Source organism: Sphaerodactylus townsendi, linkage group LG05 (genome assembly GCF_021028975.2).
Source record: "Sphaerodactylus townsendi isolate TG3544 linkage group LG05, MPM_Stown_v2.3, whole genome shotgun sequence".
Classification (NCBI taxonomy): domain Eukaryota; kingdom Metazoa; phylum Chordata; class Lepidosauria; order Squamata; family Sphaerodactylidae; genus Sphaerodactylus; species Sphaerodactylus townsendi.
Genome location: NC_059429.1, coordinates 122,969,168 through 123,041,256, shown reverse-complemented (window position 1 = coordinate 123,041,256; position 72,089 = coordinate 122,969,168).

Genomic DNA, 72,089 nt, shown 5'->3' with positions numbered 1-72,089 from the left:
AAAACAAAATGGTTTACTTTCTTAACATATAACATATAACATCAACATTTAACCTCACACTTCAAGGTCCTGTTCAGGTTGCATTTTCAAGTCCTTATATTTACAGTCTATTGATACTGCCCAGTCCAATTCTTCTTTGCAAGTGGGTTGGCTCCTGAAGACTCCAAGGGCTTGATGAACAGGATTCAACATGATGAAGGTTTCCAGGAGAACTCTCACCCATTACAAACATAAAAAACCCAAGGTCCAAGTCTGGTAGCCTTGTCTCCTCCAAACTACATGAGCTCTGCAGCCTTCTGCTGCTTTGAGTCTCCACCCCTTTTTGGGTCAACCCATTCTGGGCATGGGGGTTACATAGGCTCACTTGGGGAGGTCAGATTGAAGGCACCTTGAAGGCCTTGGACAAACAGAAGCGTAGTTCTAAAGGAATGTTTTGAGTTGAAACATAATATGAGCCAGCGTAGTCCAATGGTTAGCATGTTGGACTAAGATCCAGAAACACAGGTCTTAATCCCCACTCTGCCATGAAAGTTCTCTGGGTGTCCTTAAATCAGGCATTTTTAAACATCCTAATCTACCTAGATTGTGAGATAAAATGGAAGTTGGGAGCATGATGCTGTGAGCTGCTGTAATCCCCCATTGGGGAGAAGAACACAGTATAAATATTTACATGGTGATGATGGAAAGTATTGTCAGGTTGCAACCAACTTATGGTGACCCTGTAGAGTTTGCAAGGTGAGAGACTTTCAGGGGTGGTTTGTCGTTGCCTGCCTCTGTGTAACAACCCTGAATTTCCTTGGTGACCTGACTCAGAAACAGGTAATGGCAAACCAGGTCTGAATCTCTGGCAGGGGTCTGCAACCTGCGGCTCTCCAGATGTTCATGGACTGCAATTCCCATCAGTCCCTGCCAGCATGGCCAATTGCACTTTTCTACTACAATTCCCATCAGCCCCTGCCAGCATGGCCAATTGCACTTTTCTACTACAATTCCAATGGCCATGCTGGCAGGGGCTGATGGGACTTGTAGTCCATGAACACCTGGAGAGCCGCAGGTTTCAGACCCCTAATCTCTGGCCTGTTGCCTTGAGACAGGAAAAATATTTTATTTTTTATTTTTTTTAAGACTAGTGACATCTGACTGAAGATGGGCCCACATTGATGGATAACCTCACTTCTTCTTTTTTTTATAATGCTTTATTTAAATTCCATAAACATATAATAGATATAACATTACAATATTTTTCATTCATATATCTTAACTGAAGAAAAAAAGGGAGAGAGAAAAGAGATAGTTAGAAAGAAAAAAAGAGAGAAATCAACATCATGGAAAAGAGAGAGGAAAGAGGAAAAAAAAGAAAAAACAAGAATAATAATGACAATTTGTCAACTTCCACCCTTCATTTTTCAAAAAGTCTATTGTAATATTTAACATCTTTATATCTCAGATTCATCGGCTTCCGTCTGTACATACTTTATTGTTTTTCAAATAAAATTATTAAACAAAATGAATGTTTTGGACAGTATATTTTTGTTCTAGATATTTAATCCATTGATCAGGATAACCTCACTTCTGACAACCAATGAAACAGTGTCCAACCCCAGGAAACCAACCAAACCCTGCCCATTATTTCGTCCATTAGAAGGTATCTTTGAATCTGTGAAATCAACTGTGAGCTATCAGGTAGCCGGAAATGCCATGCTATATCCAGATCAGGAATAGTTGAAACTGAGCTTTTATTCTGGCCAACCCGCTTTCGTGCCTATTTTCTTTCAAAGCATGTTGCCATGGATGCTGTTAAAAACCCCATCTATTGAAGTGTAGGAAATGGAACAAGATGAAAGGAATGTCTTCATTACTATAAAAGTCACTCAATGGATGCCGAATGTGACTGTATATGTTTCAGCAAAGCCCCCTGCTGGACTCTTTGAAGCCAGTAGTCACTTTCAATTCCAGGATGTGATATAGTGAAAATAGATGGCGTTATGTAGTCTTAGTATGAGCAATAGTTGGCTTTGCTGATTCCACTTAATGAGATATTTATTTCCCCAGTTCTTCTTCTGAACATTTATCCCTGCATTAGGGCGTTCTGAATTGGTACAAACACAACCATGTGGGCCACGGGAAGGATCTGGACAACAACTATTACACTATGCCCGCTGGCCAAAACCCAACATAATTAAATAAACAATACAGGTGATTTTAATGGATTGGCAACTGGATCCACAGGCTGTGTTCCATGGCTTATAGACACGTTTCGCAGAGTAACTCCTTGATATTTATATTGTTAGCTGATGAAGACTCTGCGAAACATGTTTATAAGCCACAGAATTGGCGTCCTGTCGATCTCGTTGCCAATTAGATGGGAGTTTTGAATGGGAGAGATCCCAAGTCGTTAATCCTATCACAGAACAGTTGGAAGTCATCACATACGCATTGGCTGCCAAGAAAAGAGACTGAGGAAGCTGTAAACTTGAACTGTGAGTTTACATTATTTATCCTCTATCTTGATCCTTGGAACTTCAAATGGACAACATAGAACTATAAAGGAATTAATATTAGGTATTGTTCATAGGAATAGAAGATTGTCTCTCCCGTACTTGTTTTGTTCTGTTCTGTGTGTTGTTCTATGTTGGCGCTGCACTTTGCACTTTTCTACATTAAAATCACCTGTATTGTTTACTTAAATTGTTTTGGATTTTGGCCAGTGGGCATGGTTTTGAATTGGGGGCAGACACAGATCAGATCAGATTCTTTATTCAGTCATGGAGTCGCATGTATCTACAGGCCTTTCTTGTAGAAGAAATGTGTCATGCCCCCATACACATGATGCCAGATCGGCTGGCCATTTGTGATAGGGGAAGTACTTTTTAAAATTGGGTTTCTCTCCTTTCGACGGCAATCTGAATGTGAACAAAATGAACCTCGATAAATGCAAGTTTTACTCTTTTTTTGCAATATACTTCATGGAAGATTGATTTACTGCCTTCAACATCACGCTTCTAGGACTGGGCGGACTCTGATATATTAACCAAATATTCCAATACAGCTTCGGGGTAGAGCTGCTTGCCCAGTTTTATGTGTACTATGGCACCTTCCTGAATTTAGCCAGCAAAGGAATTGCACCCTTCATGGTCAGCTGACTGTAGAAGTCAAGGTCAGCTGACTGTAGAAGCCAATAAGGTCTAGCTCAGAGGTATAAAACTACTGTCTCCAGACTGCCCTCTTTATTCGAAATAGCTTTTCCAAAATATGAAGATTGGACTAATTTGGCTGTTTGGTTTTGTCTTTTTCCTGGGTGCCTTGTGGATTCTTGGCTTCTCTACTGATCCTGACCCATTCTTTTATTACATGGACATAAGAACATAAGAACAAGCCAGCTGGATCAGACCAGAGTCCATCTAGTCCAGCTCTCTGCTACTCGCAGTGGCCCACCAGGTGCCTTTGGGAGCTCATGTGCAGGATGTGAAAGCAATGGCCTTCTGCGGCTGTTGCTCCCGAGCACCTGGCTACTCATCTCTGACCCGTGGTTTGACTTCAGATTCTTCCATTCTCATTGGTTTGCTGCCTCCCTCTATGGCCCTTTCCGCATGGGCCAAATGAAGCATCCCAGGGATGGCAAAAACGCCGCCCCTGGGAGAGCGTTTGCATGGCCGATGTTGCTGCATTGCAGCAGCGCCGTCCTGCCTTTCCCCGGGCGGCGTGAAGCTGTCCCTGACAACCTTGCTCACTGAGCGAGGTTTTCCAAAAACTGTGTCTTCCCGGTGGCGCGGTGCGAACCACACCGCAGGGAAACCACCCCTTTCCCCATCGCTCCCACTCACCTGCCTCTCCATGTCGCTGTGGAGGACTGCAGGGACCCGCCCACGCTGTCCTCCGACCTCCAGGGGTCAGCAGGCAGCGTGGGCGGGTCCCTGCAGCCCTCCACAAGCGACGCTGGAGAGGCAGGTGAGTGGGGGAGGGCGACCGAGAGCCTCCTCTCCGGCTAGGGAGGGAGCCAGGACTGCTCGTGCGAGCAGTCCCCACACCTCCACCGGCATAAATTATGCCAGTGAAGAAGCGCTGCCGCCGCCATGCAGAAAGGGCCTATGTTTCTGAGAGCCGTGGCCCAGTTTGTAAGGGCAGGGGTTCTGGGGCACAAATAGGCTGCCTTGAAGAACACCCCCCCCTTCCCTTGACTTGCTCCTTAAAACCAAGTGGTTAAAAGGCCCTTGGAATCAGTTCAGAGCATCCTCTCCTTTGATGTTATTTCACATGCTCTGTAGCCAAGTTTTCACATTTCAAACAGACTGAAACATTGTTTGAGCCACAGTCTAGATGATGAGTAATTTCACACATTCATCTTTTATTGTGGTTAATAAATCATGTGTACCAATTCCTACTCTGAAGGGGTTGTTTCTTTAAATGGGCATGTTCTGATCTTTCCCCCTAGGGTTGCATTATCTTGTTCTTCCCCCCTGTTTCCTACAATGCTCTCTAGTTCTACTTCTTGTCTTTCAACAGTTTTCTTGATCCCCTCCCTCCCAATGTACACACTTGTTCCTCTCCTAAGTCTAATTTAAGGCTATTCCACTTTAAAGACAGAGAACTGAGGGAAGCAGTTTTCCCACACTTCTACAAAAGCTTTTCTGGCTAAAGAATATACCATTTTGAAACGCATCTGAACCCAGCTAGTCCCAGTAGTTCCATTGCAGAGAGTCTACTTCCTTTTAGAGACCGAGTGCCAGGGGTGGAGCAAGGGGAAACTCTGTCTGGGGTATGTGTGCACCCTGCGCCCCTGCCACGCCCCTATCTGCTCCTGCCCTGCCCTGGAACGTCCCTGGAACTCTCCAAAACACCCCCGTCACACCCCTGGAATGCCCTTGCCATGCCCCGCAGGGATGCGTGCCCAGTGTATCACGCACCCCTCACCCCCTTGGCACTATGCCACTGCCGAGTGTCCAAACTGGAATGACAGCATGCGTGCCCACAAAGAGGGCTCTAAGTGCCATCTCCGGCACTCATGCCATAGGTTCACCACCACTGGTCTGCTTTGAACATGTTTTAAGCACAGTGTTTAAAAATACACATGAGAAAATGTTTATACAAGTGTTGTTGGTGGGAATGGAGCATGCCATTAAGTTTCAGCCAGTAACGTTTTCGAGGCAAGAGACTCACAGAAGTGGTTTGCATTTTTCTGCATCTCTGTCCCATCCTTGAACTTATTTATTTATTTAGATTTCTATTCCGCTCTATCCCTGCTGGGCAGGATATAAATCAAATAAACCACCAACTTCCTTGGTGGTTTCCCATCCAAGTACTCAGGGCCAATTCTGCCTGGCTTCTGAGATCTGATGAGATTATGCTAACCTCAGCCATCCAGATCAGCGTCAAATGCCATTACTATTGTGAAAGTTAGCAGATCAACACATTAGGTTGAATGTACATTGGCTCAAAGACTTGGCCATTCTTTGTCTGTTTATGGAGTTAGGATCCACACATTTCTCTGTGTTACTTTGGATCCCCATCTTGATTCTAATTTAGTTGTTCTGCCTGTACCAAAGTCGGACTGGAGTGGAGATTCCCTGGTCGCAGGTTCCGGGGTCCAGCTATGCCTGTCCTCTGTGCTTTGTCTCAATATATTCAAACCGGATTCTAGAACAGACATCCCCTGTGGATACCATCTAAGAATCTTTAATATGTCTTGCAGGGGAACTGCCCACCTATACATTTTGTGATGACTCATCCCCAACTCTTCCTTCACTTTGCAACAGTAACCAAAATGGTTCTGACAATCGAAATCCCGTCAGGCGAGTTATGTCCCCTGATATATGGCATGCAATGTTTTTCTTGCATCAGCAGAAGGCTTCTTGCACAGGAGAAAAAAGCCACGGCTAGTGGAGCAGATTTGTCGGATCCACCCCATCAAAATTATCTTGGACAAAATCAAATGGAGGTTGATTTGAGGCCTGTCCAAAAAACCCCAAATTTATTTCTCTTCCATCACTAGTATAACTGAGCCACGTTATACAAACGTGAAATTCAAACATGATGAAAATTGCATGCGTATTTCTGAATCAGAAATACTTTTCACATAGGACAAGAATTGTATGTGATGAGGCTCAGAAAAAGGAAATTTGTGACATTTCATAGATCTGGTGATCCAAAAAGGATTCAGCCTCTGACATAATTGTCCTTAGAATACAGAGCCAGCAAGTGGAGCAGAGTTCAGTGTTTTTTCCCCCTGTATAGGGAATAAGCCAGATGTTGGAGCAGGAAATCCACATTCATTATTTCCAGGACAATGTTAGGGACTGGAGGAATCATACATTGCAAAAAAATATTAGCATCCGTACCTACTTTTATCCTTCCAAGGAAAGAAAGGTCAGTATTTTCCCCAGTGGGATTATAAGCAGCCATGGGGTAACAGTTCTTGACAGGAAAATGGCACACAGGGAAACAGCTAAGAGCCAACGTGGTGTAGTGGTGGTTTGATTCCCCACTCCTCCATATGAATGGTGGGCTCTTATCTGGTGAATCAGGCTTGTTTCCCCACTCCGACACATGAAGCTTGTGAGTGGCCGTGGGCTAGTCACAGTTCATTCAGAACTCTCTCAGCCCCACCTACCTCACAAGATGTCTGTTGTAGGGAGAGGAAGAGAATGGAGTTTGTACGCTATTTTGAGACTCCTTACAGTCCATCCTTCTTCTTCTAAACCTGTAACCCTCTCCCCCTTAACTGATGGTGGGAAGTATTTTTCTCTCTTTCTCACAATACTAGAACCAGGGGGCATTCATTGAAAATGCTGGGGGGAAGAATTAGGACTAATAAAAGGAAACACTTCTTCACGCAACGTGTGATTGGTGTTTGGAATATGCTGCCACAGGAGGTGGTGATGGCCACTCACCTGGATAGCTTTAAAAGGGGCTTGGACAGATTTATGGAGGAGAAGTCGATTTATGGCTACCAATCTTGAGCCTCCTTGATCTGAGATTGCAAATGCCTTAACAGACCAGGTGCTCGGGAGCAACAGCCGCAGAAGGCCATTGCTTTCACATCCTGCAGGTGAGCTCCCAAAGGCACCTGGTGGGCCACTGCGAGTAGCAGAGAGCTGGACTAGATGGACTCTGGTCTGATCCAGCTGGCTTGTTCTTATGTTCTTATGTTCTTAAGTACTGTCAAGTCGCAGCTTACTTAAGATGACTCCTAGTAGGGCAGTGATGGCGAACCTTTTCGAGACCGAGTGCCCAAACTGCAACCCAAAACCCACTTATTTATCGCAAAGTGCCAACACGGCAATTTAACCTGAATACTGAGGTTTTAGTATAGAAAAAACGGTTGGCTCCGAGGCGCGCGTTACTCAGGAGTAAGCCTGGTGGTAGTCGGTGGCTTTGCTTTGAAGCAACTGTGCAACGCTTCAAACGGGTGAATCACGACCCTAGGAGGGTTTACCCAGAAGCAAACCCCATTGCCAGCAACCGAGCTTACTCTCAGGTAAAGGATCACACTTTCGTTCTTCCCATGAAAATCAGTGGGGTTTAACAGCGCTTAACAGGGTTACCTACACTGCTTCCCCAAAACTAGGTCTTAGGTTTAATGCTAATAATCTCCCTGAAATAATTACACTATTATCACATGACGAACTCTGTGCATGCGTGCCCACAGAGAGGGCTCTGAGTGCCACCTCTGACACCCGCGCCATAGGTTCACCACCACTGTAGTAAAGTTTTCCAAGCAAGAGATTAACAGAGGTGGTTTGCCATTGCCTGCTTCTGGGCAGGGACTCTGGACTTCCTTGGTGGTTTCCCATTCAAGTATTAACCAAGACTGGCCCTGCTTAGTTTACATCATCTGATGAAATAGGGCCAGTCTGGCTCATCCAAGTCATGACCCCACTGCCCATGACCATGTGCTGCTAAAAAGTCACTAGGAAAATAACGGAAGAACAACTTTCTGCTCAAAATACAGGAGTAATTGAAGCAAAAAAAAAAGACCTGATTGGCAGTCAGTGTGATCTGAGCACAGGATACACAGCCAGCCTAAACAGAGTTATACCTTCCTAAGTTTATTGGCTTCAGAGGACTTCAAGGGTATAACTCTTTTTAGGATTGCATTGGCAATATGAAGGAGTTTCATGAGTGCAAGTTTTGTCCACTAGAATTTTTCTTCTTCTTTGCCCTGCTGAATATCAGTTGAAATCTGGAACTAAAGCAGGACTGAGAAACTGAAAACTCTTTTGCACAGAGAATGTGGCCCCTTCCGCACATGCAGAATAATGCACTTTCAATCCACTTCCAATGTACTTGGCAGCTGGTATTTTACTGTGCGGAATAGCAAAATCCACTTACAATTGTGAAAGTGGATTGAAAGCGCGTTATTCTACAAGTGTGGAAAAGGCCTGTGATTCCACATCCTATTTACTAGAAACCTATGTTCCTCATGAACTCCATCTCCAAACACAAGATTTGGTGTCTACTCAAAGCCCTATTCAAAAAATATTCTATTCCACTCTTTGATTTTCCTTTTGTTCTTCTGTTAACATTCTAATTCATATTTTCCTCAAGACTCAATTGTATTCTCGAAGCAGTCCCAAATCAATAGTTAATTAGCAGGCCTTGTTCCCTCGGACGGGAAGAGGGTTTCAATTTTGCTTTTCACTTTGTAGCTGGCCAAAACCACAGGGCCCAGTGATAAAATATTTATGACTGCAACAGCACAATTATTATGGAATAATAAATGCAATTTAAAAATTAGCAGTGACTTTGGCCCGCTATGAAATGAAAAAAAAAGAGAGAATTTCCATCTCTCCTCCCTTTGAAAGAGCTGATGGTTAACAGTTGATTCTTGAATTCTCTGCCTGTCACCAGACAACAGGAAATCATTAATTAAACTGAAGAGAAGGAATGAAAAAAAAATAAAGAGACAACACAGACAAATAATCTGATTGTATACACAGGACAACATTGTATTGTACTGTATTGTGCTTGTGTGTGTGTGTGTGTGTGTATATATATATTTATATGTATGTATGTATGTATGTATGTATGTATGTATGTATATGTATATGTATATGTATATGTATACATACCCTGTTTCCCTGAATATAAGACATCCCCTGAGAATAAGATGTCGTAGAGGTTTTGCTGAAGTGCTAAATATAAAACATCCCCCGAAAGTAAGATGTAGCAAAGTTTTTGTTTGGAAGCATGCCCGTCGAACAGAACACCAGAGCATGCAGCTGTGGAGTGGAAAAATAAGACATCCCCTGAAAATAAGACATAGCCCATCTTTGGGAGCAAAAATTAATATAAGACACTGTCTTATTTTCAGGGAACCACCGTGTACACACACACACACACACACACACACAAACCACACATAAATCAGGTTCAGGAAAAAATGTCAGAAGTAACACCAAGAGGCCAGGATTCAGAAGGCTGCAAATGATGTTGTTTGGACTTCATTAAAATTAGTAAATAAAACATGGCAATTCCGGAATAAATGACTAATGCTGAAACGTTCATAGGAAAGGTTCACAGAAGGCAGGAAAAATGAAAACTGCTAAGAGCTGTCAACTGCCTGGAGGGGAAATGCCCTGTTCTTTTCACAGAGGCATAACAGGATGTTATTTGTCATTACCTCCACAGAATGAAAAATTTAGCTGCCCGTTTCCTCACATTAAGATTCTGTTAAGCCAGAGGTTCCAGATCTTTTTGAGCCCATGATGGCCAAAAGATGGTCGCCACAGCTTGCCTTCTGTTGCTAGGCTCTTTCCTCACAAACCTTTTAAAATATTTTGAGGCAGGAAAAAAAACATTTTTTCCATGGAGTGCCACATTGTTTTTCCCCCTTAGGTTCAAGAAATGTTCTATTTCCAGCCTCAAAATGTTTTCAATGAATCCCCTTTTAAAACAGTTCTTTATTCCGAAATGTTTTCAAGCCGTCTCCCCTTGCTGTGTGATCATATTTACAATGTTTTATCCTTCCTGCTGCCATTTTTCCATACCTCCTGCCATCCCTGAACTTTTTCTTCAAAGCCTGAGCACATTCTGTTCGCCCATGCCTGTTTATTTTTGTGGATTCTTTTTTACTTTTGGAGGGGGTGGAAATCTTGGAATCATTGATTATACGTAGCTATGGAGAATCACAGCTTGGAAGCATTGAAGCCTCAATTCTACAAATAGCTCAAAAAAAGGGAGGGGAAACCCCTCAGGGCAGCCATCAATTGTTTTGAGGGGGTGAGTGCAAACAAACATCATGGTAAAGGGGGAGGATTGAAAACATTTAACAAACATTTTAGGAAATTTGTGCCAAAAAGGCCACAGTGAAGTTCCGAATGCTGTGGTGGCAGCAGCTACCTAAAAACATTTTAAAAACTTTGTACAGCCAATCAAATCTCCATTGACCAGTTCAAAGCTTTACTGGGCAAAAACCCCACCTGGCCCTACCCACTTTCTAAAAACATTTAGCAACCACCAGGAGAAATGAGCACCATCGCTAGGCCCCCTGTGCTAAAAGGGACAAAATGTATTTATCCAGGCCTGTTGGCAACCAAAAAAACTACTGGTTAAGGAATGTGTGGATAGAATATTCAGGAAGACAAAACACAATCGCCCCACAAAGAATGAAAATGCTAAGAAAGTAGAGATAATCAACAGAAAAGGAAATTCAACATTTTAAAATGCTTTTATTGAACTTCCTAATTAAAAGCATAATTGTCCAGCAGATGGGTGCAAAGGGCTTCCCGTTGCCATCTTGCATAACTAAAGGCATTATTATTTCAGTCTGGTTTTCCAGAAGATGCATATGCCTGCACACATGTTTTGGTTCACAATGTAATAAAATGCAGAGTAAGTCATGAAAATTTAAGAATCGATTTTAGACTTGGCATTTTAATGTAAATAAGAACAGTCAATGTGGCTGTCCTTTGAATTTGCTGTTCACTGCCTTCTAAATCAGATGGCTTTATAGGAAGACCAAGAAGGAGGCAAATTTGGACTGCCCAATGAAGGCAACCCTAAAAACTGCAGAAACGCCCTCAGGCCCCATAAGCCATGAGCTGGGCTGTTGCTGTGTTTATTGTATTTATTTCTACCCTGCCTTTCTCCCTGATGGGAACACAAAGTGGTTTCCATCATTCTCCTCTCTTCCATTTTATTCTCACAACCCTGCGAGGAAGGTTAGGCCAAGAGTGTATGAGGGGCTCAAGGCAGTGGTGGGATCCAAAAATTTTAGTAACAGGTTCCCATGGTGGTGGGATTCAAACTGTGGCGTAGCGCCAATGAGGCTGGGCGGGGCACGATAGGGGCGTGGCCAGGCATTCTGGGGGCGTGGCAGTCCTGGGCTTGGGCAGGAAACGAATGCACGCAGGCGCAGGCTGCCACACACGCCTGTGCACCTCCTGCTAGACTGCTTCAAGTTCTGCATGCTACTGCTGAAAGGAGGGGCATAACTAAGGCAAAAGTCACGTGGCAAAATCACCAATTAGTAACCTCCTCTCGGCACACACAAATAATTAGTCACCTACTCTCGGGAACCTGTGAGAACCTGCTGGATCCCACCTCTGGGTCAAGATCACTCAGCCAGCTTCCATGCCCAGTCTCTCCCTAAGACCAAGCCAGGCCTGGCAGGGCATGGGTGATCAGCCACCCACCCTTCTAGACCCAGCACAAGCTTTCCCACTCCCCCACTTGCCTTCTTTGTGTGCCCCCCTCTCTCCTCACCAGTCTTAAACCCATTGTGGGGGAAAATGCTTCCTCGCCCCTTCCCTTTTCTAGAGCCCATGCTGTCACTTTAATTTTTTTTCATTCCTTCTCTTCAATTTAATTAATGATTTCCTGTTGTCTGGTGACAGGCAGAGAATTCAAGAATCAACTGAACTGGGTGTACCAGATCCTAGCATGACACTCTAACCACTAAACCACACTGGAAAAGAACCTTGCTTTAGCACAGTGTCACCAACCTTCGGCTCTGATTGCATCCACACCTCATTAGCTATTGTGTTCTTTTTTGTGCGATATCCATCATTCACCATCGGGACTCCTGGCCTAGATGGATTGCAAACAACAGCTCTGGACCCACGATAATGGAATAACCAAGAATGTGTGGATGAAGCTTTGGGAGCAGCAGTGACGTAGTGGTTAAGAGCAGGAGCATTCTAATCTGGAGGAACCGGGTTGGATTCCCTGCTCTGCTGCCTGAGCTGTGGAGGCTTATCTGGAGAACCAGATTAGCTTGTGCACTCCAACACATGCTAGCTGGGTGACCTTGGGCTAGTCGCAGCTTTTCGGAGCTCTCTCAGCCCCACCCACCTCACAGGGTGTTTGTTGTGAGGGGGGAAGGGAAAGGAGATTGAAAGCCCCTTTGAGTCTCCTTACAGGAGAGAAAAAGGGGATATAAATCCAAACTCCTCCTCCTCCTCCTCCTCCTCCTCCTCCTCCTCCTCCCCCTCCTCCTCCTCTTCTTGTTCTTGTTCTTGTTCTTGTTCTTGTTCTTGTTCTTGTTCTTGTTCTTCTTGTTCTTCTTCTTCTTCTTCTTCTTCTTCTTCTTCTTTCTCCTCCTCCTCCCCCACCCCCAAGAGAGAGGTTGTGGGGGATGCTGCAGTCTGGAAACCGTTTCAGCATAAATACCACAGCACCCCAGAAGAGGTCACTCTTGACTCACATCTTTTCTAGCAGTGGGTGTGTCAGCTGTGAAGGCTGGAAGCCAAACTTAAAAAGCTCAGTAAGTCTGGCATGAAGGCATATTGCCAATCCAGAAAGAATTTCCTTCAAACATCTTTCATTCTCAACACCAAAAATGTTACTTCTGGGGACAGCCCAGTCACCCAACAATCAAAGCATTATCTGAATCAAAGTGCTTTCCAAACTAGCTCCAAAAGATGTTTTTGAACTTTTTTTAAAAAAAAAACCCAAACTTTTCATGTTGTTAAGGCTGACACAAAGCCAGGCTTACCCATGTAAGAGCTATCTCATCAATGCCACTGGAAATCATTCAAGAGTTGTGATTTTTAAGGTTCGAAACACTACGTTCAGTTGTAATTGAAACCCCCTTTATTCACATCTAATGGGAAGTTATTTTTATTTACTTTATTTATATCCCACCAGTGGAGACCCAAAGCAGCTCACAATGTTCTTCTCTCTTCCATTTTATCCACACAACAATTCTGTGATGTAGGTTAGGTTGAGAGTGTGCGACTGGCCTTATATCACCCAGCACAGTTGGCCATGCTGGCAGGAGCTGATGGGAATTGTAGTCCATGAACATCTGGAGAGCCACAGGTTGCAGACCCCTGACCCAGCAAGCTTCCATGGCTCAAGAGAGCATTTGAACCTGGGTCTCTCAGATGCCCATCCGATACTTTAACCACTACTACACCGTGCTGACTCTACATGACCTCCATTTCATAAAAAGTTTCACTTGGGCCCCTTCCGCACATGCAGAATAATGCACTTTCAATCCATTTTCAATGTACTTTGCAGCTGGATTTTACTGTGCGGAATAGCCAAATCCACTTGCAAACAACTGTGAAATTATTCTGCATGTGCGGAAGGGGCCTTGCTGTTTCCTACATGCTGTTAAAGGTACAGGACGTTTTTCTCCTAGCCTGGTGTCAAATCTACCCATCTCACGGGCCATTTATGCACGCGCTACTTACTCTACCACTGTTAACTTTACAATGGTTTTTTTTTTTGTTTGCATGAGGATTCTCCTCTACTCTACTCCATGCATTTCCCTACTCTATTCTAAATAGAGTACTGTTACTTCTCAGGATCTAGACCAGGGGTAGGGAACCTGCGGCTCTCCAGATGTTCAGGAACTACAATTCCCATCAGCCCCAGTCAGCATGGCCAATTGGCCATGCTGGCAGGGGCTGATGGGAATTGTAGTTCTTGAACATCTGGAGAGCCGCAGGTTCCCTACCCCTGATCTAGACACTAAACCCCTATTGATACAGCCCAAAATCACACAGGCTTTCTTGGCCGCCACATCACACAGTTGAAGCAAGTTCAGCTTATGGTCTACAGAATTCATATATTTCAATAGACAATTATGAAGGTTTATTTATTTGGGATATTTTTATGGCACCTCTCCAGAGTCCTTGAGACAGTATAAAATTAAAATAATATACTGTTAATATAAAATATAAATACCAGTCTGTTTTTAAAAAGCTTAGGGACACAAGAACATCATAAAACTATCCTTAAAATGGACCTTAGACCAGAATTAGACCAAAGATAGTTGGAAAGGCAAACTCTTAATTGAAGATGTTTGTGGTGGGATCGTCCTCTCAGCCTTCATACTCATTATTGTCAGCATCTCTTCTTTTCAGTATTTCTATTTACATTTATTACCCACCCTTTACCACAGTGTTAGGGTGAGTTACAATAAAACATTTAACAAAAAATCATGACGCTAAAAAACACAATAAAACCCCATTCTAAAACCCCCATTCTAAAAACACCATAAAACTCCATTCTGAAAACCCACACACAGTCTAAAATATCCACCCCACCAAACCCACAAAATAGGAAGGGTGTATGGACATTGGGGAGGGGGGGCTCCCAACCTGGGGATGTGTTTCGGCCACACGCCCAGGTGAAGAGGATGGTCTTTGCCAGGTGGCGAAACCCCAAGAGAATAAGCACCTGACGAACCTTTGGAAGGAGGGCATTCCACAGGGTAGGGAAGGAGGGCGTTCCACAGGGAAGGAGGGCATTCCTCAGGGACAGCCAGGTGGGACAGCCCTCATGCACAAATATATGGGCAAATGAGCTCTAAGGTACCTGGGACCAAAGCCATAGCAGCTGATAGGATCAGGTTGTTAAGTCTTCTGGGTGCTATTCTATCATTTCTCACTTTGCCAATGGCTTACTTTGGCAAAGCCCAAGAGTTTTTGATTTTCAAATGCTACTTAAACGAACAGGAACTTTGCCGTTTACTTTTGTGTATGCCAACTTTAGCTCCATAGGCACCCTTCCACTGATTTGGGCACACATTCCAGGGAGCTTATTCTTTGTGTATTTATTTTATTGGCTTTATACTCCGCCCTATTCCCAGAGGGCTTAATCAGGTCTACACTCCTGGTTGAATACCAAAGTCCGCATGGTGTGCCCAGCATTTCCAAACGCTCCTATGGGAGGTCACGGAGCTTAGCAAAGCACATCTCTTTTGTCAATTGCTTCAGCTATGTTAGCATAGCTTTTCATCTGTACAACCTGAAGAAGCTGCCCTGCTCATTTACATTACAATTCATGATCGAAACTCCTTACACTCCAGTCATAGAGGAAATAGCTGTCTAATAGTTTTCAGCACAGTGAGGGGAAAAGGAAATGTGTAATCGTACCAGTCTGTGCTTTTCGACGGAGTTTATCAGCTTGGATTCTGTTTAGCATCAACACATTTAGTTCAAAACTACCTTTCCTGCATGAACGATTTTCATTCTTCATATTTCAAGACATTTATTTTATTTTTCCTATGAATGTTATATATTTTAAATCATTTGCATCCCCAGCAAAGGAGTTTTCGGAGGATAAATCATCCCAGTCATTGGTCAAATCACTAGTACAATTCCTGGTATCCCTGGAGGGTTGGGGAACCGGGCTCCTGAATCCAGTTTCTTGAAACATAAGATATCAAATCTGTGTGAAGATAATAATAATTCTTGGTCAAGGAGTTGGTTCTTCTAGCCACCCAGGTTCCAGAATACAAAAATTAATTGTCAATCGGTTTTTCGTATCCTGCACAAGTCACCCTCAGAGTCCAAGAAGATGCAACTGTCCGATCAGACCATTGTGCCAATTATTTGTACATTTTGTGCAATCCCAAACAACGCAGAGCATACACTTTGGCTCATTTTAACGCTCTGCCTATGACTCTTGGCAGGTATAATAACGCTCCATATGAGAACAGGTTATGCCAATGTAATATGGCCATTGTTGAGACTGTTAACATGTACTATTGGAATGTCCAATGTACGAGTTGTTACGCTCTATATACATCTGTCCATTGATAGAGAGCTCCAATGATGTCAGGCTACCATCTGTTATGAATTTTCTACTCAACGGTTCCTGTGATCTCATATGTGAGAATGTTGCAAGTTTTTTGAGGAACTCTTTGGTCAGGCGCAATCATTGCCTACATAGTAGTAACGGCTAAATTATTTTATGCGTGCGTGAATGTTGTGAACGTTCAACGTTGTTTTTAATGTATTTTAATATTTTAATGTCTCAGTTAGTAGATAAATACCCCTTTTTACTAACTCTGTAATTTATAATGCCAATAAAGGCTTTGGAATTGGAATTGGAGATATCAAATTTGTGTGAAGATAATAATAATTCTTGGTCAAGGACTTGGTTCTTCTAGCCACCCAGGTTCCAGAGTACAAAAATTAATTGTCAATTGGTTTTTGATATCCTGCACGAGTCACCCTCAGAGTCCAAGAAGATGCAACCATTTCTGGAGAAGGTTGGTTGAACAAGGGCATTCTGGTTGCATGTTGGAGTCCATGTAGCTGGGCAGCACTTTTCCATCTCAGAATATATCAAGAGGTGTTTTGGAAGTTCATCCTCATGCCTCTGGATATGATGATGTGAGCTTGCTATAGGAGATGATAAATCTCGTGAGGTAAATAGGTGGGTGTACAATGTCAAGCGAGGGTGAGGTATTCAACTCTGGCCCTCCAGATATTCATGGACTATGATTCCCATCAGCCCCTGCCAGCATGGGCATCTTAGTTCATGAACATCTGGAGGGTCATGGTTGGACTCCCCTGGGCTAAAGTTTCAGGTGAAGAGAACTTTCTAATTACCAAGAGTTTAAGTATCAGGCTTTTCAGTCTGTTTGTAAACACTAGTTGCTCCGTGGAAGGAAGAGCAGAAAAAGAACTAAGGTCCTCTTCAATGGCATTTTCAAGATGGAAGCACTCAGGATTAAAATGAGGACAATAAGCTTTACAGCCTTTGGCTATATGCAATAAACTCTGTGTGTGTAGTACTGATCAAATCTAAACAGTGTGTTTGTGTGTGGGGGGTGGGGAAGAGCCAAACCCACACTATCCTTGAAAGGGGGGTGGGGAAGAGCCAAAGCTAAACAGAAAACCAAGAAGGGAATGCAAAGGAGGAAAAGATCAGGTTTCACCATTCCTTTTTGCTAGAGAAAAAAAAAAGCCGTGCGTAAGAATCTGAAGGTGAGACGGTACAGACCAGTGAACTAGTACAAGGCGGTGGAAGTTTACATTGTGTGATTGATCGGGCTATCCTAATCCACCTGGGAGAGCTGTTCTTGGTAAGAGCTTTAGGCAGTTTGCGGTCCCATAGGAAAGGCAATTGACTGAGATCCCGAGGATGATTGAAAGACCCCCACCAAGTTCTAAACCTGGCAAGACGGCTCAGATGCTTCCTCCGCTGCTGTCCAACATTTTGGATAACTTTAGAGAGGGTAGCTTAATTTAGATCCACGGTCGTTTAAAAAGGCATTTTGTTCCTTTTACAAATATAGCTGCCAGGGGTCTTTCTGGAGGAAGAATTTAATGGGGGTGGACAGAGAAGAGGAATTCTTTAATTCTTTCTTTCCTGGTGATTTCCTGCTGAAAAAAAGCTTCCTCTGTTTTATTTTGGCTTTCTACTGAGTAAAGCTTGTACTCCTTCAGCAGGAATATTAACAGCCAATGGAGTACTTTTCAGCAGGGACATCAGAACCATACAAATGGTCCAGGTAACCCAGCATCCCTTTTTACACAGCAGCCAACCACCACTTGCCTTGGAGAATCACCAATTACAATTACAATAAACCTTTATTAGGCATAAATAATTCTGCATACAGTATGTTTGTATGATAAACAACAATACAACGAGGAATCCAGTACACAAAGTTAGGATGAATTATACACAAACTTTCTGGAGACCTATTGTGATATCCATATGTTAATTAAAACCGATTTGAATGACTTCTCATGTTTATTACAATGACTTGAGCCTCAGGCATTACATCAATGTAATTTAGATGGTTTGATACATCGAGGGACACATTTTAGTACCATCTTTGAGATATTACTTCTGTTAGATATGTAGCGACCCTAAAGGTTATCTCAGAAGATGCATCACTAAGTAAATACTTCACTACATAAGCTGAAGGCAAATTAGTTTTAGCTTTAATAATCGGGATTATATAGTGACTACGTAATGCAGAGTGAAGCTGACATTCTAGGAGTATATGCTGTATTGTATCCACGGCATTTACAGAGCATGGGCATAGTCTGTCAGCGAATAAAACACCTTAAAATCTCTTGGAGAATCACCAAACGGGACATCCCAACTGAGGACTTTAGTGAGTGCTTTGATTGTGTGTCCCTGCATGGCATGGGGTTGGACTGGATGGCCCTTGTGGTCTCTTCCAGCTCTGTGATTCTATGATGTTGTCTTCTAACACTAGTATTCAAAGGTTTGTTGCCTCTAAATATGGAGGCTCCCTTTAGCTAGTAGTTAGAATGGAAACAGCAGGGAGGAGAATGCTTAAAGAGTTCCTCCCTCCATACGTACTGTTCTTTCCTCTTGGAAAAGGCAGCAGCTGTAGCTGGTATTTGAAAAGAAAATGTTTTTAATTGACCGCAAAACGAAACGTAATGTGCAATTGCAGTTTGAGCAACAGAGAAATGTGAGGGAGATTCAGGTCTTTTGCTTGGCTGGGAAATCTGACAGGTCTCTTGCCTGGGGGGATACTTAACGGCTTAGTGAAAGACTATCCGGTTGAGTTTATTGTGGTATAATTTTGCAGGCAATGGTTTGAGAGTCCTGGCTTTAGACGGTCCCTCAGATGGTGGCACAGTGAAGGAACTTCTGTGCCATCAGTGGAATATTTACAAACTTGGGGTCTCCTTTGCATTGAGTATACATTCCCTTTCAGTTTGATTCTCGGTGACGCATACGCAGTGGTGGGATCCAAACATTTTAGTAACAGGTTCCCATGGTGGTGGGATTCAAACTGTGGCGTAGCGCCAATGTGGCTGGGCGGGGCACAACGGGGGCGGGGGCGGGCATTCTGGGGGCGGGGCATTCCTGGGTGGGGCCATGGCTGCGCCGGTCCTTGGGTGGGAAACGAATGCACGCAGGCGCAGGCTGCCACGCACGCCAGTGCACCTCCTGCTAGACTGCTTCAAGTTCTGCACACTACTGCTGAGAGGAGGGGCATAACTAAGGCAAAAAGCACGTGGCAAAATCACCCATTAGTAACCCCCTCTCGGCACACACAAATAATTAGAGTAGACTCTAATTAGAGTAGAGTAGAGTACAGTAGAGTAGAGTAGAGTAGAGTAGAGTAGAGTAGAGTAGAGTAGAGTAGAGTAGAGTAGAGTAGAGTAGAGTAGAGTAGAGTAGAGTAGAGTAGAGTAGAGTAGAGTAGAGTAGAGTAGGGGAATGCATGGAGATTTGGAGAGTGGAGCTGGGAAAGGCAGGGTTTGGGGAGGGGAGTGACCTCAGCAGGTATAATGTCATACATTCCGCTTTCCAAAGCATCTGTTTTCTCCAGGGAAGCTGTTTGGGGTCATCTGGAGATCCACTGTAATAGTGGGAGAACTCAAGGCCCCACCCGGAGGCTGGCTACCCAACTGGGAACCAGTGTAATCAAGAGATGGAAACTGGAATCGTTTTCAAAACATTGCTGCCATGTACTTAACGTTTGGGCGCTTCCGTGCTACTTCAAGCGTTCTGCTACAGTGACAAATTACCTTTTTCTAAATACACTGATGCTAATCTTGAGGACGTTTTTAGTTGTGCAGACAGAAGTGTGTTGTATAACTGAAGCAACAAGGCAGGAGCAGTCTGCCTCAGTAAAACCGCCAGGGGCCATGTGGGTGGGAAGGGAAATTAATTGTACCAACCTGAAATAAAGCAATAACATATATTTTATGGATGACAGCGCTGTCAACTCGCAGCCAAGTTTTCGTTGCTTTGGCAAGTTGCTTGCCTGGAAAACATGTATTCTCTGGGGAAAAGCTGTTTTCACACTCTTCATAATGCAGAACCTCCCTTAATTAGAAGAAAGGTGCAAAAAGTGCTTACTAATGAAGATAATAAGCACCCATTGCTCTTTTCTGTGATTTCCCAGTGGGATCATGGCAATGCAGTCTGGGGGTTGTCCTCAGTGTAAATCCCATAGTCAGATTTTTCTGAAACAGAGACAGATATTTTAAGATTGGCTGGTGCAAATCTGTGAGTCTTAGGGAGAGAGAGAGAGACCGAGAGAGACCGAGAGAGACCGAGAGAGAGAGAGAGAGACCGAGAGAGAGAGAGAGAGAGAGAGAGAGAGAGAGAGAGAGAGAGAGAGAGAGAGAGAGAGAGAGAGAGTAAACAAGTGTGATGGTTCACATGCACATCTATCTATACAGTAGATAAGAAAGTTCATGCTGGACTTATAAATGAGGTTTTTAATTGCCATCTTTCATTGTTTTGGTGTTTGCTGCTATAGTTTTAATCAATGTGGTTGTTGTATTGTTTTAATTGTTTTATATGATGTTTGCAGCCCTGAGCCCTATCGCAAATGGATGGATGGATGGATGGATGGATGGATGGATGGATGGATGGATGGATGGATGGATGGATGGATGGATGGATGGATGGATGGATGGATGGATGGATGGATGGATGGATGGATGGATGGATGGATGGATGGATGGATGGATGGATGGATGGATGGATGGATGGATGGATAGATAGATAGATAGATAGATAGATAGATAGATAGATAGATAGATAGATAGATAGATAGATAGATAGATAGATAGATAGATAGATAGATAGATAGATAGATAGATAGATAGATAAAGCATCACTGGGTGACCTAGGACCAGTTGCCTCACTCAGCCTTGCCTACCTCACAGGGCTGTTGTGAGGAAAATGGATGCAAACAGCTTTGGACCACCCCGGGAAGAAAAGAAAAGCCTAAATGTCCAAGTGAATCAACTTAAAGCAGGAGTCTCAGCCCTTTGGAGTCTGTGGGCACATTTGGATTTCCCACGCAGCCTGGTGGGCGCCACAAAATGGCAGGAGGCAGAGCTAGCCAAAAATAATTGCAACAACCTGACTTCAGCAAGACAGTATAGATCCCTGTGCTGTGGAGGCACCTGCTGCCAACACAACATTTTAAAAAGGCAGCGTAGCCAATCAAATCTCCATTTGTTAGAAACTTTGCTGGGCAAAAGCCCTACTCGGCCCCTCCCACTTTCTGTTCAACTGGGTGGGTGCCAGAAAAGGTGTTGGAGGGTGGCAAGACACACAGATTTTATTCTGCACCCAGATTTTGTGAACATTCATCCTGATTTTTATCACGTTTTCCACCCAGAGGAAACGGCTTCCAAAAAATGTCGAGTTCTAGCAACCCAGTTGTCAGGTTTCACTTGCGGAATGTGTGGCATGCTATGGCAGGTTGCAACCTAGTTTCTCTTTTCTCTGCGCCATCCCCTTTGGGCCTGAATATTAATTAGATCTTCTAAGAAGTGTTTGTTTACCATACAGCTCATTTGGGTCACTGCAGCTGCCTCCAGATCTGTTTGAATGACTCTCCCAGGTCTTCTCTGTCTTCTTCTTTGCCATTTCATGTGGTTGGGTAATTAAGAGTGATTCATCACCCAAGCGGGGAGATATTTGGACAGCTCAGCAGCACGTTACATTCCTTCGGGACGTTCCGCTGCCAAAGCAGCAGGGTTTTGTAAGGAACCAGCGCTCTTCTTCAAGAGCAGGGTACCTGGAACAGGGCCCTCTTACAGAAATCAAGGATTAGAAAACCTATTTAGATCAGTGGTTCTCAACCTGGGGGTCGGGACCCCTTTGGGGGTCTAACGACCCTTTCACAAGGGTCGCCTAAGACTCTCTGCATCAGTGTTCTCCATTTCTAAAATGGATAAATGTTAGGGTTGGGGGTCACCACAACATGAGGAACTGTATTAAAGGGTCGTGGCATTAGGAAGGTTGAGAACCACTGATTTAGATTGTAAGAAATAGTAACAAACCCTGAAATCACCATAAAAAGGGTTGCTAACCTCCAGGTAAGACCTGGATTCTCCTGCTTTACAACTGCTCTCCAGATGATGATGATGAAGAGTTTGGATTTATGTCTCCCCTTTCTCTCCTGAAAGGAGACAATTCTCCTTTCCCTTCCCCCTCTACCACAACAACTACCCTGTGAGGTGGGTGGGACTGAGAGAGCTCTGAAGAACTGTGACTAGCCCAAGGTCGCCCAGCTGGCATGTGCTGGAGTGCACAAGCTAATCTGGCTCACTAGATAAGCCCCCACAGCTCACATGGCAGAAAAGGGAATCAAACCCAGTTCTCCAGATTAGAGTGCACCTGCTTTTAAGCACTACACCACGCTGGTTAGTTCCTCTGGAGGAAATGGCTGCTTTGGAGGGTGGGCTCTATGGCATTGTATCCTCCTGAGGTTCCTCCCTTCTCCGAAGCCTGCTTTCCCCATTCCCAAAATCTCCAGGTATTTCACTGTCCAGAGCTGGTGATCCCATGTGACCTGAAGATCTCTTACAACTTAAACTGATTAGTCTGGAAATCAATTGTCTTTGAGAAAATGGCAGCTTTGGAGGGAGGACTGCATGGCATTATACCCTGGGAGCCAGGATGGGATAGTGGTTAAGAGCAAAGGACTCTAATCTGGTGAACTGGATTTGTTTCCACACTCCTACACATGAAGCCTGCTGGGCAACCAGTCACAGTTCTCTCTGAACTCTCTAGGGCCTTTTCCGCACAGCAAACGTATAGCAGGTTGCAGTTAGGATAAAGTAGCCTATTGTCCTGTTTTTGTGTTCATGTGCATCTATCCAGGCTGTGATTGGAGCCCACGGAAACAATCCGGGTTGCTGTCACGCCTTCGCGCAAGGATGCATCTATTTTTTTAAATTACTTCCCACCGATGCATAGCGGCACAATCATGCACAAGTGAACCCGCACAGCCATGATGGTGCCTCACAACACAACCATCTGCACTTGCATAGCTATGCAGATGTAAGCCATGATTTAAGGGGGGGGGGGGAAGGGAGGCTAATAAAGTGCCTCCTGCCCGGCCATTCACTCATGAGCAACTGCAACCCGGGATTTTTGAAAAGACTCGCTAGTTTAGCGATTTTTTTAAAAACCCAGTTTGCGGAAAATAACACGGGGCAGACTCATTTTGGGGCTGGATCTGTGCGAAGTTCCTTCCCAAAATGAGTTTTTTAGCATCGTACACCCATGTTTATTGGCCCACAGGGGTGGAGTGAGGGGGAATTTCACACCCTGCATCCCTGGTGTGGCACTGTCTGCTCCCGCCACACCCTGAAACGCCACATCCACGCCACGCTCCGGCCATGCCCCGTCCTGCCGCACACCTGGGGCATCGCGCCCCACCCAGCCCCACTGGCGCTTCAACTCTGTTGGCCCGTGTGGAACAGGCCTAAGTCCCACCTACCTCACAAAATCTGTTGTGAGGAGAGGAAGGGAAGGAGTTTGTAAGTCATTTTTTGACTCCTTATGGTTGAGAAAAGTGGGTTATAAATCCAAACTCTTCCACTGTTGCCACTGAGGTTCCTGCCCTTACCGTCCCTAGACTCCACCCCCCTCCCAAATGTCCAATAGCTTCCCAACCCACTATTAGCAACCCTACCGTAAAATAAGAGGAAGGTCTAGGGAGCAATCCTAAACAGATCGACTCAGAAATGTAATTCAGTGGAGCTTACTGCCAAGCAAGTACATTTATGACTGGTCCTACTCATTAGTTCTAGATGTTCTGGGATCTATTGCAACAGGATTCAATCCCATGAGAATCCTTGCTTTCCTTCTGCAAAATTTTGAAACCTATGTCCTTGGGACAGAGCCAGATCAAGGCATGCTGAGGCCCTGAACTAGTCAAATTTAAGAGCCTCAATGCATAATTATTGTGCCCCCCCCCCCCAATTTAATTCAGAGCCTACTTCTTGGTAGCGGAGAGTGCCGTCAAGTCTCTGCTGACTTACGAGAAGGAAACCAGGCAGCTTGCACCCAATGGCTAGCAGTACAAACGTACTGTATAATTAATGAGCTAAATAAAACTTATCCTTGACACAAGCCATGCCTTACAGTCTCAATTTTAATCCAAACAAAGCACGAAAACTATTACTCCAACCAATGCAATCTTGTCCTTGACGCTAACCGTGTCTTACAGTTTTAATGGAATCCAAACATATGGCATGGTTCATGTCAAGAATAAGTTTTATTTAGCTCATTAATTACACAGTATGTTTGTTCTGCTAGCCGTTGGGTTCAGAGGAGATGTTTCCCAAGTCTCTTGCTCCACCCTCTTTTTTGTTTATTTGTATAGACCAGGGATCTGCAACCTGTGGCTCTCCCGATGTTCATAGACTACAATGCCCGCCAGCCCCTGCCAGCATGGGAAGGGGCTGTGGCTCAGAGCAAGAGCCCTCGCTTTGCACGCAGAAGGTGCCATGTTCAATCCCCAGCGCCTCCAGTTAAAAGGACAAGGTTAGGTGAAAGATCTCTACCTTGAGATCCTGCAGAGCTGTTGCCAGTCTGAGAAGACCTTGATGCTCTGAGGGTCTGATGCCTTTTCATGTGTGTTCATGGAGACTCCCATGAAGTCAACAGATGAAGACGAACACCCCCACCCCAAGCGGAGTTAAGCACTTCTAAACCTGATTATTTCAATGGACATCAAAATGTGCAAGTGTGCTTAGAAGGGCACTGCCAGTCAGCATGGCAAACTACAAGGAAAATACCTTCTCCCTCAACCTCTCTGGAGAGCCAGCGTAGTGTAGTGGTTATGAGTGGTGGATCTAATCTGGAGAACCGGGTTCAATTCCCCACTCCTTCACATGAGCAGTGGACTCTCACATGGTGAACTGGATTTGTTTCCCTGCTCCTACATGTGAAGCCTGCTAGGTGACCTTTGGCCTAGTCACACTCCTCTCAGAACTCTCTCAGCCCCACCTACCTCACAAGATGCCTGTTGTGGGGAGGGGAAGGGATGGAGTTTGTAAGCCCCTTTGAGATTCCTTAAAGGGAGAGAAAAGCAGGTATAAATCCAAACTCTTCTACTGTTCGTTGATATTTTGCTGCTGTCCACATGGAAGCTGAAACATTTATAAAAACCCTTCTTGGTTAGAGCCGGTCACATTGAAGTAGGGGAGTACTTCATGCAGCGGCCTAACGAAGGGGCGATGATGCAAAACCAATCAGAGGAACAACCCCACACTTCTCAAGAGACAATTCTCATTAGCATTTTCTCATGACACCTTTTCTGGAAGAAAATGGAAGCCTAAGAAATGTGGAAGTCATCAGCTTTTCTGGAATGCAATGATTTGACTTGCATAGAGAAGATTTGGGGCGGGGGGGTGGGGGTGGATGGGTGATGTAATAAAAATATATACATGTTTGATGGAGTCCATGCTTTGATGTAGCACGTGATTTGTAAAGCTTTCTGGGGATGTCTGGTTTGATTGAGTTGAAGAGGGCATTTTTTGAATTAAAGGCTGACATTCTTTCTCCCTACCCCTCAAACTGTTATCTGATTTCGTTTTAAATAAATTCCTGCAATAGGATGAAGAAATAAGATCCGCTCACACAAAGAGTCCTCCTGTTGCCGGTGATCCTGGTCAGAAAATGGGAACATGCTCATAAGACCCGTCTTCCCCCTCTCCTTGCTTGGATCCCACCTCTGCTCACGATACATTTCACCTGATGAGTCAGGAAATAAACGACCCCCGAGAGTGTATACATTGACGTTGTCTTTTCTCTCCATGTCAATGTGTACCGGTTGTGCATTGCTCTCCACTCCTTGGTCTTCAGGACAGGCGATATATCACCCCAATCCAATCCCTTCTCTGTTTTAGGTTGCAATTTGGGCACTCGGTCTCGAAAAGGTTCACCATCACTGGAATAGGGTGATGCAAGGCAGGGGAGGGGAGGGGAGGGGAGGTGGCCCGGCATCTGGACATGACCCACCCACCCTAGCGGATGGAGGGGGAGGGGAGGGAGGGGTGGCATGCAAGGGAGGGGAGGGAAGGAGAGAGGGCCCGGCATCTGGACATGACCCACCCACCCTAGCGGAGGGAGGGGGAGGGGAGGGAGGGGTGGCATGCAAGGGAGGGGAGGGAAGGAGAGAGGGCCCGGCATCTGGACATGACCCACCCACCCTAGCGGAGGGAGGGGGAGGGGAGGGAGGGGTGGCATGCAAGGGAGGGGAGGGAAGGAGAGAGGGCCCGGCATCTGGACATGACCCACCCACCCTACCGGAGGGAGGGAGGGGGAGGGGAGGGAGGGGTGGCATGCAAGGGAGGGGAGGGAAGGAGAGAGGGCCCGGCATCTGGACATGACCCACCCACCCTAGCGGATGGAGGGGGAGGGGAGGGAGGGATGGCATGCAAGGGAGGGGAGGGAAGGAGAGAGGGCCCGGCATCTGGACATGACCCACCCACCCTAGCGGAGGGAGGGGGAGGGGAGGGAGGGGTGGCATGCAAGGGTGGGGGATCCATCTACCTAGAATAGAAGAAACCCCCCCCCCAAACTGAATTGGAGTGCCCACACAATTTATTGTCTTCCTGCGGCTTTCCCTTTCAAAGAGGTTTTTAGCAGACTTGAAGAACGAAAAGAGTTTGGATTGATGATACCCTGCCTTTCTCTCCTGTAAGGAGTTTCCTGGTAGCTTACAAACTCCTTCCCTTCCTCTCTCTACAACAGACACCTTGTGAGGTAGATGGGGCTGAGAGAGCTCTGAGAGAACTGTGACTAGCTTAAGGTCACCCAGCCGGATTCATATGTAGGCATGGGAGAACAAATCCAGTTCACCAGATTACGGTCCACCTGCTCTTAACCATTACACCACGCTGGCATCCCTGTAACCTTCACCATCCGGACATCCCCATAACTTTGATGTTAACGATGGCTTCTCCTGATAATACTGAACACATAGCATTTTGTTTTGTTTTTAAGTCTTTCTCTTGTTCTGAGTATTTTAACCTTTGGAATGTTATCTGCTGGAGAAAAGTTCAGTGGTTGAGTTTTGTTTAAGGCAGAGCTATTATGGTAGAATCTATCTCCCGATAGTTGTCCATACTTGCCTTATCTCACCAGCTCTCAAAAGCTTAGTAGGGTCGACTCTGGCTAGGACTTGGATGGGAGGTCACCACGGAAGTCAGAGTTTCTGTGGAGAGGAAGGCAATGACAAACTGTGTATGTTCATCTTGAGCCTTGAAACCCCTGTGGCATCACTAGAAGTCAGCTGAGTCTTGATGGCACTTCCCACCATCGTGCTACAAAGTCCACCAGGTACATCTTCTGCACTCTTGACAAGGCCCCTCATATGTTCTTACTTTATAAGCAGCAGTGGCATCGTGGTTAAGAGCAGGTGTACTCAAATCTGGAGGAACCGGGTTTGATTCCCCGCTCTGCCACTTGAGCTGTGGAGGCTTATCTGGGGAACCAGATTAGCTTGTGCACTCCAACACATGGCAGCTGGGTAACCTTGGGCTAGTCACAGTTCTTCGGAGCTCTCTCAGCCCCACCCACCTCACAGGGTGTTTGCTGTGAGGGGGAAGGGAAAGGAGTTTGTAAGGCCCTTTGAGTCTCCTTACAGGAGAGAAAGGGGGGATATCAGAGGTGGGATTCAGGGGTTCCGAAGGTTCTGTACAACCTGTCGTTAAAATTTAAAATATCATTTTTAAATACTTAAAATATTTTTATTAAGTATTAATATTTTTAATACTTAAGATAAAAAAGTGATATTACAAATATTTTTAAATACTTTTTAACAATCATTATTTGAATCCCACCGCCATCGGAACCTGTTGTTAAAATGTTTGAATCCCACCACTGGGGGATATAAATCCAACTCTTCTTCTTATACATATTTATAGTTTGTACTCTCTTTTTTAAAAAAAAGGAATGCTGGAAGAGGCTGGCAAATATAAAACCAACTTTGCCTGAGCAGCAACAATTTTTTTAAAACCTACTATTTAATGGCAACATTGCCTGGATCTCAAGGAATGGACGAATAAGCTCACCGAATATTCAGCAATGGCGAAACGAACATTCCTGGTGCATAGGAGACCCTCTAAAGAGTACAAGAAAAAGTGGAAAGTTTTCTGGGATCATACAAATCAAGGATCAATACATTGAATAATCTTATAAACCATGATTTGGGCAACTAAAGACATAAAGGGCAACACAGGTAAGAAATCATTAAACTTCACAATAATTATCAAGTGCTTAAAAAATTCGAACTAAAATGTAGTGAAGCTGGAAAACTGGATGAATAGTAGATACATGCAAGTTTTACAAGTTTAATTTTACTATAATACAATAAAAAAATTAAAAACGTGAATCGCTGGTGTTTTTGGCAGCCAATCATGCTGTTGGGTGACATAAACCGCTAGGGGATTGATTTGGATGTGAGGTATCAAGCTGACGCCAAGGTTTGGGGTGGAAACCACAGGGCTGAGTGAAATCTTTCAGAAGAATACTAAATTTCCTCTAAATTTCCACAACGCCACACTGGCCCTCAAGTGCAGGTTTTAGGTTTAAAGCCCTGAATATTTTGGGAGGAAGGCGTGGCTTCTGATTGGCCACTGAAGATCTGATTGACTGGGTTGATTAGAACATTGTTTCAGTGACAAACACCATCACGGTGTTGATTCCAGCTTCCAGAGCTCCCTCACACCCAGCAAATGATTCAAGTTTGCCCCAGAGTCCCCCTCACAATACAATAATCTCCAATAGTTCAATCACATACCTAACAGAGGTTATCAACCTCCTCTGAGTGTTGAGATCACAGGAGTTTTGAGTGTTGAGATCACAGGAGCCTTAGTGTTTTGTCCACTCCAGGATTGGTTTTACTTGCCCTCAGGCCTATGTGTACCAGACCATTCTCTTCAGGAAAAGTGATAGATAGCTTCTTTCTCTTTTTTCCTTTCTAGCTTCCCCCACAGGAATTAGGATGCTTCCAGGCAAGGGAAGCATCACTTCTTGGTTTGAAGACGTCGCAAAAGTTGTTTGTGGAATATACTCCTGGCTAAGTCAGTCCACAATTATTATTTTGCTTTTGCATCTGATTTCCTCCCACCCTTCTGTCCCATATTTCTTCCATCCTCCATTCCCTTCAGAAGTCAAAAATGAATGGGGAGGTGATGAAATGCCTTAAAAGCTAGCGTTTGTATTCCCCAAGTTATTTACAAGTTTTTCTGCATTGGGAGGTTTTTCTATTACAGCTGATCCCTAGAAGACCCAGTTCCTCTGGAGAAAATGGCTGCTTTGGGTGGATTCTAGGGTATTATTCCACACTGAGGTCCCCCCCCCCAAAAAAACCCCTACCTCCAAAATCTCCAGGTACTTCCTGGCAACTCTAATTGTGTCCTATGTCTCTGAATACTTCTGTGGTGCACTTTTTGTGTCATCAGACAAGGCCTTTAAACAACCATGTAATCTGAATGAATTCTTATAAGCATTAGTTTTGGACTAGTTTTGCAGACTGCCTTATCACGAGTGTTGTTGTATAGTGGTTAGAGTATCAGACTAAGACCAGGGGGGTCAGTGTTCAAATCCACACTCAGCCATAAAGCTTGTTGGTTGGTCTTGGTCCAGTCTCTGCCCATCCTACCTTTCAGGGTTGCTGAAGCAGCAGGAAAGAGCCAAGACCATCCTCCAGAACTCCTTGGTAAGAATGAAGACATGCAGACAGAACACCAGGTTGCACAGGACAACGCAGGTATCCTTTTTTGCCATCAAGTCACAGACCGCTTGTAGGATTTCCAAAGCAAGAGATGAGTAGAGGTGGTTTGCCATTGCCTGCCTCTCCATAGCAACCCTAGTATTCCTTGGTGGTCTCCCATCAAAATACTGACCAGAACTGACCCTGCTTATCTTCCTAGGTCTGGTGAGATTGGGGTCTCCTGGACCATCCAGATCAAGGCTCAAAAACTATAAGCATAAGCATAAGCATTTTTATTGTCATTGTGCACGCACAACGAAATTTACAGCAGCATTCCTCGATGCACACAATTTCAGACTCATACATCATCCTCACTTTCCCCTTCCTCTACCCATCCCTACACAGCCCCAAACACATCAACACGAAGCCGCGGAGTTTAGCATAGCCACAGTTCTAGAGTAGAAGCTGTCTCTAAGCCTCTTTGTCCTAGATTTGATAGACCTGTATCGTCTACCAGATGGTAACAATTCAAAAAGAAAGTGGGCTGGATGAGACGGGTCCCTCAGAATATTTTGGGCTTTTTTTAGGCTTCGGGAATTATAGATTTCTTCCAAGGAGGAGAGCGGGCAGCCGATAATCCTTTGTGCAGTAGTGATCACCCTTTGGAGCGCCTTCCTATCCGCCACTGTGCAACTGGAGAACCATACACAGATGCAGTAGGTTAAGACATTCTCTATAGCACAGCGGTAAGAGGACACCAGGAGTTTTCCATCCAGTTATTGCTTCCTTAAAAGTCTCAGCTAGTACAGTCTTTGCTGGGCCTTCTTAACCACCGCGGCAGTCTGTACGCCCCAAGTCAAGTCCTCTTTAATCATAATGCCCAGAAATTTAAAACTAGCCACCCGCTCTACTTGATCTCCATTTATATTCAAGGGCTGAATTCCTGAGCTATTCCTTCTATAGTCCACTATAAGCTCCTTTGTCTCTTGAAGGCTCTTGAAGCCTCCAAACTAACCCGGGTGACTCTCTGAACAAGTTACAAGGGTCCCAGGCTTGTAGAACACATTGGTTGTTTGAACGTTGACCTTGCAGTACCTCTTGGATCTGTGACTTTCCAACTAGTCCTGTTTATTTTCTAGTCCCCGTGTCCTCCTTAAGCAAAACAGGGAAGTGGTTCCTTTTAAGGCTGGGAAAGCTCTGAACTATTAATCTCCTTCTCCAGTATTTTGTTTGGTTGGCAATAGTCATCAGAGCTCCCATTGGAATGAGAGATTTATGCATTCAAAGTTCCTTCTTGGTCAAACAAATATGCGTAGAATGCATCTGGGCGGCCAGGAGTTTTCATAATATACCAGCAGCACCTGGGTGGGCTGCAGGCATGTGAGAAATTGATGGACTCAGCGAGATGCATAGCGGTAACCTCTGCCAGATAAGAAAAAGCAAAACAGTAGGAAAGCAAATATTGTATTCTGAAAAAAATAAACTTACATCATCTTGTTGGGCGAGTCGTTTTGAAAACCAGCCATGTTGGGTTCTGCCCAAGAGCCAGCAAAGTTTCACCCTCCACCTCACATTCCAGCAAACTGAAGCAGGACGCCACTCAATGATAGGGTTGCCAACTCTGTACTGGGAAATTCCTGTAGATTTTGGGGGTGGAGCCAGAAAAAGGGGCTCAGCTAGGATGTAATGCCATGCAGTCCACCTCCAAAGCAGCCATTTTGTCTAGAGGAACTGATCTCAGTTACCTGGAGATCACTTAGAACTCTGGGAAATCTCCAGACCCCTCCTGGAGATTAAATCAATGCCACACTACACCAAATGCAAAAAGATTTATCAAAGCTGTTAATACTTTTATGCTATAATAGCTTAGGAGCTGCGTGGCGTAGTGGTTAAGTGTTTGCACTTCCACTCACACGGTCAGGAGTTCGAGCCCCCTGTGGGTCAGATATCCTGGCAGCTGGTCAACTCAGCCATCCATCCATTGTTAGAACTTGACAATTAGATCAGCAAAATCTACAGCTTGGCTGATGCAATCCTCCACCTTTCACCTAGTTTCAGGTGGGTGATGCAACCATGACTAAGCACATCTAGTGTGATTGCATCACTACTCCCTGATTGGTTGTATGTCTGTATATAATGCACAGAACAGTTTGCTTTGGTTATCCAGTTGCTGCGCTGCACTCTGTCAGACTGTTTTGTGATTTTGGAAACAAGGAATAAAACCCTTCTGTTCTTTGAAGTGAACAACGCCTGGGTTCCTGCGTTTTCTTTTCCTTAACTGCTTCTGCTGTTACCACGACCGCTGCTGAGTGGATCCTTCTCATCCATTTCTTGGTTGGTAAATGAGTACCTAGCTCATAGCTAGGGGGTAAAGAATAGCCGGGAAAAGCAATGGCAAACTACCCCACAAAAGAGGCTTCCCGATGAAATCACTGCACGCAGTGGTACCCCAGGGACAACTGAAGGGGAAACTTTACCTTTATAATAGCTTAAAACACTCTTTTGTTCTTCTTTTTCAGGTACCAATAAACAGTTTGGCAACTCAGAATGTGTTTGAATAATATTTACAGCAAAACTCGTTGGTTGTATATTGTATTTGATGGCATTTTTTCTGTAAATACTATTTATTTAAGTACATAAAGATACCGTCTTCTGAGCTGCCAAACCATTTATTGATAATTGACAAAGAAAAACAAAAGAGCATTTTAAGCTACTATACCAAAAAAAAAAGTATTAACAGGTTTGATAGACTTTTACGCATTTGGGGCAGAGTGGTGTTGGTTTTGCCTTTAGTGCACTTACCCCAATAGTATTGTGGTCCCACCTGGAGGTTGGCAACCACGGGGCTCTTCAACACCTGCCTTCCCAGATTGTAGAGCAAAATGGACCAATAAAGCAAGGGAGACCAGATTCCCCACCTATCATAATTCTTCGACGAGATGTGGTCAAAGTGGTCCAGGGGCCACACCCAGTCTTTCAGAATTTATCCGCTGGTCTTCAAGCTGTTTCAGGAGCATCAGTCTGGTGGACTCTTGAAAGTTTTGCTTGAATCTCTGGAGGGTTGAGGACTATTAAGAGCAGTAGACTGGGGGTTGTGGGGGCAAGGAAAGGGGAATCTGCTGTGTTGGAAATAGGCATCTATCCTGTAATTATCAAAAGGAAGTGGAGACTCATGGATAGTCTTAAGTCATTTTGAGAGTCCAAGTGTTACCGCGAATTGCCAGGTAACAATAAGTGATTTCAGCTCAGCAACTTAATGAGGCGCAGGAAGCCGGCGTTTCTTCAAAGCAGGAAGGATTTTATTGCAAGTGATCTCTTGGCACAGCTCAGCAGAAAGGAACCCACATGGCTGTACCTCAGCCCCTTTTATACATTTCCCAGAAAAGGGGTGTAGGGCAGTCCCACCCCCACAGTGCAAAACCCAGGAAGGGGGCGGTCTCCTTCCATCTAATACAGAGAAAATATAACACCAAAGGGAGAAAACAGTCCCTTTGCACATGCTGATGAGATCAAATCCCAGAAGAAAAGCTAGCACCTTCTTGCCTGAGGTGGTTCCTTGGGAGTGTTAGACAGAGACAAGTTCAAATGATCCAATGAATTCTTGGATCCTGAAAGTAAGGATGTGAACAGTCCAATGAGCTTCTGGATCCTGAGAGTAAAACTTCAAACAGTCCAATAGCAAAACAGGGTGACATCTTCCAAGGCTGGGTGACCCTTGGGTGCTGGCAACAGATTCGATTAGCAAGTCCAAAGAGGGTCGTTGTTCTTGTCAAAGGGTCGGCTGGGCGTTGGTCTAAGCAGCATTCCAGAGTCAACTTCCTTGTTACTTAATATCAGACCTTAACTGGCTATTGCTTCTATTCTCAGACACAAATTTCAAAAATAACATTTCTAATGTAAACATTAGGAAAACCTTAAAGGATAAACACACATACTTATACTTATAGGCAGGACTGTACATCTACCTACTGGCAGGGCTCGCTTAAAACTAATAGAACCTTAACCTAACAGAAGAACCTTATTAAACTAAAATCCTAAACTACAGGCATAAACTTAACTAAGAGGAGCGTTTACAACATCCTAGAATGACACAAACACAAGGGAAATCATATAGCATTGGCACAAACATACATATGCGTTCTCTGTGAACCTTATGGAGGCTTCTGAACCACACAAGTCTCCGTGTCCAGGCAAGGAGCCAGTGTAGCCAGGCAACCTGACTTCAGGAAAATATTTTGTTTATTTTCCCATCGGTAACACAAGCGCACTCAAGGATGGAGCCAGTGGGGGAAAGGGCAATCACCTGTAGAGTGGCTGGGGGGCTCTGACTCCCCTGCATCTCTGTGTCCTCTCCATAGGATTCCCAACCTCCAGGTGGCACCTGGAGATTTCCCTCAATTACAATTCAACTTCAGATGACCAAATTCAGTCTCCTGGAGAAAATGGCTACTTTGGAAGGGGAATTCTATGGCATTATATCCTGCTGTGGTCCCTCTCCAAACCCTGCTCTTTTCAGGCTCCACTCCTAAAATCTACACTCAAAGCTGGCAATCCTACCACCCCACTAAGACCTGGCAACCTGACCACTCCACCCCACATTGTCTCAGTAACAGGCAGTGCAGGTGATCAATAGTTCAGGGGAGCAACTGACCCAGATGGCTAGGGGCAGTGGGAGGCTCCCAAGGCAGGGCCCAGGGCACTTGGCCAAGATGCCCACTGGCTAAGAAATGACCTGTATGGCAAAAATGTTTGTCCACTGTACTTCAGCTGCTGAGATGCTATTTGCAAACCAAGGCCTGGCACCCTGAGCAGTGGTGGGATCCAAAAATTTTAGTAACAGGTTCCCATGGTGGTGGGATTCAAACTGTGGCGTAGTGCCAATGGGACTGGACGTGGCATAACGGGGGCATGGTGGGGCATTCCGGGAGTGGGGTATTCCTGGGCGGGGCTGTGGGAAGGACGCAGCCGCTGCACCAGTCCTTGGGCGGGAAACGAATGCACGCAGGCGCAGGCTACCACGCATGCCGGTGCACCTCCTGCTAGACTGCTTCAAGTTCTGCGCGCTACTGCTGAGAGGAGGGGCGTAACTAAGGCAAAAATCATGTGGCAAAATCACCAATTAGTAACCCCCTCTCAGCACACACAAATAAGTAGTAACTTACTCTTGGGAACCTGTGAGAACCTGCTGGATCCCACCTCTGACCCTGAGGAGAAAACAAAAGGGTTGTTCAAGGGTTGTTGACAGGGTGTGGAAGAAAACAGTACAGGCACACAACAAGGGGCAGGATTTTGGAATTAGGATTCTTCACTCAGTGTCAGAAAATCCCAGTCCACATAGTTTATTTTTTTTAAAAAAAAGGCCTTGGCACTAGCTGATATAAATAAATCTTGCCTCGTTAGATGCATTAGTTAACTTGGGGGTTCTAACAAAATATTTTTAGCCACATTTTCATAACATATTTTCATTTGATTGACTGCAAAGAACACAGTCCAATTTCTAAACCTAATTGCTGAATTGGATACACAGTTGGGAATTCCCAAGATGGTTGCTATAAAAAAAACCCCAATATAAACATTCAATTTTTCAGGCAAGATGTAACTCACTGCCAACAGCTGAATACACTGGAAGGCACAAAGGTATTCCTTAGACCGAAACTGTTCTTGAGAACCTGGAGCTATTGAGACCATCTCATGTGTTGTTAAATGGTCCTCTACTTACAGAAGCTAGGCATAATATATTGGGATCTCTTATTACCTCCATTGTCTTGTGCTCCAGTAATTACATTATTTTGACATTGTTATTTTCAAGTGATGTTGGCTGGCTAAGAGCTGTAGCGAGATTTCTTGCATATGTTTTAAATTATCTTGATTTTCACTGTTTTATTGTATCCCCTTGTTTTCATTTTGTTTACAATCCCACCGACCTATGATTGAAGGGATTGAAAACGAAATAAAATGTAAAATTGTGTGGTGTTTTCAAAACAATCTCAAGGAAGACCAGTAAATTATCTCCGTGGGGGTGACAAAGAGAAATGGCACCTTGTTTGCTGATATAATGATGGGTTGGCTGAGACCACTAGCTCTCAATGAAACAAGAATGTTCATGTACAATTACGACTTCCCACTTCCTGCTAGTTCACTGTCTCCAAGTCTGAACAGCAGAGATGAGAAATCTGTCTCATTCATTGCTGGGATACTGTACATTTACATCCTTCTGTTCTTGTGAAAGTCTTAGGCTGCATTTGCTATGTGCGTTTACCTGAGAGTAACTGCCCCTGAACACAGTACTGTGTCCCTATAGAAACATTATTGCAAGGTATCATTAATCCAGTTTTTCTTTATAGGGCCACTGAATAATTCTTACCTTCCATTCAACACAGGAACAGCTGAATGTAAAATTTAAGCATCTGTATACATGTATGGGTCCCTGGTTTTATTTTTAAAGTTAACACACATTGGCTGTTTCTTACAGGTGTTTCTAAACCTGGGAATGTTTGGGGACAGGGGCTAGGAAGGAGCAGCAAGGATAATATGGCATCACTTCTAGTGATCACAAGGAAGTGTTGTGACATGCCCATGACAATCTAGGAATTTCCCCAATCTCTGTGGTAAGGATTGGGGAGATTCCTAAAATGTCTCGGAAGCTGTGATGTCATTCCACCCCATTCTTTTTCTCCAACCACTCCATTGCTTCAAGGCAAGGGAGGGCAGCGGTAGGAACTCGCTTGGCTAGGATAGGCAAATGTTGGATTACGCATGATGTATGCAATTTCACTATAATGTGTGCACAGGGCTCGTGGGACCTATTTCCAAGTAGACCTATATCCCACCCAGAGACTTTGGTGATGGACGGGGTAAATGTACACAGATAAATACATTAAAAAATAACATTCTGAGAGGCACCAACTAGAAGTCAATGGCACTGGTTGGTTTGGATTTTTACCATGTGCATAAAAATGCTGAGAAAAGGCATACAAGTTGGTTAATTTGAATGGACTAAACTCACCTTCAAAACATTTGAAAGTTTTTAACCAATTAAAAAGGGCAAAAAGAGATACTTTACGTATCCAAGAGACCCGTTTAAAATAGATCATGAAAGGGTATTAACTTGTAATAAGTTGGGAAAAGTCTTTGCAGTGTCTGCAAAGCCAAAAATGGTGTTGCAATCTATATTAACAACCCAAATTTAGAAGTTCTGGAAGATTTGAATGGAAGATATTTGATTCTTGAGATCAGATTATTAGGACAGCTATGAGCACTGACAACAATATATGCGCCAAATATTACTAAAATGGAATTTTTGAAAAATTGTATCAAATATTGTTAGATTTTTAAGAAGGTGAGACAATGATTCTAGAATATATAAATGTGGTGTTAGATATAAAAAAAGATTGGTCTAAAACCATTGGAGGAAAGCTGCCAAATAATTTCTTCAGATATATGAAAATCCTAGAGTTGAAAGATAAGTGGTAAAGCACTCCACATGCATAAAAGAGACTACACTTTTTTCTGAGGCATCAGTCCTATTTGAGAATTTACATATGTCAGATTGCTAATGGCAGATCACAATCCAATAGAAACTGAAAGAAAGAAAGAAAGAAAGAAAGAGAGAGAGAGAGAGAGAGAGAGAGAGAGAAAGAAAGAAAGAAAGAAAGAAAGAAAGAAAGAAAGAAAGAAAGAAAGAAAGAAAGAAAGAAAGAAAGAAAGAAAGAAAGAAAAATGCAAAGATTTGATAGAATTTGTCAATATTAACAACACAAAAAATTGCAACAGTCATCTGGGAAGCAAGCAAAGTTTTTCTTAAAGGAACATTACTAGAAATAGCAGCAAAAAAAGAAAAAGAAAAAACAGAAATTAATAAAGGCCGTTTCCACCACGACCCCCCAAGCGACTGAAGCCAGCAAAAAGAATTCTGCCCGGAGTGGGTCTCTGGAGGCATGTTCCAGCATGCAAGCATGCGAGGCTGACCTCAGGAGAGGCGCCCGGCGGATGACGAAAGAAGCTGACTCGCATGGAGGCTCCGCCTCTGCCTACCCTGTCCCACTCACCTTGTCCAGTACGTCGTCCGGCCTGCTGGCCTCTGAAGCCCGCCCATGCTGCCCTCCGACACTCCAGGGGTCGGAGGACAGTGAGCGAGGGCCATCGGAGGCCAGCAGGCCGACGACGGGGACAATTAACTGGGCAACGGCAGGGAAATGCGTAATTCCCGGCGGTGCTGTTCGCACAGCATCGCCGGGAAGAACACTGTTCCCCTCAAAAACAACCAGCAAAAGGAGGTTGCTTTAGAGGGCGGCCTGACGCCGCCCTGAGGGAGGGGAAGGGCAGCCAGGTCGGCGCTGCTGCGTTTCAGCAGCGCCGCCTGTGCGAACGGCAGCCTGGGGGCGGCGTTTTTACCGCCCCCAGGCCGCCGTTTTTGGCCCATGCGGAAACGGCCAAAGAGAATAACAGACCAACTAAAAATGGCAGAACAAGAACATACATTTACTAAAAGTAAAAAAGAAATTGAAAGAAATCTAGAAAACTAAAAAATCCATCGGAGTTTATAGAAGTTGAAGAAATATATATAAAGCAAAGGCATTTTTGAGGTGTAAATAAATATGGCAAATATTTGGCGTATTATCTGAGAAACAAAAGAGAAAAGGGATTTCTAGAAAGATATTGCATAGATTACAAAGGCTTGGACAACTATTTAGCCAAGGTACCTTTGGAAAGACTCACATCTGAACATAGAAAAAACTTGAACCAATTAATAACCATGTAAAAAATAACCTCTGCTACAAAACCTCTGCTACAAAAATGCTTACGATGAAAAAAGTACCTGGATCAGACAGATTTATGACAGCTTATTTTAAATGTTTTGAAGATATATTAGCCACGCCTCTTCATAGAGTAATGAATGAAATTCAAGAAAGACAAAACCTACCACCAAAATGGCAAGAGGCAAATATAGCCTTAATTTCAAAGAAAGAAACTATCCGTTATTACCACAAGCATATATACCGATTTCTTTGTTAAATGTAGGTTGTGACATTTTTACAATAATTATGGCTGAAAGATTAAGAAGATGCATTTCTGAATTAATTCACAAAGACCAGATGGGATTCATCCCACAAAGATACATGAAAGACAATATTAGGCATTTGTAAAAGGTATTTGTTAAATGCAATTGAATACTTTAAAAAGAAAGGAGAGAAAACCACATTTATGCTTTTATTCATTGAAAAAATATTTGATAATGTGTTTTGAAAATTTCTGATAAAAGTTTTGAAACACCTGAACTGTGGAGAGATTTTTTTTTAATTGGATGCAAAGCATATACACAGAATAATAAACAAGAATTTTCATAAGTGGGTCCTTAAGCAATATTGAAATAGAAAAAGGAACTCAGGAAGGGTGTCCAATTTCACTAGTATTGTTTATATAGCAATAGAAGAATTACCTTCAAGAATAAGATGAGACACAAGAATAAGGCAAGACAAAAAGATATTAAAGAAGAATATAAAATAAAAAGCCAAACAGATGTTGTGGTAATTTGAGTTACCAAACCTAACAGTCCTTTGCAACATGCAGTGGATCAAATTAATAGATTTAGAAATTATTCTGGCTACAAACTGAATAAAAACAAACCTAAGATAATATCATTGACAAAGACAAAGGCAGAGGAAGAAGCATTATAGAAAAGAACAGGATGTACTGTCACTAAAAAGACAATCAAATATTTAGGAATTAGCAAAATAGCTGGTTAACCATAAATAACGGCACTAGAGTCAACTAGGCCCGTAATCGTGACAGGGGGCAGGGCACGTGGTAAGCACTCCAAAACGAGCATGCGTGTCCTTGGGCAGCTGAACGGCCAACCTCACCACCCGGCAATTGCGCGCTGACGCGTGCGGGCATTAGGGTGGAGCAAGCCACCTATATAAGGCAGCACATTTTGGCCTCGGCCTCATTTTTGACGCATCGAGGCAAACTGACCCACACGCCCTCCCAAAAGGGATGGGATTCTTTTAGCTTATCCGTCACAGCCCTTCGGGGGGGGTGGTTTGGGCAGAGGAGCGCATCATTTTGGGGGAGGACCGAGCTTGCCGGCCAGACCTCCCCGCCTAGGGAGGCCTCCACAAGAGGCGGAAATGGGGAAGGGCTCAGGGAGCATGCCTATAAGGGACCTCTGCTGGTGAGCCTGATGCCCCATATGGCAGGGCCACAGGGAATGGGGCGGATGCCCCGTGGCCCAAAACCTCTGTCCTCCCCAAGTGATAGGGGGGAAGGCTGTATCAGCCAGGAAGGCTGATCAGCAGGAAGATGCACTCGTCTTGATCGCCCAGCTTCTTTAAGCATTGTTTTAATAAAAAGGGCTGCGGCCCTATTTCAATCCAAGCCATGTCTGTGCTTATTTCAGTAGCCTCTGCACATCTGGCCGCAAATGAAAATATACAGAGTTGGGAGAAGCTGAAAAGTTCATCTGCTAGGAAGAATATCAACAGTGACAATGAATATTTTACCAAGATCAAGTGATTATAAGATCTTGGCAGAGGACTTTTAAGTTTTTAAAGAATGGAAAGAAATCAAGAATAAGCCTCAAGTTGGTGCTAGTTAACAGATTTTGGAGATTTTGACTCAATGAGAGAATCTTTGGACCACAGAAATTAAATGTACAGAATGTCAATGTTGAGAAAATAGGTATAATTTTTTAAGAAGATACGTTACGCTCAAAGATAATGCTAAAGGTAACAATGATTATAATGGAAAAGGCTGGAAATGTCAAAAATAGATGTGGCGGACATGTAAAAAAGCAAGGCAATACTGAATTAAGTTTCATGATGAAATACAAAAGATAATGGAAGTTAAGTGGGGTGCTGTGTGGTTTCCGGGCTGTATGGCCGTGTTCTAGCAGCATTCTCTCCTGACATTTCGCCTGCATCTGTGGGTACAAAGGAGCCTCTGAAGATGCCAGCCACAGATGCAGGCAAAACGTCAGGAGAGAATGCTGCTAGAACATGGCCATACAGCCCGGAAACCACACAGCACCCCAGTGATTCCGGCCGTGGAAGCCTTCGACAATGGAAATTAAGTTTGCATTAGATTCTAAAAGTATGTTGTTAAATATTTGGCCAATTAATGTACCAAAAGCATATAACGAGCTGTCTAAGAATAAAGTGACTGGGGCTGGAATAGCATTTGCTGGAAGATGGAAAGGCAGAGCACTTTCAGATCTTACAGAATGAATGAACAAACCAAGAGAATACACAACAATGGTGAAGCTATCATCCTTGATATATTACAGATTGCCTGCAGACGTTAGAAAGAAAGGGAGTGTCTTTTTGGACTCCGCAGATGTAGGTTTAGGACTATAAATGACAAGAATGGTCCAACAGATATGACAGAAAAGACATTTGGATCTTTTTAGGTTTGAGATTTTAGGGAAATGGATGCCAAAAATGTACGGAAGTGAAGAGTTTGGAAACCATGGTTTTGGATGTTGACTGATATAAGAAAGCTCCACAGGTCACTTTTGTCTGTAACGATGCTAATTTTTAATTGTCTGTATTCTTTATAAAATTAAGAAAAGACGCACAAAAACAATCTGTGTGATTGATTGCTCACATTTGGACATACTTAAATCCTCCCCCCCATTGTTCGCCTTTGAGACTGATGAGAACTGAAAGCTTTAAAAAGCAAAACAAAAGCAAAGGAAAAGGTGTGTATAATTGGCAGCACAAATCATCTTTGAAGCTCTCCCTGGCACTTATTAAATGCTATAAATTCCTCCTGTTTGTTCTTTCTGGTAATGTGCTCTGTCTTTTTCTGCATCTGTCATAAGCTTTTCATTATCCGCTCTGACTGTCTAAAGTTCTCATTGCCTCCAAGTCCTTTCCCAATGTATCTGCTCACATCTCTTCCATTCAATGGATATTTCTTTTTAAAGAGAATTGAAGATGAAATGTTGATCAAAGTATGGTGCCAAATCACAGGACACACGGGAACGGCTGGCTGACACTCAGGAATGCCTCTGCTTTCAGATTTATACACTGCAATTTTGCTAGGGGAAATCCTCATAAACCATATGAATTAAAAAAAATCCCCAAACTAATAACAGAGACCCTTCAAACGCTGAATATGAGATCAGTGTTCATCTGGCAAAGAGAAAAGCAAATGTCAGTCGTTCAAAAAGGCTTCTAAAACCAGCCCAAAGGATGCCTACAGGCAGGCCCACTATAGATACTTGGTGAATGAGCAAGTTGCCAACTCTGTCTGGGAAGTTCTGGGAGATTTGGAGAGCAGTGCCTGGGGAATTTTGCATTCAGGTAGGCTAGGAAATTCAATGGGGATGTAATATAACTCTATGGCTCATTCCGCACATGCAGAATAATGCACTTTCAAACTGCTTTCAGTGCTCTTTGAAGCTGTGCGGAATAGCAAAATCCACTTGCAAACAGTTGTGAAAGTGGTTTGAAAATGCATTATTTTGCGTGTGTGGAAGGGGCCTATGACTTCCATTTCTCCATTTCTCTAACCCTCCCTCCAGGGGAATCGATCTCTGTAGTCTGTAGATCAGTTGTAAATCCAGAATTAAAGTGCCTGCTCACCTACCCCACCCCCCACTCCCCCACGGAAATTGGTAAACCTGGTGAATAACATAGTGTGTGTGTGATTCTTTTTCAGTTGCATGAAAGAATTGTCTTATTATTTTTGCATTTCTCCTTCCTTCAAAGGGCTTATGTACAGTGGTGGGATCCAAAAATTTTAGTAACAGGTTCCCTCGCCAGCCCCCCCTCAGCAAAGGGGGCAGAGGCGTACCTAGACAAACCTGAGCCCTGGGCAAAACCTGAGTTAGATGCCCCCCCCCACACCACAACCCCCCAAAAATTTTTTGCACCAGGTCATTTCTAAATCATCATCATCACATTATAGAAAATGCCCCACCTCACAAATCTGAACACAGCAATGGTGAAACACACAGGTTCTTTGATAGAGACTGGTGAGATAAAAGGTACGAAAGGCTGAGAATCAATGAATTGCAGTACCTGAAAGGGATTAACCCAGTTCAGGGAGTTACATTATTAGTCACAATTGCTATATGGAACCTTCACGTTCAAAGGCAGTATGCCTCGCGGGAAGGTGAGGGCATGGAGATGGAAAAGCGGACCCAATTAGTAACCCCCTCTCGGCACACACAAATAATTAGTAACCCACTCTCGGGAACTGGTGAGAACCTGCTGGATCCCACCTCTGCTTATGTGCTATTCATGAGGCTGAATCTGTCTCACTCCCTTCTAGATTTGCCAGCTTCAAGTTCGGAAATTCCTAGAGATTTGGAGATGGAGCTTGGGCATAAGGTCATACAATCCACTCTCCAAAGCAACTGTTTCCTCCAGGGGACTGATCTCTAGTCTGGAGGCCAGTTATAATTCTGGGAGCTCTTCAGGCCCCAACTAGATGTTGGCAACCCTATTTCCTTCTGCGGACTTGCTCCACTAACAGAGTTTCATTTCTTAGGTGCAAGGAGTCTTTAACAAGGGCAAAAAGCCTTTTGTACCCAGACAGCTCCACATGCTTGAGGAACACCAGCATTTAGCAAAAGAGATTTGCCCAATCCAATGTTCTCCCTTCTTCATTTTACTTGCACGACAACCCTAAGAGCAGTGGCGCACTGCCTATGGAGACACCGGGCGCACGCCTGCGGGGGGCACCCAGCAGGCTCCTGCCCACCCACCCACCAGCCAGCCCTACCCTTTCCTTTCCCCACAGGCTCTGAGGCTCGGCTTCAGGGAAGCTGCCGCACGGGCAGCCTGTCTTTATGACTTTATTAAAAGGGCAATGCTCCTAAGATTGCTAGAGCAATCAGGTATACTGGGGCACAACCATGTAAGCAATGACTATCAAACTGGCCAATAGCTAATCAATAAGTCAGCTCATTAGAATGTGACCTCTACATCCTGTTTACACTCAGATAGTTAACACTTTCATGACTGATTGTGACGGATACTTGCAAATATCAATTAAGATTCCTAGAGCAACCTTATGTCATTTCCAGGTTTTCCAGGAAGTTACACATCAAGGTCACTGACATTGGTGCCTTTTAAAAAAAAAAATTATCTCCACCACTCAGAGTGGCAGCGGACAAGAGGGCCACCATTGGGAGTTCTCCCCCCGCAGCGGGAGATCCAGCCGCCCTAGGTTAAGCACACTCTCCCCTCATACCGTTGTTCTGATAAAACGAGAGAACCCATTTACAACCAAAAACTCTCAGGGGACATTTCAGGAGTCTGCCACACCCCACTTGGCCTACAGTTCCAGAAGCGCTAGGAAAATATGTGGTATTTCTGTCACCAGCTATATTTCAGTAAAGACATTGAACATGTTTCAACTGGTGGAGCATGCTAGAAATCTATAAATATGCTGGAAAGGGGACATCAGAGTAGAAGTCTCCAGACAATTTTAGATGAAAGATTGGCATTTGGGCTGCCTTCGTTTTCTCCAGGATATTTTTTTCTTTACTGCAACATGCACACTCTTGATTTTCACCTCCTTATATCATCTATTGTCACCCTCCTGACAACCAAGGTGTGATCTATGATAAATCTATTCCAGCAAGTTTTTAGATATCTTAATATTCATCTTAAATCAGAAGTGTCAGCACAAACACTATGCCTGGCTTGTGTGCAAGACTATGACAGTGTTCTTATATGATCCCAGCATGTTTCAATGGAGCTTCTGCAAGAAGAATTCGTTCGTTCCTCATCACTGCCCTCTGGGAAAGACTGTGGCCCGTTCCCTCCCACTCGCCCTCAATGCCCTTCTATGGCAGTGGCACGATGGTTTCTCTATCAGCACATTTCCAAAACTTCTTAGCACAGTGCTTCAACAACATCATTGACAGTGTTAAGGACTATTTTCCCTGGTTCCAATGAAACTATAATCACCCCAGGAGTTTTTTGCCCCCTTGGATTTAGCAAAGTCTGGGGAAACCCAGAGGTGGTGTAAGGAATTCCATAGAAGCAGAAATAAAAGGCTTTTTGGGTGTAAAAGACCGTTTATTCAGACATCGTAGAAAGCTCACGTACACGCAGTGGCAGGAATAAGATCTCCCGCCAGAAACACAGGTTATAACTCCGTCCATCCCATCCCCCCTCCCGGATTCCCATGGGAACGGAGGTCTCATCGCCCTCGCAGAGATAAGGTCTCCGCCGGAGAAGCTGGCCCATCGCCCGGGCTGTGGAATGTAGTCAAGGCCAGGCGGCTGACCCGCTCATCAACACCATTGAATTCTTTACACTCTGCCTCCCTTAAAAAAGACCCCTCCCCCCCAGGTTTGTGCGGAAAGGCGCGGTGGAAAGCAGAAATGAGGGCGGGGGCGTCAATATTTTCGGAATAAATCCATTGATTATACCCAGAGGAATACCCCACCCAAGAGACTAAATATTGTAAGCGTTTGCGATTAAAGCGAGAGTCCAGGATGGCGTCAATTTCGTAATGCTTGTGGCCATCAATAATAGTCGGTGGGGGTCTCTCCGGCGGGTCGTGCCAGGCATCGGAAACGGGAGCCTCCTTGAGTAAACTGGAATGGAAGACAGGGTGAATGTTACTAAGAGAGTTAGGCAAATCCAATCGGGCAGTGACATCATTAATCACTTTAGTAATCTGAAAAGGTCCCACGAATCTTTTGCCTAGTTTTGAAAATTTATGCACGTCTCTGAGGTTTTTGGTAGACAAATACACCCAGGCGCCCACACGCAGAGGGAAATCCGAGCGGTGCTTATCCGCTTGCAGCTTTTGGGAGTCTTTAGCCTGTTGTAAGGCAGTCTGAACCATTTTCCACCCCTCAGCCAGAGATGAAATCCATTGCTGAAACTCCGGAGGATCCAATGCTCCCGCAGGTAGTTGCGGCAACGGCGGGAAGGAGCGACCGGATACAATTTCGAAGGGGGTTTTTTTTGTACTGCTATGAACCGCATTGTTATAGGCGTACTCCGCAAACGGAATTAGCTCGCACCAATTGTCTTGGTGGTAGTTAGTGTAACAACGTAAATACTGCTCTAGGGTTCTGTTCGTTCTCTCTGACTCACCGTCACTTTGAACGTGGTAGGGGGCGGCAACCGCCGGGGCGGCCCCTAACAACCCTAGAAAAGCTTTCCAGAACTTTGAAATGAATTGGGGGCCGCGGTCGGAGACCACCTTAACGGGGGCGGAGTGTAGACGGTAAACATGCTGAATGAACAGACGCGCTAACTTAGGAGCGGAGGGGATGGAAGCACATGGAATGAAATGGGCTTGTTTAGAAAATAAGTCCACCACCACCCACAAGACCATGTTGCCATGACTTACTGGCAAATCCGTAATAAAATCCATGGAGATGACTTCCCAGGGGCGGGAGGCCACCGGGAGAGGTTTCAACAGACCATGGGGTTTTCCCGGAACGTTCTTGGCTTCTGCACAAACAGAGCAACCTTTAATATACGTCTCAATGTCCTTGTGCATCGCGCGCCACCAGAACTGACGGCGGGCCAAATGCAGAGTTTTTAGAAAGCCAAAATGTCCAGCCGAACGGGCATCATGGCAGGCCTCGAGAACCTGCTTACGGAGGGGGGGAGGCACGTACCAACAATCCCCCCGCCGCCAAACGCCATTCTCCAAACGCAATTGGGAGTCACCTTCCTCCGCCGGAGGCTCGCGCAGCCCCGCCTCCTCGAGTTCCCGTAGGAAAGGAGAGACCAGGCTGGGAATGGGCGGAGCAGGAGGAGTGGATGTCTGAGATTGGGTGACAGCCAGCCCTAATTGGGAGGGGGAGAGAACAGTGCGCGGAATGTCCCGTAAGGCAGCTCCACCCCCCTCCCCAAGTAGGCGCGAGAGCGCATCAGCCAGTTTATTGGTTTTTCCGGGGAAAAAATGGACCGTGAAAGAGAAACGAGAAAAGAAATCGGCCCAACGAAGTTGTTTCGCGGACATCTTGAGGGGGGTGGAGAGGGCGGCCAAGTTCTTGTGGTCCGACCAAACTTGAAAGGGGTGTTTAGCCCCCTCCAGCCAGTGGCGCCAAGTGGAGAGTGCTACTTTGATGGCCGCAGTCTCTTTATCCCCTACAGTCCAGTTGAGTTCAGCACCGGAGAACTTCTTTGATAAATAAGCACACGGAACCAGCCTATCATCTTTATTTCTCTGTAACAGGGCTGCCCCAAGCGCTTTGTCCGAGGCATCCACGTGAACCACAAACGGGAGATCTGGGTCAGGGTGCTTTAGGATAGGTTCGGTGGTAAAAGCAGATTTTAAAAGCTGAAAGGCCGTCTGACATTCTTCAGACCAGGAAAGGGGGGCCCCGGGCTTGGCGGTCAGTGGATCTTTACCCTTAGTGCGTAAGAGGTCTGTGAGAGGGAGAGTTAGTTCAGCGAATTGGGGTATAAAGTCACGATAGAAATTAGCAAAACCTAGAAAAGATTGGAGTTCTTTTCGGCTGGTAGGGGCAGGCCATTGGAGGACTGCATCAATTTTAGCAGGATCCATTTTTAGGCCCTTGGGCGAGATCCGGTAACCTAAATAGTCAATAGAGGTTTGGTGGAAACAGCACTTGGAAAGTTTGGCAAAGAGGGAGTTGTCGAGCAAACGTTTCAATACTTCCCGAACCAATGCTTCATGCTCCTCCATGGTTTGTGAATAAATTAAAACGTCATCTAAGTACACCACTACTCCCTTGTACAATAAATCATGGAGAACTTCGTTGATAAGGGCCATAAAAGCTCCGGGGGCCCCACTTAACCCGAATGGCATTATTAAGTATTCAAACTGTCCAAACTTCGTGTTAAATGCAGTCAAGTGTTCATAGCCTTCAGCAATTCTGACCCTGTAGTAGGCTTCTCTCAAGTCCAACTTAGTAAAGATGCGTCCCTTGCCCAATGCGTCTAAAAGGTCCTTGATTAAAGGCAAAGAGTATTTGTTGGACAGGGAGACTGCATTGAGTCCTCGGTAATCTGTGCAGAGCCGTAAAGACCCATCTTTCTTTTTTACAAACAATACAGGAGCAGCATGTGTGTGTTTGGTAGCCCGCCGTATGAACCCGCGAGCGAGGTTCTTGTCTAAGAAGGCACGAAGTTCCTTCTCCTCATTGGGACTCATGCGGTAGATTCTACCTTTGGGCAGTTGCGCCCCTGGCTGTATTACGATTTTGCAGTCAGTGTCTCTATGGGGTGGCAACTGATCGCATTCCTGCTCCTGAAATACTCTGGCTAGATCTTGGTACGCCGGTGGAATGCCGGTAGAATCGGGAGCAATCGCTGATGAAGCCAGGGGGGGTGTGTGTCAGGAGAAGTCGAGTTTTCCCCCCAATTCATGTGTTCACCGCAGGGAGGGTCAGTGAATTCTAAGATCCTTTCCTTCCAAAGGAATTTTGGTTCATGCAACAACAACCATGGCATGCCCAGAACTATGGAATGTTTGGCCACTGGCGCCAGAATAAAACTAATTTTCTCCCAATGGTCGGCGCAGCGGAGGAGAACCGGTTGCGTTTTGAACTGGGCCGGTCCTTCGCTCCCGAGAGGACTGCCGTCCATTTGGGTGAATGGTATGGGCTTAGCCAGGGGGACTTGGTCTAGACCTAGCTCCTCCGCCACCTGGGGCCGCATTAAGCAATGGGAGCAGCCAGAATCCACAAGGGCTGAGGCTATAATACGAGTATGCTTAGCGGGGTTGGCCAGAAATGCTTGGATTGTAATGGGAGCGCTGCCTTCACTCACCGCGTCTGGAGTCGAACCCATGTCCATGGGGGCTGAAGAAAGGCAAACAGCTGCTTCCCCCTCCTCTGGGTCGCCTTCGATGACTGCCTTGGACGAGCCCGTTGGGGGCGGCCCGGATTTGCGTGGTGGCTTGGCAGATGGGGTGCGCGCGGCCGGAGCGGTTGGCTTCTGTTTTTTCGGGCAGTTGGCGGCTAGATGACCTGGTCCTCCGCAGTAAAGACACAATCCCAGTCGGCGACGGCGCTCGGAGGTGGTCTCGGTAGGGGCGGCTGGGCTTGGTTTGGTGGACGCAGTGGCAGGTTTCGGGCGTGGGCGGCCTCCGGCACGAGCGTACTCCAAGCGAGACGCCACCTGGGATCCCAATGCAACCCAATCAGCAATGGTGCGGGGGACCCGAATTAAAAACACCGTTTCACGCAGCTTGCCGTCGACAGCATCCGAGAAGTATTCACATTTCATGCGCTCAGGCCACTCAGGAGGGAGTCGAGCAGCCGCCGCACGAAATTCACGGGCAAATTCTGCAAACGAGCGGTTGCCTTGCTGAATAGTTTTGATGGTGCGGATAGCTTCATTTTCAGCACCCGGATCTTGGAAGCGAGCCCTTAAGGCTTGGAGGAATGCGGGCACCGTGCGAGTATCTTCATCTTGCAGGTTCAAAAGAGTCACAAACCAGTCGGCTGCCGCCCCATCCAGGACTGAGCCGATGTCCCGTATTTTTTCGCACTCAGAGCGGTATAAATCGTCATAGTCCTCCATGTGGGCATCGAGTTGCAAGATGAAGTAGGGAAGTTTGGAAGCGGTCCCATCGAAACGGGCAGGTATTGGAGGTCTGTAGTATCCCCTCTCCACGGCCCTTGGCGCCGGCAGGGGCGGCGGTTGCGCAGGTTGAGCAGGTTGAGGCAGCGGTTGCGCAGGGGGGGCCGGAATCGGTGGAGGTATCAACGCCGGTGCTGCTGGCGTTCCGGTGGGAGCCGGTCCTTGGAAGGTGGCAGGACCCAGCAGCGTCGCCCCTCTGGCGCCGGCTGTACCAGTGACAGCGTAGACTCCAACTTGGGTTGTCCTGGTCTGCTGCGTCTTCAGTTCCCTCTCCAAGGCAGCCAGCTCTCTCTCCTTGCGAGTCAATGCATCCTGGTGCGCATGCAAAGCTGCTTTCTCTCGTTCCAATTTAGCCAGTTCGTCCCGTTGAACAGCTGCAGTAATTTCACTTTGTGTACGCAAGGCCTGAACGCTTTCGCGTTGACGCTGTAAGTTCAGTTTGGAGTGTTCCAGGACTTTATCATGGACTGATAGATTCTGCGCATATTGCCGTTGTAGCGCATCTTTGGCACGGTCCAATTCGAGTTGGACTTCTTTGCGCTGCTGTTCCCGGTCTCTTTGCAGGTTTTCACGCTCTTGCTGCAGCTGTTCTCGTTCCTCTTCCCATAGCTGGCGTTCCCGGGCCCATGCTTCTTGGGCATCTCGCAGTCGGCCCACTTCCTCATCCCAGCTCTCTTTCGATGGGAGAGGGAACAGATCCGGCTGGGAGTGCAGGCTTTCTCCGGACTCCTCTTCATCTGGACGCGGGACGTCGTGCCCACCGGTGGCTCCACGGGGCATCTCAGGTGCAGCCGTTGGCCCGGGATCAGGGGGGTCCGATCGGAAGACGGTACGGATACCCCTCCCAATCCCTGGTATAGTCCCAGTGTCACCGGTGGTCTTCGGACGGGCCCCAGTGCTATGCCACGGTGGATCTTTGGGAGCATCACCAAAATACGAGTCCAGGAATCGTTCGATGGACTCCTGGGTTGCCGCATGAAAGGTGGTCAGGCCCGTCTCCTCCGTGACAGGTTGCATCTGAGGTTTGTAATCCATACGAAAACGGGTAGATACCCGATCCACAGGCGCTCGATCCATAGACAGCGCCCCAAACGACTCATGTAAGTCCCCATGGTCGTCTTCACGTCCCTCGTTCCAGCGGAGTAAGGGAAGACTCGTGCTGATACGAGGACGGGAAAGAGTCACCAGCGAGACCCGTTCTCCCGCCGGTTCGTCCAAATCCAGAAGGGAGAGCTCGGAGCCCTCTTTGGGGGCTACCGAACCTTCCACAGGAATATTCAACCTCTCCATGCCGAGGCACCAGAGGTCCACTGCACTAGGAAGATAGATGAACGATAGATTCCTGCCACAATGTAAGGAATTCCATAGAAGCAGAAATAAAAGGCTTTTTGGGTGTAAAAGACCGTTTATTCAGACATCGTAGAAAGCTCACGTACACGCAGTGGCAGGAATAAGATCTCCCGCCAGAAACACAGGTTATAACTCCGTCCATCCCATCCCCCCTCCCGGATTCCCATGGGAACGGAGGTCTCATCTCCCTCGCAGAGATAAGGTCTCCGCCGGAGAAGCTGGCCCATCGCCCGGGCTATGGAATGTAGTCAAGGCCAGGCGGCTGACCCGCTCATCAACACCATTGAATTCTTTACAGGTGGGATCCAGCAGGTTCTCACCAGTTCCCGAGAGTGGGTTACTAATTATTTGTGTGTGCTGAGAGGGGGTTACTAATTGGGTCTGCTTTTCCGTTAGAAATTCCATTAGGTCCAAAAATCATAAAGTCCTGTTGTTTCCTATGTGGCTGGTTAGCGAAGGTAGAAAACGGGATAATTCTCCCTGTTGGGCTGTTTTAAAAACATGTTTTAGAAATATGGTAAAGTTCCTTGTTTAAGGAAAGTATCCTTCTTTTGATTTCTAGAAACAAAATTAAGTATTTGAAAGTATTGAGTATTTGACAGGCAATCAATTAGAGGGGAAGTAGTTGTTTCTGTTGGCAGTAGACTGTAGGACTTGCTACAATGAGTTTAAATTATGGACAGAAAGATACCAGCTGGAAATTAGGAACTTTTTTTTACAGTAAGAGTTTTTTACAGTAACAGAGAAATTATTAATGCCCCGCCCCCGGAATGCCCGGCCGCGCCCCCGTCGTGCCCGGTCCAGCCCCAGTGGCGTTACGCCACTGTTTAAATCCCATCATCATGGGAACCTGTTACTAAAATGTTTGGATCCCACCACTGGGGAAACCTCTATATTTTGCACAAGCTTCAAACAAATGTTTTATATGGGAAATACAGCTGAAGAGTTCTGCTCCACTTTGTTGGAATAGGATGATGTTACAGTGCTGCAACTCTGAATACACTAGAACTCGTGACTCCCATCACTGGAGAAGGTTACCATCCTGGAATTTTATGGATCTCTAAACAACAGAGATCAGTTTCTCTGGAAGTAATACCTGCTTTGAAGGATGCACTGTATGGCATTATACCCTGCTGAAGACTTCCCTTCCCAAAGCACAGCCTCCCTAGTCTGCACCCAAATCTCCAGGCATTTCACAGCTCAGATTTGACAATCCGTTCATCTATCATGGTCAGTGTTGTTTATTCTGACTGGCCACAGTTCTCCAGGGTCTCAGGTAGGGCTCTTTCACACTGTTGCCGACCGTTCACCCTCCTAACTATTTGTGGCAGGCTGAGGCAACCTCCTAACTATGTTGGGCATGTTTTCCCACCATTTCTATGACTGAGCTGTTTTGATGTATGAGGTGTTTTGTGCAGGTCTGCTCAGGAATTCCAGAAAGGTGATGGGAACATTCTTCCCTATAGCAAATCCCCCTATTCAAGACACCAGAGAATTGAGGCAAGTTCAGTGAACAAAAGTAAAAATATTGAACAAATGAGATGGGATTAGGAGATATTTCAGAAGGTGGAAATCAGGTAGGTGTTAAGTATAAACTAATATCAGTTTTGGCACAGCTACAGTTCTTGATCAAGCTTTACACGTTTCAACATTGCTTAGATGTTATGAGAAATTCTTTACTTTAAGATGGTACAGTTAGATGTTACTGGCTAATGGATTCATAATGAATTTGGGTTCTAACAGGCTTTCACATAGTACGCATACAGTCTTGACACTATTAGCTACCTGCTTCACATAAATCTCCGTCCTGAGGTAACTATAGCAGAACATGAATACAGCAGACTAAAAATCCACCTGTGTGTATAATTCCCATTCTAACTGGCTTAGGAATTCTTCTTTGTCCAGAAGATATATTCCCTTCCCTTTTATTTGTGGACACCTGTGGAAAGTCTCACTACTGTTCCACCTTCAGCCCTGACCACTAAATGAAATTCCCAGTTCTCCTGTCTGTGTATTTGCTGCTTTCAGCCATGCTGACAGTATATTTCAAGCCAGATCACCCCCTGTCTGAAATCCCCTCAGAGCAGATGTTTAACACATGCATTTAAGAGACTTGATGTTGACTTGCAGGAATCTAAATCCAAAAACCCACAAAGATACCTATTCTCTCTCTGAGTCAGCTGATTGCTCCATCAATCAGAGCCCAGATCAGCTTATCCAATCAGGGCACTTTCCCATTTCTAGAAGGTTTTTCCCCACCCTGTTGTGATAGCACTTGTGCCACTGACTGACGTGCACTTTTAAACCTCTATTTTACTGTGAAGTCCATCACACACACCACTTACTACCTGAATCTTTGAACTAGAAATTTCAGGGATTGAACCTGGGCAGATGTTCTCCAAAGCTGTCTTATGCTGCAACTATTAGAATAAGTCACTTTTACCCTAATCTATTTCTATATGTCATAATTTACCTTGCTTGCCTAATACAAACTCATAAGGAGGTCCAGTTAACCCAGTGTTTAACCTTTACCCTATTAAAAGAGAGCCAGAGTGGAGTAGCACATGGGCCTTATATTGAGAAGACACATGTTCAAATCCCTAGACAGCTTCCTCTTTTCCCTCAGCCATGAAACTTCACTGGCTGATCTTGGGCCAGTTATTCTTTTTCAGGCCCCTTCCGCACACGCAAAATAATGCATTTTCAAACCACTTTCACAATTGTTTGCAAGTGGATTTTGCTATTCCGCACAGCTTTAAAGAGCACTGAAAGCAGTTTGAAAGTGCATTATTCTGCATGTGCGGAATGAGCCTCAGCCTGACCTACCTCACAGTGTTGTAGTGTCGGTAAAATGGAGAATAAAGGAATTATAAACTTTGTAAAGGAATTATAAACTCTAGACCTGGAGGAAGAGTAGGATAAAAATGTACTGAATGAATGAATAAAAGTACCACTGGAAGGAGTCCACAGAAATAAGCAATACAGAGAAATACATACATCCTTTGGTCTTCCTGTAAAAGTTCTCTCCAAGCCTTCATAATTTTATAAACCTCTTTCATGTCTCACCTTACTCATATTTTTCTAGGCTAAACAACCGTAAGCATTTTAAGTGATCCTAATAAGGCAGCTGCTGTAGCCCCTGGATCATTTTGGAATTATTTCCTGGCTTTAGCTAATAATGAGGGCTTGGATAGATTTATGGAGAAGTCGATCTATGGCTACCAATCTTGATCCTCTTTGATCTGAGATTGCAAATGCCTTAGCAGACCAGGTGCTCAGGAGCAGCAGCAGCAGCAGCAGAAGGCCATTGCTTTCACATCCTGCACGTGAGCTCCCAAAGGTACCTGGTGGGCCACTGTGAGTAACAGAGTGCTGGATTAGATGGACTTTGGTCTGATCCAGCAGGCTAGTTCTTATGTTCTTATGACATTTAAACAAGCAGACTGCTGTGAGCAAATAACTGCACTTGGGAACAAACCATGGTTTGCAATCCCAGTTCATGGAGCAAGCAGAAACCACCATTTTCTGATCTGGCTATAACAGCAAAGAATGGTTTCCAATTATCAGGAAGTAGCTTTAGGTTACAGCATGCAAAGCGGGAGGAAGTGAACCTATGAGTGGATTTATGCACCTTCCAGGTTTGTCTGCAAACCCCAAAACTCTACGTTGGCAACACATTCCATCCAAATCCTGCCTTAGGATGATTCCGCATGGGCCAAAAAATGGTGTGAAAACAGTATAAACACTTTTACACTGTTTTAAAGCCTTTTACACCATTTTCACACCGTTTTCACACCGCTGTTTTTGGCCCATGCGGAATGAGCCTTAGACATGTGGTTGGTTCTTCTACTGAAATCAGTGGGAAAGTTTCACCCAGGCTTGATTCTTGGCTGGACTGTAGCCTAAACCTTCAGGACACATGTTCATGAAATGATGTTACGTCTTAACTTTCCAAACTCAGCACTCTCACTCTGCTTTCAATGAACTTTTTGCCCTTCATCCCCCAGGGCAGGGTGGAATATATGTTGAAATATAACAAGGCAGTAACATAAATTATATTAAAACCAAAGAACAATTTCTTCAGATGACAGTGTGGAAATGTGACATTCTTGTTAGAACACAGCAATCATCCCAGCGACTGGTTATAAAAAGGAGGGAGAGGAAGATACATCAAAAGCATTGTTGGAGTTCATGTACTTGGTTACTTTCATTTGAAAGTAAAAGAGCTCAGTCTTGGCTGAATCCTACTGTTGATTTGGTGGACTAAAGAAATCTATGCGGATTTGTTCTTAACAAGCTGGGCAGTGGTCAAGAGAGATCAAAATGAGTGAGCCTAAAGGGCCTTCTGAGCTTCTGGGCTCACTTGCTTTCTTATGCCTGAGTGTGGAGATTCTTAGGCCATTTCCGCACGGCCAAAAAACAGCGCCCTAGGGATGGTAAAAACACCATCCCTGGGGCGCTGTTAGCACAGTTGGCATGCTCGCCCCCCCAACCAGAGCAAAAACACCGCTTTTGAAACTCGCTCAGGGAGCAAGGTTTTTCAAAAGTGGCATCCTCCCGCAGGCATGGTGCGAAGTGCACCAGCGTAAGGGCGCCGCTTTTGGCCCCTCTGGTGTTCCCATTCACCTACCTCTCCTCCCTGCACAGCTCTGGATGGCTGGAGAGAAATGCCCATGCTACCCACCAGCCCCTGGAGGTCAGAGGGCAGCATGGGTGTGCCCCTCCAGCCATCCAGAGCTGTGCAGGGAGGAGAGGTAGGTGAACGGGATGACCCGCAGGTGGCTCCATGCAGAGCTGCCTTTGCGGGTTGCAGCAGCCTCGACACTGCCCGCACGAGACTGTGCAAACGGTGTCGTGCAGTCCACCGCCATTAATTATGCCACCATGCAGAAACGGCCTTTGCCTCTATGAGTCACTCCAGACCTAGTGAAACTCTTCCTTTCCCTGACCATTTTCTTTCCCCCCCAAAAAATCCTGCTTTATATTGACTTCTCTATTGGCCCATCCATCGGCTTTGGTTTGGTTTGGGTTTGCTTTTTTGCCGTCAAGTCACAGCCAACTTATGGTGACCCAGAGCATTTTCAAATCAAGAGACTAACAAGGGTGGTTTGCCACTGCTTGCCTCTGCAGAGCAGCCCTGGATTTCATTGATCTCCCATCCAAATATTGACCAGGGAGGGCCCTGCTTAGTTTTTGAGATCCGACGATATTGGGCCAGCCTAGGCCTTTCAGATCAAGGTTTCTTATGTATACTCAATATAAAGCAAACGCTCAAATTGTTAAGCAAGAAGAAACAATACAATGAAAATATAAAGAACTTGCTGATGCAATCCCCGGAAGGAATTTCAATAATATACAGCACAGGGAATAATTACCGTATATACTCGCGTATAAGCCGAGTTTTTCAGCCCTGTTTTAAGGCTGAAAAATGCCCCCTCAGCTTATACACGAGTCACCACTTACCAGCAATCACAAGCGCTTGTTGCTGACCCCCCCCCCCAGGGCGAAGGGGAAACCCCCGCAGCCAGCGGGCTCTTCAGGCCTCTACCAAGGCTGGGGGCGTGGCCCAGGACAACCTCCCTGCAGCTGCACAAGCCACTTGTTGCTGCCCTCCTCGGAGGGTGAAGGGGAAACCCCGAGGCACCCTGGCTGGCTGGGCTTCCTTAAACCCCAGCCGGGAGGCAGAGGGAGCTCCTTATTTGGGCAGTGACATCAGGGGGAGTCACTGTCCAAATAAGGAGCTCCCTCTGCCTGCCAGCTGGCTAGGCTTCCTCAAACCCCAGCTTCCCACCTTCAGCTTATACGTGACTCAATAAGTTTTCCCAGGTTTGGGTAGTAAAATTTGGTGCCTCAGCTTATACACAGGTCAGCTTATACGCGAGTATATATGGTAAGCTCCATTCACAAGTTGTTATTATTTTTCCTCATGGATCACAGGGGCATGGACATAGTAGGCTTGCCCTGGGAAAATGAGTTCCTTTTCAAATATTTTTGAGTTGTTTTTCTTTTTAGGTGTACTCATCTATAAATCTCATGGGTTTTTTGTTTGTTTTGTTTTTTTGCCAGGTCAAACAAGAACTCCAGAATCAGTTTGTGAACTTTGTGCTGAAGCTTTCATATTGGAAGAAGAAGAACAATTTGGATTTATACCTTGTTTTTCTCAACTGTTGCGAGTCCCAAAGCGACTTACAAACTCCTTCCCTTCCTCTCCTCACAATAGACACTGGGAGAACTGTGACCCAAGGTCGCCCAGCAGGCTTCATGTGAAGGAGTGAAGAAACAAATTCAGTTCACCAAGTTAGAGTCTGCTGCTCATGTGGAGGAACGGAGAGTAAAATCTGATTTTCCAGATTAGGATTCACCGCTTGTAAACACTACGCTAAATCACTCCACCACACTTTTCTCTCATGTCACATAGAGAAACACATCTTGCTGTGACATGGCTCAGAAGAAGCCAGCCATAGATGAGGGCAAAACTTTAGGAGCTAAAACTACCCGATTATGGCCACAAAGCCTGGAAAAGCTACAACAGCCATTCTGGTTGTGAAAGCCTTTGACAATACTTTTGAGCATGCTTTTACAGAAGCAGCTGATGTTGTACCTGGGATCTAGAGATCCATTCACACTAGTCTTCTCCTATTTCTCCACACAAAGAAATCTAGCACTTCATCGTTAGGATAACAGCCTAATAGTCTAGGGTAGCCTGATCTCTTCAGAGCATAGGAGCTAAACAGGGTCAGCCACAATTAGGACTTGGACGCAGTGACGTAGGTATAGGTTTTTTATGGGGGGTGTTCGGGGGACCCGCCCCCACCTCCCCAAGCCCTGCTCCCAGCCTCAGTGCTTATAAAAGCAGGTCTCTAAGGGCAGGGATGGCAGACTCCCCTGCCCCCCCCCGCCCCCCCCCCTTCATCAATCTGCTTGCAAACAATTGCAAAAGTGGATTGAAAGTGCCTTGTTCTGCATGTGCAGAAGGGGCCAGAGTGTCTCTCCAGTCATTTGAATTAGCTCAAGATGTGGTGAAAAAACCCTTGCCCAACAACCGGGTTGTCTTTAGAATATCCAAGTCAATTGACTCCCAAACTGAATGAGACACTGAAGACAGAAGTATCTGTAGACACAGCGATCTCTGTGGCATCTTATGAATCAGAGAAAATGTGTTCATTTCCCCCTTGGTCATGCATTATGCTTCCTTAGAGTCATGCTATTAAATTCCTTTGAACTTTATCATTTTCCTTGCTAATTTCATATCTCTGAGCTCCTTGTCTCCCGTCTATTCTGATGTTATTACACATTCTGAATCAATCTGGGGGGGGGGGGGGGGGAAGTATTTTAATTTCCTGTCTGAACTGCCTCTGGTTTTAATCAGTTGAAAATGGCAGATTTTAAGTGCCTGCATCTTGAACACAGCTCTCTCCTGTTGGGATTCAACCAGCTTTCACACATCATCTGTAATCATTTGGACTGTTTATAGATTTGCAGCTCATGCATCAGTTCAAGTTGCTCTTTTCTGAGCATCAGAGTTAATGTTAGACTTGCATAAAATATGCATTTAACATGGGAAACATGCTAGGTTAGATCCCACAGAAACCTTCCGCTAATGGAAGGAGGTGATTTTTGCTGATTCGCCCTCCCATTACAAACTTTTGGCTTCCCTCCCCTCTATGATGTTCCTGGAGCAGCATTGGGGAGGGTATGCTTATTTTATTTATTTAAAACATTTTTATGTTGCCTTTCCACTCAATCAGGATCTCCAAGGTGGCATTAAAACAGATCAATTAAAAAATAATAATAATAAAATAAAATAATTCCATAAAAACACATAAACAAACAACATCAGAAACGAGGAAGGAGAGCCAGTAACTGTTATTGGGTGTATGCTGGTGAAAGACACACCGATTGATGGAGACTGACAAATCTTCCTGGGGAGGGAGTTCCAAAGTTTTGGGGTCATCACCAACGAGGACCTTCCGCGGGATGCCAGCTATCTGCTTCAGATGTCAGAGGCAACTGAAGCAGAGATACTGAAGATTATTGGTATGCATGGTGGGTTCTTATGCTGAGCAGCAGCAAGAAGAGAGAAGGGTGAAAGTCCTGTTCCGATGATGGAAATCACTTTCATTAGCAGAAAGTTACCACCAGATCCAAGCCATAGAATGAAATCACCAGCTTAAACTGTTAGTCTCCTTTCCCTAAGACTGGCTAATATGACATGGCGCAGAAACTCTTAAGAGGGAAATTTCCTGGAAATCACGTATACCTGGAAAAGCCTTTTTAAAAAATCCATATGAATCTCTCTGGGAAAAACCCCTTTGGGGAAAGGGGCAATTTTGAAAAGGTAAATCAGTAGGGAAAGTTTTATTTTTGTAAATATATTTTTAATTTTTCACGATAACATAATAACAATATAAAAGCAGTTAAACAACTAAAAGGAAAAAATGAAACAGAGAACAAAGCTTAGTTTAATGATAATTCTGAATATAAAAAGAGAGCGAGCACAGTTGTACAAGTAGTATTCTATGAGAGCATAAGTTGATCAGCCAAAAGTATTATCTGTTATACCAAGGGTAGGGAACCTGCGGCTCTCCAGATGTTCAGGAACTACAATTCCCATCAGCCTCTGTCAGCATGGCCAATTGGCCATGCTGGTAGGGGCTGATGGGAATTGTAGTTCCTGAACATCTGGAGAGCCGCAGGTTCCCTACCCCTGTGTTATACAGTCGCTACTATTATTATGTTTTCTTACAGGATTATGAATCCTATCAAGATATAAACTTCTTCTGTCCCCAACGCAATTATCATGATGCTACCACCTATGCATACTAAATAATTCCCTTTCTATATAAGAACATAAGAACATAAGAACAAGCCAGCTGGATCAGACCAAAGTCCATCTAGTCCAGCTCTCTGCTACTCGCAGTGGCCCACATATGCAACATTTCTACTATGTACATTTACTTTCATGGCTTCTTTTACATTTAAGAATAATGTGAGACGTACATTTTTCATTTATCTTGACATTCTTGATTGGGTCTTATATTAACCATTGTTGCATATTCAGTAGGGAAAGTTTTACATGCTCTCTTGCAATGTTACTTCTCTTCTCTGAGACATCTTCTCTTAATTTCTTTTCAGACAAAGATCATTGGTATATAATTACACATAGAGCCTTCATCTGATTCTTTTCAGCTACACTCTGCTTATATTAACATTGTACACATGTGTATTGAAAAGACAATGGGGGAAAAACCAATCTGTTACAGTCTCAAGAAGATTCCCATAAAATTCTCACTAGTAATCTGTGTGTGGGAAAATTAAAATAAATATAAGGGACTGAAATCCACAGCAAATGACATGTCTTCTGATTCTAGAATTAATTTTAGAAACTCTCCTAGTTAAAACAAAATTAAGGAAGAATGGAACACAGAACAGAAGAACATGTGGGCAATAAAAGAATGGAATGGGGGAAATCCAGTCATCTCTAACTATAGTAGGAATGATCTTTTCCATGTGGCTTCAATGCTGTAGCCTTAACCGATGCTTATTGAGTTAGAAATAAGTCTCCACCGAGTAAAGCGGTAGATATTCCTGCAGGCATCTCGAAAGAAATGCAGCCCCGTTCATACAGGAGCCGCACAAAGCAAATGTTATTTTCTACTCACAATTTTTGCCCAGAGTCACTGAGCTGCAAAATATGCTACGGTGGTCCCCTGATAGGTCAGTTGATTAGCTGGGATGCAGACAGAGAAAACGTGTGATAAACTTTGGAGTCAGTGTAACCCCTGTGTAAGAATGGGTTGACCCAGAAAGGGGTGGAGACTCAAAGCAGCAGAAGACTGCAGAGAGCTCATGTAGTTTGGAGGAGACAAGGCTACCAGACTCGGACCTTGATTTGTTTAAGCCCTTAACACCTTGTTAAGGTAACTGCAGTGTTGTTGGGAACTACTGGGACGATAGTTGTTTATTTTTGCTATGGTGTAAATGTTGGAGTTTATTGTTTCAGGGGGTTTTGTGTCTGTAATGGGTGAAAGTTCTCCTGGAAACCTTCATCATGTTGAATCCTGTTCGCCAAGCTCTTGGAGTCTTCAGGAGCCAACCCACTTGCAGGAAGAATTGGACTTGGCAATATCAGAAGACTGTAACTAGAAGGACTTGAAGTGAAACCTGGACAGGACCTTGAATTGTAATGTTAAATGTTGATGTTTGATGTTAATATGTTAAGAAAGTAAACCATTTTGTTTTGTTTTTTAAAAAAATTGTTGTTGCAAACTCATTCCAAGTTCTGCCCCACAGAACCCACAGATAGAGGTTGCACCAGCACAGCCTTGCACTGGTGTGAGTGCCCACCCTGCAGTTGCAAGGGTCAAATGGGCCAGCAAAGGGGCCGCAGCACCTGACCCCAAAAGCAGCCGCTATGTGTTAGTCCAGTTGGCATGAAACACTGTGCTGGTGTAACCCCTACGTTAAGAATGGGATGACCCAGGAAGGGGTGGAATCTGAAAGAAGCAGAAGTCTGCAGAAGTCATGAGGTTGGAGGAAGCAAGGTTTCCAGGCTGGAACCTGCATATATTATTATAAGCTCTTAACACCTTGTTTAAGGTAACTGCAATGTTGTTGGGAACTAGTGGGAAGGGAGTTGTTTATTTTTGCTATATTGTAAATGTTAGAATGTATTGTTTGAGGGCTTTTTGTGTGTGAATGGGGAGAGTTCTTGGGACCTTCATCATCTCGAATCCAGTACACCAAGCATCTGGAGTTTTCATAAGCCACCCACTTGCAGGAAGAAATGGACTTGGCATTCCCCGACTGTAATTAGAAGGACTTGAAATGAAACTTAACAGGACCTTGAAGTGTTATGCTAAATATTAATAGGTGTTATATGTTAAGAAAAGTAAACCATTTTGCTTAAAATTGAGTTGTTGCAAACTCCTTCCAAGTTCTGCCCCACAGAACCCACAAGCAGAGGTTACACTGGCATGGCTGGGGCATTCCAGAGAGTGGTCAAAGGTGGAGCTAAGAGCATTCGAGAGGGTGGTCAAAGGAATTAGCTTCCACCCAGCCTTTGCCTGCCAGAATGCCGGCACCTAGGGCTCGGACTTATGTCTCCAAGGGGGCTTTTCAGCGGTGGGGAGGCTTTTTCCTGTTTTTTGCCTCCCCATGCTACTGAGAAGCCATCTTTGAGGCAGTAGAAAGGTGCCGCAGTGGCACTGTGTCCCACTACCAGGTGACTCTGGATCCTAAGTTCAACCTGTAGCATCTGCTGTTAAAAGGATCTAGTAGTAAGTGGTGCAAAAAAAACCAGTCTATCAAAGACCCTGCAGACTCAGAATAAACAAGACTAACTTTCATGCAGTGGCGTAGTGCCAATGGGACAGGGAGTGCGACACCCCGGGCGGAGCCACAGCAGACGTGTGGCCCAGCTGTGGCGGGGGCATTCCGGGGGTGTTCCAGAGCAGGGTGGGAAGTGCAGCAGCAGGGGCACAGGGCATGTGCACGCACCGGGTGCAATTCCCTCTCGCTTCACCTCTGCTTTCATGTACAAGGTACATGTACATGTACTCAGTACTAAGCAGTTTCATGTATTCGTGTGTAGCCAGCAATAGCCATAACTTTTAGAGCCAACTATCTTCAACATATAAACTGAGCAGATTATTATAAACCTGGTACAAAAAAATCCATTTTAGCAGTCCCCAAATATCCTCCTAAATTGTTTGTTTGTTTTATTTGGCTTCTAGGCTGCCCTTCCCCATCTGGGCTCAAGGCAGTTTACAACAATCCATATAAAACGGTCAAACTATTTTGCAGACCCCCAGGGATCAGCCAGAAGGGAACTTTCCTCACCACTTCTGGAAGGCTGTTTCAAAGAGACAGAGCGGCTACTGAGTAGCTGGGTAGCAATTAGGGTCTTCAGCCTCCAGGTGATGGCCAGATATCTCTTAGGGATACAACTCATCTTCAGGTGACAGAGATCAGTTTACATGGAGAATATGGACTCTGTTGCATTATGCCCCATTTCCTCTCCTCCCCAAGTCCCACCCTCCTCAGGACCCACTCCCCAAACCTCCAAGGTATTTCCCAACCCAGAACTGACAATCGTAACAGAAATCAAAGGTATTTCAGAGAGGGAAGCAACAGAGAAAAACAGCCTTCGTGGATAATGAAGTCACCACACAGCTTCATACAGGGAGAAACATTTGAGATCCAGTATTGTATAGCACAGTGATGGTGAACCTTTTCGAGACCGAGTGCCCAAATTGCAACCCAAAACCCACTTATTTATCGCAAAGTGCCAACACAGCAATTTAACCTGAATACTGAGGTTCTAGTCCTGCATGTACCCGCCGCTCTGCCCTGCGCTGCTCCAGAACCTCCACCCCACCCCTCTGCCTCTGCCCCACCTTCTCGAGCAGGGGCCAGCCTGCTCTACCCTCCAGCAAGTCCTGCATGCACCGCTCTGCGCCTCTCTAGCATCTCCGCCTCCTCTGCCCCCTCTCAGGCAACTGAAGCACAGGCAGTAGGCCCGCCAGCCCTTCCTGCTCACCGCGGGGCATCTTGCCGAGCGGCCCAGGCCAGTCTAGGGGTGTGGGGGGTGTTTTTCTGCCCCCTCCCCACATGATGAACTCTGTGCGCGCATGCCCACAGAGAGGGCTTTGAGTGCCACCTCTGGCACTCGTGCCATAGGTTCGCCATCACTGGTATAGCACTTATGTTCTGCTAATTCATAGTGATATGGCAAAAGGTTAAGGACACAGTGAGTTACTCATACACAAGAAGCTCCTAAAGAAGCAAGATGTTGGATGAAGAAGCCGCAGTCAGCGCCTCTAACCCAGTGACGACTGTTTCAGCAAACGTGAGTGCAGTGCAAATCCAAAATCAATATACCCTGGCAAGCAGTCCCTCCCTACCTGCAGCCCCCTGGGTTGGAGGAGTGAAATTTTTTTGATCTGACAATATCATATGAAGCATGCTCTTGTATTTAGAATCTCTCTCATGCAATTGAGAAAGAAATGCCCGAAAATCCACATGAGTTGGAACTGTTCAAAATGACTGCTTCCAAAGCATGCTATCTCCTGGCTTCAACAACAGGGGATTAAGAGTGTGCCCTTATTATAAGATGCAAATGTGCCTGTGATTTTTGGAAAGGCATACAAGAAAAATACTGTGGAAAATCAGTTAAGAAAATAAGACTTCTAAAAAGCAAGTGCTACAGTGCAAGAATGAAAGAAGGGGTCAGTGTACTTAAAATGGATGGAGCTCTTAAAATGGATGGTTGATATGGTTATGCAAATCAGGACAGTTGGAAAATTTTTGAGGATGAACATGTGATTTCTGTAATCCAGGGGTCTTTGCCTAAAAGTTTGGAAAACCAAGTGTCTGTGCTTAAGGCCAGAGAGTCATTGGAACTGAATTCTGTTCTGAATTATCTGAGGGAAATTCCACACAGCCAATCTAAAATGGAATAAGAAGGCAAAAAAACTGTTTTGGGGGCAGAACACTCCCCCCAAACAGGTCAGACCTGTTTTAGAGAGCCCAGCCCAGGTTAAATGAAGATTGCTAAACAAGTGATCTTTTTCCTGTAACCCGGGTTTCACATGCTTCTTGCTTGCCCATGCAAACTACAGCAGCAGGAAGTGTCCAATTTCCCCCCTTCCATACACCATTTGTATGTCTAGAGAATCCACTCAATGGCAGCCACCATGTTCAAATGTGGGGAGATTCTTAGTTGGGGGAATCTCTGGCCCTCCACCGTTCCAGAGTCCCAAGCACCGGGGTGGAGGAGGGGGGATACTTTTTTTCTTGCATGGGTACTAGGGTTGAAAATTCTGATGTTTTGAATTTGGGGTTCGGACTGAAACCATGCTGATTCGGACGGATTCGGACGGATTCGGACGGATTCGGACAAGCAGGGTCCAAATCCAAGCCGTCCAAATCCCATCCTATCCGAATCCATGGGATGTTGTAACAATTGTAGGCATGAAGCCTTCCTTTCCAATAGACACAATGTATAACAGACTTCTTTGAAGATGCCAGCTACGATGTGGTGGTGATTTTGGGGTGACCAAGTGTTACAACTGTTACAACAGTGGAACCCAGCAGGTTTCACGAGGAGGAGTGGTGAAACACACAAACCAGCATTTTTAAAGCTAGTGACACCAAAATTTCAGGGTATCATCCGGTGACTGTCCTTATGATACCCCCCACGTTTGATGCAGGGGGAACCAAAGTTATGGACCCTCAAAAGGGTAGCCCCCATGGAAACAATGGGGGATGGGGCACCCTTTGTGGAGGTACATAACTTTGCCCCCCCTGAACCAAATGGCACCAAACTTGAAGGTATCATCAGAACAGTCACCAGATGATACCCTGACATTTTGGTGCTGATACTTCTAAAAATGCAGGTTGAAACATAAAAAAACACCAAAAAATAAAGCATCTGAAATTCTTGGACTTTCCCACAGATTCGGGGCAGTCCAAATCTGCAAGGTTCGGAATTTGGCCAATCCAAGCCCATTAATCCAAATCTAGCCCGAATCCGAATCGGAACAAATCTGGCTGGTATTGACCAACTCTAATGGGTATTGCGTGGCCACAGAGGTCCCCTGGAGGCCTCTGTAGCTACATATTCATCCTGCCGCCTGCTTCGTTTGGTCAAGCAAGAGTTCGGTCAAGCAAGAGTACTATGTAGATAAAGTACTGAAGTCACATGCCTGGAATCACATGAACTTCTGGAAAGATCTCTCTTTTTTGCTTCCAGCAAAAGAGGGCAGACCGACACAAAGGCATGTATAGACTACATAGACCCCCAGACTGAACATTTGCATCAACAGTGTTAGCTGTTCAATTCATTTGTAATCTAGTAAGACAACTCAGTCGCATCTCTGCCTTATTATTTGATCTGATAATTCATCGCAGTGCCACAGATTACCATGTCAGACCAGTATCTGGCAGACCAAGTTTAAAGTACCCACTTGCCACTCCCCCATAGAAGCTTGCTTGGCAGTCTTGAGTCAGTACTTTCTGTTAGCTTAACTTACCTCACAAAGTTGTTCTTGTGGAGGTAAAATGGAGGAAGGGAGAATGACTCTGTAAACTGCTTTGGGTTCCCACTGGGGAGAAAAGCAGGGCATCAGTACCCAGGCTGTGAAGGACTTGTGAACCCAGGGACAAGTGCAACTTCAGTAAAGGTACTGGGAGCCATATGCTTCCAGTATACCTGGGAAAAAAGAGTGCTACCTTTTATACCTAGCGGAGGGAGGGGGAGGGTGGCATGCAAGGGAAGGGGAGTGAGGGAGAGGAGGGAGTAAGGGGTGGCATGCAAGGGAGGGGGAGAGGTGGAGGGAGGGAGGGGTGGCATGCAGGGGAGGGATGGGAGGGGGAAAAGAGTGCTACCTTTTATACCAGCTGAAATGCCAGAATCATCTTCAGGGGAAGTCCTGCATAGAGCCTCTAAGTTACTGCAGAGTGGACCAGTCATCTATCTAAAAGAAAGGAGGAAGCTTTGGAGTACATGTTGCTAAGAGAATGCAATTTTAGTACCCGTATTCATCGGCTCATGCAGGGGAAGAACCTGATCTAACAGAACTCCCAAACTCTTCAGGGCATCTATCAAGAGAAGCCAGCTCCATTCACGGTGGGGGAAAGAAATGCCTAAAACCTCAGCCTTATTGACTCTCAGAAACATTACTATGATGCACAGAAGACCGCAATCTTGCAAGGCTGAACTGGAAAGATTTTGTTGGAATTAATGGCCGTTATCCATCTTCTGGTTAGGTCAGGGTAGTTCAATCTCATCAGATTTGGAAGGTAGGCAGGGTCAGCCCTGGACATATTTGGATGGGAAACCCCCAAGAAAGTCAAGGGTTTTGACACGGAGGCAGGCAATGGAAAACCTTTTAAATTCTCTTGCCTGCCTACATAATTGCCATGCATCATATGTGCCTTGATAGTTACCAAAAAAAATCCAGTTTCTTATTCTGGAGCAAGCATCCAGTGCTTCATGAAAGCTCCAATGTCCACAGGGGGGCTCCTGCTTATATAGGCTGTTCGATTCACTTTGATGTTGCAGAGTGTCATTTCTCAAAGGTCAGCCCTGCAGATAATAAGACTGTTAGGAGTCTTACCTGGATGTAGTTGGCAAGCCTCCCCTCTTTGATGGAAGGAAATAAAACCTTAATGAATAATCTTCTTGCAAACTACAAAGGAACTACTCTTTAATCTCACTCACAGACATAGGAAAGAAATTCTCCATGCCCCAGGCCGCAGCAAATGCAAAAACTGACTTTAAAATCGATACTTATGGCAGCCAAAACAGTTTAAGAGCACGTTCTTCCACAATGCTGTAGCTGGAGCATTCCATTTGATTGATTGATTTATGGTCATTGACCAGCAAGATACAAAAGGGTTAAATTTACAAAAATACAGATTAAAACAAATAATGAAATACAGATAAAAAGCATAAGAAAATTCAGAATATGAGCGCACAATAATAGAGACAGTATCCCATCTAATAATAATAATATTTATTTATTTATTCATTCATTTATTTATTCATTCGTTCATTCGTTCATTCATTCATTCTTTAGATTTTTATACCGCCCTATCCCCGAGGGGCTCCGGGCGGTGTACAACATACAATCACAATACAGTCATAAAATAACTAAAACCTTTAAAAACAGCGATAGGAACAATAAAACTAAGTATAATAAGTATGATAAATATAACGTGGCGTCAGACAACCCCATTTTTAAAATCCTCTCCCAAGAGGGAGGAACGGCAAGTCCCATTAGATGACAGAAGGCCCAGATGTAAGGAGCCAAGAAAGGGGGGCACCATCAGCGGCCAGACCTTCCAAAGGCCCGGCGGAACAGTCTTACAGGCCCTGCGGAACTCACCGAGATCCCGCAGGGCCTGGACAGCTGAAGGGAAAGCGTTCAACCAGGCCGGGACCAGAGCCGTAAAGGCCCTGGCCCGCGTGGAGGCCAGCCACATCATTGAGGGGCCAGGGACCACCAGTAAATTGGCCTCACCTGGGGAAATTATCTGCCACAACCGGTAGAGCTCTGTTGAACCTTCCTGATTTTATAGAGATCCAAGCAAACTTGGTAACAGAATGCGTTACGTGCTTATTTGTAACTGATAGCAATATTTTGATCTTTTCTTTCTTTGCCAAAGAGGAGTTTGTCTGGTCATAGGGAAGAAGCATCCTACGTATCTTATCATAATAAGGACATTCAAGTAGAATATGTTTTGTGTTTTCCATCCTCCTGTTTGACAACTGCAAGTTCTGCCCTCAATTGGTACTTTGTTATAAATCCCACCAGTATAGGTAGGCGAAAGGGCGTTATAGAACAGTCGGCTGAAGGCTCTACGATGGTTAGCATTAGACAGAGAAGTGGTTAGCATTAGTTAGCATTAGACAGAGAAGTGAGGTAAGGCAGTACTGAGAGTTTATTGAGAGTTATTTTACTGAAGATTGGATTTTTAAATTTATTGAGGTCATGTTGCCCCTCGACATCTATAATTCTGAGTTTAATAAGATCCCTAGCTCTGTCGTAATTCATACTTGAGATTAGTTGTTGGGAGAGTCCATAGTATGCTAGTACTGTTCTAGGCCACGGGGAAATAAATGTATCAAACAAGACATATCTAGCAAGACCCCTTCAGCAATAGCACAACCTATGCCAATATAGTATAGAGAGTGTTTTTCCTGTACTGATATCATTCCAGTCTCTATATGCAGTGCAGCGTTCGAAATGTTATTTGGGTGCTGTAGGATAGACCTCAAAAATTTAGTTTGGATAATGCTCAAGATTGCATGAGCCAAATACGGTTAATGGGGTACCATATGACAGTTGTGCCAACATTTAGCTTCCAACACTTCGATGGCAGCCGGGATGGCGACACCACCTTTATTCCAGTAGTAGTTTCCTAATAGTTTGTGACGCATTATCGATGGCTTATTATATCGCTTGACCGGTCTCTAAGTCCCGAATGACTGAAACAGGCACCTAGATGAGCTGCAGTGAGACCTGCTCCAGACTTTTCCCGTTTATTTTCCATGTGTGGTTTTTAGGTCTTGTAGCTGGAGTTTGATAGAGCATTCATTGGTAGCATATACCCTTACTAGCAGGATACCTGTGCTTCGCTACGCATATTTCATCACAGCCTCTCTATGAATTTCGGGGTGACATTCAGCATACTTCATTACAGCCTGTTTGTGAACTTTGGGGTGGCAGCATATTTCCTCACAGCCTGTCTGTGGACTGATAGGTTGGTTTTCGCATATTTTGCAGCAGCTTCCTGTAGTTATCTTTTTCTAATGCAATGTGTAAATCACTATCTGCGTTTAATTCCTCTTCTCCCTTTAGCGGTTTCAGCAGAAGGAACAGGTTTGTATGCGTCGAGGAGGGCGGTGTTAGAAAGCAGTTGGCGCACCATTGGATCAATTGTGCTTGTTGTTTGGAGGGCATTAGCAGAGCTTGTCGATGTGACAAATGGAGTTAGAGCTTCAAAGTGCCCTTCATTAAAAATTTCCTGTGAAACAAAGCTATATATATAAATGCGAAATACCACTCACTCACTCACTGACTCATCAAAAGAACTCAGAAACCATCGAAAATACCATGTTGAAGGACATGAAACTCATGGTGTTTAACTGTCACCCTTAGAATGTTCGTGCAGATGGCCAGAGTTGAATAGCAAATATCTAATAAGTCGAGTGGAAGTGAATATTTTGGAAAATCCTTTCTTAGCGAGCACCTGAAGCACATAACGAACCAGTGTGCCAAATTTCAACTTTGTAGTTTTGGTGGTTTTTAAGTTCTTTTGATGAGTCAATCAGTCAGTCAGTGAGTGGTATTTCACGGTTATAGATATAGATATCATGTTCAGGCATAATGAATGTCTGCTGAGCAGTTTGTACTTAGAATTCCTATGTGGGACTACTCAGAATCCCATTCAAGTCTATTCAATAGGGTTGACTCCCAGGAAAGTATTTTGGGGATGGCACTGACCAACTGGTCTACTTTGGTCAATTCTGCACAGCAAATGTATAACTGGTTGCAGTCATTATAAAGGAACCCATTTTCCTTTCTTCCATTCACATGCATGCCATGCAGGCAGTGAACAGAGCCCATGGGTTGCTTTCATGCCTTCACACAGAGATACTTCTCATTTTTCATTACCTGCAACACAGGCATAGCTACACAGGCATGCAGAAATGAACCCCACCATTAAAAGGCTGATTGTCCCTGGCCATCGGCTGCACAGACGCAGAAGGCATGCCTGCAGCATGCAAAATTTTAAAAAAGAAAAAGGGGCCTCCCTGCAACGGCAGGGCAATAATGAATGTTTTGCTGTGGCAGGTGGATTCTCCCTGACTGTGGACAGCAGGGTGGAAAGGAGAGAAATAAAGCGCCTCCTGCCTGGCCGTTCGTGCGGGAACGGCTCCAACCCAGGATTTTGCAGAAGGATCGCTGGTTTAGCGATTTTCGAAAATCCCAGAGTAAGGGAAATAAAACGGGGTAAACTCATTTTGAGGATGGTATTTATGTGAAATACTCCCCCCCAAAAAAAGCCAATTTGTATTGCCTCCTCCACCAGTTATATTTGTTCTGTGCAGAACCCATCTTTATGACGTAGAAGGTGATGGCTTTCTACCCTTGATCATAATGGAAAAGAAAAGACTATATATTTAAAAGATTTAACTGTTACCCCAGGCTGGCTCTCTGAGCACCATATACAACCCTTAAAAATTAATAGCATTTCTGCTATCATAAATTCACATATGTTGTAGAGTACATGTTGGCTTTTTGGAAAAATTCCATTCCAAAAACGCAATACGTTTTCCAGGTGAGAACCAAGTACCAGAGACAAAGACAAAAACAGCCCAGCCAAGGCCAAAAAATCCTGCAAGCGCAAGCAAGGAACAGGGAGGCACACAATATAAATGCAGTATATTATAACAATTGTATTAGTGTCTTTTAATTATCTCCAAACCGACAGGTGGTGTAATTAATGGAGGAATTCCGCAGCGTGGTACTGGATAATTAAGAGAGACTCTTGAGGAATTTGCTTCTCATTGAGGGTTTGACCATCATTATATACTACGGACTATCTTACATATTTATGAATGAACAGATTCGTGGATACTTAGTTGTTTGATATGTCTCTTAACAGAGCCACAGTGCAAAGTCACAGTGAGCATGCATGCCCTGTGCCGGCTGGGCGGCCGAGCCATGCCCAGTCTGATTGCGTGATACGCACGAGCTAAAGGGTGGAGCACGCTCCCTATATATTAGGCAGCACGCGGTTGCTCCAGCCTTCTTCGACTCCGGGAGAAAACTGACCCACCCTTCCTAATTTCAGAGGGTTGGGTTGGCTGCTTGACTTGTCGCAGTCCTGGTGGTTTGGGTAGAGGAGCGCATCCTTGTGTGGGGGCTAAGCTTGCGTGCTGGATCTCCTCACACTTGGGGGCCCCCTTAAGAGGCTTGGGATTGGGTGGGCTCATGGCGCATGCCCGGAGGCCTCTGTAATTCGAGCCTGACACCCCAGCAGTTAGGGGGCCACAAAGGGTGGGCATCCCAGTGGCCCAGTACCTCTCTGTCCTCCCCAATAGAGATTGGGGTTGTTGCCGGGGTCAGCCAGGGGTGCTGACCGGCTGTCGAACAGATGTGCTCCTCTCGCTTGCCCAGCTTCTGCCTTAACGATTAATAATAAAAAGGGCTGCGGCCCATTTTAATTCCAAGAAGTGTCCTGTGGTTATTCACCAGATGCACCTCTGCACATCTGGGTGCAATTATTATAAATACAACAATCAAATATCTAACATTATAGTGTGACGTTTGCAGCTCATTCAAGTCGCCAGCTTTGCTAAAACCAGTAACCCAAATAGATAGTATATTTCACACATTGTTTCCTACCACGGACAACCAGGTGCCAGTAAATAGGAATTAGATGTCAAGGTCTTCCCCTGATGTTACATCCTAGCAGAAGTATTCAGAGGCTATAAACCTCTGAAAGAGAGCCAGGATAGTATAATGCAGGGGTAGGGAACCTGCGGCTCGAGAGCCGCATGCGGCTCTTCTGCCCTTGCACTGCGGCTCCATGAGCCGAGCCGCTGGCCCCATCCTTGCCCGCCCTGCAGGCAGCAGGGCGGACACATCCATGCGCTTCTCAGAATGAGCGGAGTAAAAGGTAAAAAACCCCAATATATACAGTGTTATCTTTATTTTAAATGTCAAAAATTATTTGCGGCTCCAAGTGTTTTCTTTTCCCTTGGAAAAGGGGTCCAAATGGCTCTTTGTGAGCAGCCAAAGGTTCCCTACCCCTCTGTACTTAAGGTAAGTTGACTGGTAACTGCAAACTCCTGGTACAAATCTATGGCATTGTACTCTATGGAAGTCATTCCCTTTCCCAAACCCATCGTTCTCAGGTTCCAGCCCCAAAATCCCAAGGTAATTCCCAACCCAGAGATGGCAGCCTTGTATTGCTTGCTGCCCCCAGCAGTGTTTTCCTCTTTGCATACTAGACAGCCCTATCCTCTA